Source organism: Nomascus leucogenys, chromosome 2, assembly GCF_006542625.1.
Source record: "Nomascus leucogenys isolate Asia chromosome 2, Asia_NLE_v1, whole genome shotgun sequence".
Lineage (NCBI taxonomy): Eukaryota > Metazoa > Chordata > Mammalia > Primates > Hylobatidae > Nomascus > Nomascus leucogenys.
The window spans coordinates 59454755-59526843 of NC_044382.1; positions in this window are offsets into that span (position 1 = coordinate 59454755).

Below are 72089 nucleotides of genomic sequence, written 5' to 3' on the forward strand. Positions count from 1 at the left end.
GGAATCACCACCCCTGCATTTTTCAAGTCCTTGATGGTGGCACTAATCTCTGCAATTCTTCCAGGGTGGTGATAATGTTTTTGATTTACTATTTTTCTAGGTAAAAGCAGCTCCAATGGCTTCCATTTGGCCTTTCCCACCATAATAGCCCTCACCTTACCAGTCATGGAGCCAATGTGGGGGTTCTGCCAGCCTCTAAGTATGATGATGCCAATTATGCATTCTGGCACTGGGAAAATGACCACAGGATGAGTCCAGGGACCCACTGGACCTGCTGTAAGTCAGACCTGAGCCATAACTCCATTAATTACCTGACCTCCATAAGCCCCTACTTTAACTGGAGGACCACAGTGATGTTTTGAGTACCCTGGAATGCACATCAGCTCAGAGGCAGTGTTCACTGGTCTCTGAAATGTCTGATCATTTCCCTTTCCCCAATGCACAGTTAACCAGGTAAAAGGCTGGAGGTCTTCTTGGGTAAGGGTGGGAGAAATATTAACAGCATAAATTGTCAGTAGTGTAGTGGGGTCCTTCCTCATGGTGACATGTCCTCCCCTTCATTCAAGAGTTTCTGGGTCTGTGAATTGGCTAAAGTCTGGAAATTGATTGAGGGGCCATGATTCTCTGTTTTTATAATTCGAGTTAGTATTTTGTCCACTCAACCTGGAAGGTTTCTGCTTATATAAATTAAGTAGGAATGCAGTAAGCTTCCTATCAATTTCACTTCTAGGAACACCATGATTAATTTTCTAATGTCAGAGCTCTACACAAGTCAGACTATTCTGATTGCTGCTTTGCCTCTGCTGTCCATTATGGTAGCTATGCCCACCTTGCCTTTGAAGATTGACTGTGGCCACTTTGTCCCTGTCACCCCAGGATCCAATTATTCTCATTGTATTTAAATTTTGCAGTTGAGTGACTGTAGTTCCCACTGTTAGATCTGACAGACAGAGAAGAGTGATTACGGGGCTCTTCAAAGATGCAGGTGCTGCCCTCACAAACCTGTTTTGTAAAGCAGTGGTCAGGGGTTTATCTTTTGGACCTTCTCAGCTGGGATGAGTAAGTTCAAAGTGACTAATCCACTCCAACATCCCAATCTCTCTAAACCTTTGGATCCCTTCCTCTACATTAAACCAAAGGAGATCAGGCATTTCGAGCTTGCACACAGTGGGCCATCTTTTAATCCATATTTCAACTAATCAAGCAAATAAACTATCAGAACCTTTTGTAACTCTCTGAGCTGTAACATTAAATGCATAATCCCTACTCAGTGGGCCCAAGTCAATAAATTCAGCTTGATCCAATTCTACATTTCTTCCACCATTATCCCACACCCTTAATATCCATTCCCATGCCTGTTCTCCTGATTTCTGCTCATATAAATTAGAAAACTCAAGCAGTTCTTTCCAAGTGTAGTGTAAATCCTCATGGGTCACACTGTGAATCTCACTTCTGGGGCCCAGCAGGACTTTAGTCTAGGTATAGGTCTAAAAGCAAATAGGAGTGTTGAGAGTGGCTCCTGAGGAAAATCAACATATTGCCTGACAACAGCCTCAGGGAAGTCCCTCACTGTGGCCACAGATAGCTCAGGGTTTATCTCCTCAGACAAAGGTGGAAAGACTGATGGCAGCATAGGTCAGGAAGGAAACGTTGCCACTACTGGAGATAGGGAAGCTGTTTCTTCTGGAAAAAAAATGGTTCATCAGAGTTTACATGCTCAGTGTCCCCAGCTTCATCAGAGTTCTCCCACATATCGCCATTCCAAGTTTCAGGGTCTCATTCTTTTCCAATCGATGACCTCACTTCAACAGTAGACACCTGGTGAGGCTGTGCATGCACCTTTCATTGCAGGTCAGCCACTTGCGTTATAAGAGCTTGTGTCTCTTTTTCCACAATTTCAGCTCTTTTTTCTACAGGAGATAAGACTTTCACTCAGGGCAATCTTCGAAGATTTGAGGCTCTGTATCTGCTTCTGAAGCTGGGAGTTAGAATCCCTGAGTTCATCATTTTCTTTCATCACTTTGTCCAGTGAATTTATGAGCAAACAACCAACTTCATTATGTTTCTTGGTTCTCCACATATAGTCAAAGGTATTATACACAGAGTCACTAAACATCTTGCCTCTCATGAACAGAGAATCAAGAGTGTCACATGCATTTATTTTGCATAATTCTCTAAACAGTTCACACCAAGGACTATCAGTGTTCCCCATACTATTAGAAGTAGTCCTTAGCGTGTTTGGGTCTAATCATACTAAGCAGCCAAATCTAGAAACCCCTAAACCAATGAAATAACTCAATCCTTAATATTCTGTTCCTCTAGAACTACTCCTGGTACCAAAATCTGTATTACTCAGGGTTCTCTAGAAGGGTGGAACTAGTAAGATATATATATATATATCTCTTACATGAGATATATATATATATATCTCTTACATGAGATATATATATATATATCTCTTACATGAGATATATATATATATATCTCTTACATGAGAGATATATATATATATCTCTTACATGAGATATATATATATCTCTTACATGAGAGATATATATATATATCTCTTACATGAGAGATATATATATATATATCTCTTACATGAGAGATATATATATATATCTCTTACATGAGAGATATATATATATATCTCTTACATGAGAGATATATATATATATCTCTTACATGAGATATATATATATCTCTTACATGAGATATATATATATCTCTTACATGAGATATATATATATCTCTTACATGAGATATATATATATCTCTTACATAAGATATATATCTTATGTAAGATATATAATGTCTTATATAAGATACATATCATATATATGTATCTTATGTAAGATATATATATCTCATATATATTCCAAGCTGAGGAACAAGGAAGCCAGCCTGAGTTCCAAAGCTGAAGAACTTGGAGTATGATATTCCAGACCAGGAAGCATCCAGCACAGGAGAAAGATGTAGGCTGGGAGGCTAGGCCAGTTTAGTCTTTTCACATTCTTCTGCCTGCTTTTATTCTGGCCACGCTGGCAGATGATTAGATTGGGTCCACCCAGATTGAGGGTAGGTCTGCCTCTCTCAGTCCACTGACTTAAATGTTAATCTCCTTAGGTAACACCCACACAGACACACCCAATATCAATGCTTTGCATCCTTCAATACATTCAAGTCGACACTTGGTATTAATCATCACAATATAAAAATTTTTAAATTATTAGACAAATTGTTTTATAAAATGATTACACAAATAACTACAAACTGAGATAGAAATTTTTAAGAGACTATAATATATTTTAAGAAGAGGTTATAACAATAAATCTGACCAAAAATAAAGAAATCTAAAAAATTTTCCCAAAGAACTGGTATTTAAGCAGACGTATGTAATAAATAAGCAGGACTTAATTAAGTAATGGAGGAAAGGAGGATAGACAGAGATAAGGGAGAAACAATTCTAGCAGAAAGGCTTGAGTGAAGAGTCCTGAGCTAAAATTATTTAACAATCTGAGAAAAGATCAATGCAGAAAAAAAAAAGTAATAAGTGATATAATATGAATGCTGGGGAGGAAGGGAATGTCAGCACACACATGGAGGATCTTAAAAAACACCAATATGTTTAACTTTATTATAATGCTAACATTAATATTAAAGTTTTATTTTTATTTTTCTTCTTTTTGCTTAAACAATCTGGGTACTTATAAATTTGACGTTGGCCTGGAAGAAAGAGTTAATTAAAAATTAATCAATAGTATTTTGAGTAAATACATGTCCTTGGAAGGTTGAGGCAAGAGTTCATTCATTCCTCTGTTCATCTCATGCAGCAAATACTAGAATTCAAGACACCCTTCTGGAAACTAGGAATACAGCCCTGAAGAATACAGCCCTGGGATAGACTGAATGGGCCTGTATGAAGAGGTTTTCTGCTCCCTTTGAATATACGTGATTTGGAGAGGAAGAGCATATTATGTTACAATTACAGAGAGGTCCCAAGACTTAATTATAGGCATTTAACTTTCTCTATTTCCTTCACTCCCTAATGAAGACAGAATCCATTTATGATGCACAGCAGGTAGATTTCCCCTCTGAGTTACTCCTATTTTTAAAAAAATCTAAAAGAATTATTACATTTATGTACCTTTCTTATGTGTCAGGCAATGTGCTATGTGCTTTAGATACACAATTTAACCTTAAGCAATCAGAGCAGAGCATTGGCCCCATCACACAAAGAAAAGCAGGAAAATGTTCTAATGTTCAATCCAATGATACCTATAGAAACAGGTCTATCATTTCATAATTTAAAAAAAGAAACTTCCATCAATTAGAAGTTATGGCAATTTTTATATGTAAGCTTATATATTGTTAAATCAGTTATGTTGTTTTTGTTTTTGTTACTTTCCTAGATTGAACCACTACTTGCAACTAGGGATTGCAGGCCTAGGGTTGTGGAAGTGATAGTGTGAGATGGTTTCAACTAAAGGGAATCTGTCAGACTGTAATTTATACCTTTTTGGTGATACTTGGAAATTTTGTTTCATTCACCCAGACAGAAAATTAAGGAGTATTCCTTTTGCCACAACACAGAAGCATATATTCAAAGGCAAACAAGATAGTTTTCAGTGCTCCAGGAAAAGAATGATAAAGAAGAAAACCTTGATAAGTAAATTAGGAAAGTATCAGAGATATGGAACATTTCAGCAAATTCCTGAGGGATGATGATGCTTTTGAAATGAATCCAGGGTATGGGAGTGGTCAAATATTAGCAGATATCACCTGGGCAAACAGCAAGGGGGAAACAGATGTGTAAAAGGGAAAAGCCTGTTCTTTATGCAAAAAAGAAAAATAGGTATCACCTGTCAATTAAATGAAACATTCAGTTTTGCAGAAGCATATTTTCTACAAAATGCTTATGGCTACAATATGCTTTGAGAAGTTTTGGAGAACTGTAATCAATAAAGGTTCGAAAGGGAGGTGTTTCTGTTTAAACCAAGGTAACATTTTCTAGTTGAGCTGTCCAGCAAGGAGAAGGCATCTTCTAGACATTTCAGACACGGATGATATTCAGGAAAAGGTGGGTCAACAACCCGTCAGAGATTTGTACCTAGGAAGAACTGAATAACCTACGAATCCATCCAAATCTGAGAACCTGCTATATTTTAATTTTTAAAGGTAGCTTTTTCTGAGAGAAAGAGAGAGACAGAGAGAGAGAGAGAGACTGATTCTTAATATATTGTGTTGGTTTTAAATATAAATTTTTTTTCCATCGTTTAAATTTTTAATAATCTCCACAACTCAAAGCATGCAGGAGGCCAGCTGAAGTAGGGAATTTCTAGAAATAGGCATCTGCTGCTGCAACCCACTGTGAAAAACTTTGAAAGTGGTACATTTAGAGCTTTAGAAGCATGCTGCCATATTCCATCATTAAAAGAACAGCACAGACCTGGCAATAGAGAGAAAAATTATTTTTGGACGTTAGTAATGCACAACTGGATTTAATTTGATTTATTTGAGCTCAAATTGTTCAAAAATATAGTGAAACCAATGGTAAGTGATACTTTTTCATAATATTTAGTCATTTTATGTAGCATAAAATATATATTAGATGCCATAAATTACAGCTTATTGGTAATTATACAGAAAATACTGAAACATTATACAATTAAATTTTAATCATTAAAAATGATTTCAGGATGCTAACTCCTGAACATTGAAACAACATTGCTATGGTTTGGAAGTTTGTCTCCCCAAAACCTCTTGTTAAACTTCGATCTCAATGTTGGAAGTTAGAGCCTAATAGGAGGTTTGGGTCATGGGGGTAAACCCCTCATGAATAAATTAATGCCCTCCCTGGGATAGAGGTGAGTGAGTTCTCACTCTGTGAGTTCCTATAGGAGCTGATTGTTGAAAGGAGTCTAGTATCTCCTCCTTCTTGCTCCTTCCTCCTCTCTTGCCATGTGATCTCAGCTGCCAGGAATGGAAGATCCCTGAAGCCCTCACCAGAAGCAGATGCTGGTGCCATGCTTCTTGTACAGTCTGTAGAACCATGAGCCAAATAAATCTCTTTTCTCTTACCTGGCCTCAGACATTTGCTTATAGCAACCTTAAATTGACTAAGACAAATGTTTTTAAAATTGTATTTTTCTACGTAAACATTGAAGTAAACAAATGATCAGTGTCATAGGAGTAGATGGGAGTCCATTGTGTGCCTCATTCCACTTAATTAAGTACTATTGGACAAATTGAAGACCGGAAAGCAAATATGACTTTTCTAAGGCCACGCAAGAACTTGACCTCACGGTGATGCCGGAATGAAAATACTAAAATTCCTAGCCTATATTGTCATTCAAACCTTGACAACAATTACTGGATGAAGAGACTCAGACCACACTCAATCTACAGTAGCAATGTTTCTTTACATTGGTTTTTCTTGATTGATGGAATATGGAATAAATGCTATGCAGTAATAAGAATATACCATAATGCCCCATTAATTCAAGAACTATGTGTCAAGCACCAAATGCATGCAAAACAATTTTCAAGGTGACTTGAAAGTTAAAATGATAATTAATAATATATTTCTTCATTTTAGCATATAAGAATCTCACATTAATCAAAATTACATATTATCAACTACTAATGAAATAATAATAGTGGTTTCACTACTTATGATAAATTTAGATAAATAAAGTGTTAGTTGACAAGTTGAGAATCTTAACAAAGATTCACAATTTTTGACCCAGTATCAATTTCAGGGAATGTCCTATTAAAAGGCAACAAGCTCTATAGATGAAGATTTCCACCATGTCATTACTTACAATAGTGAAAAAGCACTTTTCTGTTTAAAATGAGTTAATAGATAAGTTAATTATGGCTCATCTGATATATGTAACAGTACACAATATTAAAAAATATTCAGAAACAGTTTAATATGAAACATTCTTATATTAAAATTTAACTTTAAACAAGCTAAAAATAAAAAATTTAAAATATCATATAAAATGTTATCTAGGAAAGGATTGTGCAGAAATATGTGAATGATGAGAGCCTTAATGGTATAATTATATTTGCTCTATTTTCAACCTTTATCTGTTATCAAACATTTCTAAAAATTCTAAAATGACAATTTTAAATAAAACAGGGAAAATGTGTTTTGAATATAAATATCTGTAAATATACATATACACATATATATGTACACAAACACACACATACTGCCCTTTCCTCATGGTGAAACAGGTTTTGATGGACCAATTTTAATGCATAAAGAGTTGGTAATGACTCCTTCAGGTGTGTACCTACAGTTAGTGTTTTTTGGCATTAAGGTAATGTAGACAGTTTGTTTTCCTAAACATTTAAAAAATTCTCCCAGATATGGAAGGCAAAGCCACTTAAAACTAGACACTGAATCATCAAAATGTGTTTCTCAAATTTATATGAAGCCTGAATTAGTGAGAAGTCATACAGTACCATGAAAGGTTACAAGCTGAGGAAGGAGTGGAAGACAACGGGATTGAACGATAGTCTTTTGTTACCCATCTGCAGCAATGTACTAATTGCATTCATGTCAACAAAGATATGGCTTTGTAACATTTTAATTTATATTTTCAACTTGAGAACATTAACTACAGTTTCAATTCAATTATTTTTGGATGTGTATGATACTAAACCTTGTTTTGTTCAAGGTTTTCATTTTCCATATAGAAAATAAATCTCAATTTCAAAGTTGTGATAAGTTAATAGCTATCTCTTAACAGCAGTGGTTATAAGCCCTACACTGTTTTAGGAAATCTATACTAACTACACATTTTTAGTACCTTAAGGAGATTGATAAGTGCAGTTATGCAAACGAAAGTTTCAGAATGAGAGCTGGACTTACATGCTTACATCTTAATGCCTAATCTTTATGCTATATGGCCTCTGGGGTGCTTTATTTTCTTGACTAAGAGGTAATAATTATACACAAGTAAGTTAACTGGCTCTACCAATCATAGTTAAAATTACTCTTTTATTTTTTTTTTTTTTCAAATGGAGTCTCGCTCTGCCACCCAGGCTGGAGTGCAGTGGCACAATCTCGGCTCACTGCAACCTCTGATTTCCAGGTACAAGCCATTCTCCTGCCTCAACCTCCCAAGTAGCTGGAATTAAAGGCATGTGCTACCATACCCGACTAATTTTTGTATTTTTGGTAGAGATGAGGTTTCACCACGTTGGCTAGGCTGGTCTTGAACTCCTGACCTCAAATGATCTGCCCACCTCATCCTCCCAAAGTGCTGCGATTACAGGCATGAGCCACTGCACCCAGCCCAAAATTACATTCTTTTATGAAATAACAATCTATTGAAGAACAGCAAAGAAACACAATTGGAGGACAAATCATGAGGGGCTCTCTATGTGAAGCTGAAGAATTTGGCCTTCCTCAATTCCCTTATCGTGTTATTCTACTGAACGCTCATATTTTATGAGACATTACTAAGGTGTTGTTGCGTGAGGGAAAAGATGTTCTATTCTTGAATGTACTTTTTAAATCTTGGGAAATGAAACATCATGGAACAGGTATTTTTATTGTCATCACAAAGCTTATATGTATTATGAATCAGCAAAGGAGAGGCAGGAATACCAAACACGGTGTTTCTCAAACCCTTTTGAGCCCACAAGACTTTCTTATTTTATTACTGGTATTACTATTATTTTTGGAATAGCTATTTGTCTTTCATTTAATAATAGTTATTTTCAGAATACAGTGTGGGAAAGGCTCAAGAGGTTGATATGCTCAAATTACACTGACCAATCCTGTGTATTCCTCAGTTTACAAACATTTCCTACTAATTGACTTTACTTACAATGTACTTAGAACGATTATGACTCTAAAATTCCATATATCCCTGAGTTCTTCTCAGTTTAATCTTTCTACCCCAACCTGAGTTTGTTGTCACTCTCGGTTCTCAATTTTAATCATAAAATACAAATGAATGTTGAATTAAAACAATTCCATGAACAGTCATCTGTTAAGAGAAAGGATCTGGCAAACTGGTTGGCTGGCCCCTCTGTAGTCCAAATCTCTTAGTTTTTCTGCAAATCCCTAGGTGACTGTATGTAAATTAAGTAGTCTTGAACAAGCCAAGTGTCTTAAAACAGTACATTTCAGTTTCTTCATCTTTCAGTGTAAGATAGTTGTATGCGTTTTTAAGGTTTGTAAAAAAATGCATGAAATAAGGTATAAAACATGTCTATGTTACTTCCTAGCAAGTAGTAGGCATTCAAAATTGATAGCTATAATAATGGCCTATGGAATATTAAAACAACTAGTTGAAAAAGCTTTCCATTTTCTATTTTTAACAGGGCAAATATTAATGCATGATTTGGGGAAGGGATGTGTGTCAAAAATACCTTCAATTTAAGTTTGGGAAAGTGTTCGAAATAGCAATGAACTTCTGCATGGCTGATGGGTAAAATTAGTTAAGTCTGTGTAATTAGGTTGAGAAAGCTGGTATCTATCAAAATATTTCCTTCCATCTCAGCAGAGCACACTGCTACTTTTTTGCAAACATACACAGGATATCTGCCATGAAAATTAGCATACTTTCAGTATCTAAAAGAAATGAGGCCAATTAGAGGGTTAGAAAGGTAATCAGCCAACAGCCTTATAAAACAATTTTCAAAATGCTTGCCCTCCTTGATTTATTTTTGGTAAACTTCCATTACAATTTGAATGTGTGACTTAAATAAGTGAACTGATTATAGTCATATGTTTATGCACAATAGAAAGAATTTCTATTTGAGAGAAATTTGCAAAAAAGGGTAAATGGTAGAAAGAAATTAAAACTAAGAAAGATATGAGAAGAAGAAGAGAGAGAGAATCATCCAGGCTAGAGACAGAGGTTAAAATGAGTCATGACACAGGATGAGTATTAGAAGTAGTTTGGGACACACGTTTGTCAGCTGGATGAGAAAATTGACAAAGACATGCAGCCAACACAAGCTTGCATGGTAAGTTCTGAGATCTCCGATTCGATGGTCAAAAGTGAAAAGTGTTTGTTCAGTAATCTGGATATCAGATAGTCTTTGGGTCCTTTCATTCATTCACATTCGTTTGCCTTTAATTATATATTTTCTTCTTAATATGCCCATGGTGGTTTCTATTCTCCTTCCCTGCTCTAGATTTCTCCATAACACTTATAACAATATGGCATATTATTCTGTCTTTATTATTTTCATTGTCTATCTTCATCCCCACCAGAATATAAGTTCCATGAAAAATAGATTTTTGTATGTTATTTTTTCACTGTTGTATCCTCAAAACCTAGAACAATATATGGCACATCTTAAGAGCCTAATAAATATTTGTTAAATGAATAAATGAAGTGCAAAAAAAAAAAGAGAATAACAAGGATCTTAGTATTATACATACCAGGTAATGTCTTTTACCAGCTGATTAACATTAGGTGAATTTTTTACTTCTGGTCACCTTAGTTGTGTTTTCTATAAAATCTGGCTGATGCCATATGTTACACAGGTTGTTACGAAGAAGGTAGTTCCACTTACCAGCCAGTGTATGGTGTGTGTGTGTTTACACATTTTATACACACAGAAAATGGCAATAATCTTTTTCTAAATAAAGATTTTTCTCTATTATAAGAACTTTTTGTAAAAAGATAAGGTCTACACAGAGTAAAGTAATAGATGCACACCGAGAGAGCAAGAAATATATGTGAAAATAAAGGAGAAAAGATGAACAGTTTTGACCATTAAGGGATTTCCCTGGGTCAATAAATTTAGGAAAAAATCCTTTACTAGATTATTATGCCCAAAACACTGTCTCTCTCCCACATAATTCTCACTGGGGTCCAAAAGATGGCTGTCTTTTTCTGTCTCTCTCTCTCTCTCTTTGTATCTATATATATATAATACATATATATGTGTATATGTATACGTATATGTGTATATGTATATATGTATATGTATATATATATACGTGTATATATATACACGTAAATATATAGTAAAAAATACCATTTAACTAAGAATGCAACTCAAGATGAAATTGGTTCAGAGTGTTTGTGTATGTGCATATGTTAATTTCTATCATTGAAAAAGATACAGAAAATGCTTCTCTAGTTTTCAGTTTCCTTTCTCTGATACTGTATTTGTTTTCCATATGCTGCCTACCTCCAAAAACAATTTTACTAGTCACAGAAATTACTAAATTTAAGTTTCATGAATGCAGTGACCATAGTTCCCTTCTTCTTACTTACAATCTTAACACTGGAAACAAAATACATACTTAATGCTGATTGAATGAATAAACGAAATTGAAAAGTACAGGTTCTGAAAAGGAAAAGGAAGCAAGAATATTAATATTCATAGACAAATAACGTACTGTGACTGAGAATTAAGTTTAGTTTTCAAGGACTTTGTGTCCAGTAAAAAAGAGAACTTAATGGATAACATAATTATAATTTTCTAATAAAATGGAATATTCCATGAATATTTATGTGTGTCACAAGAGTTCTGTGCATCATTTGTGGATCACCTATGTAGCTCATATAACCAACTAAATAGTATTCTTTAGAGGTCTCAGGCAGTATGTTACTCAGATAAACAACTAAGCCTTGTGGCACGGGTAGATTTGCATAAAAGCACCCACTGTTAGCTTATTCATCTTCCCATTCTCTCATGGTAATTCTCAGTTAAAAATAAGATTCTTTGGTTGCATTCCTGGACTTAATATAGAAGTTAGTTCTGCTATATTGAGCAATGTTTTGTGATCATTGGTAATAGAGCTGGCATCATAAAGAGGGAATGTTAGCTGTATTATCTTCCTGCATGACATTATAATTTTTTTGGTGTTCACAATGTGCTCTCTCTCTGTCTATCCCCAGAATTTTCATTGCAAGCAGAAAAAAGTTTCAGTCTCTGCCACGTTCCTTATGAGCTCTTTAAAGTTCTCTCACATTTGATCTTTATTAAAACAAACAAATCAAAAAACCTAAGAGGTATGTATTGCCCTATTTGGCAGTTGAAGAAATGGGGGAAGGAGGAGTATATGAAAAATTAAAACTTGCTCACCCTCCCACAATCAATAAAGGCATAGAGATGAAATTTGACTTGATATAATCCTGACTCAAACTCCATGTTGCTCTTCTATATTGGGAACATTTTCTTGTCAAGTAAAATCAACGCTAAAAGCAAAGACAAAGTGGCATGACAACCTTGGATGGGAATTATCATCACGACTCTGATGGGGTTTCATGTGTACTCCAGGACCACACATAACATGAAGTGACAGGAAGCACCAGAGCATGCTGATGTTTCTAAACTGCCCTTCTTTCCTAACCTCCAACCTTTCATTCTTCCATGGCTTTTGGTTCATTCCTTTCTTATTCATTTCTTATATCCTGTTGTTTCTATTCGTCACTTAATTTTAGCCTTTATTTAGAAAAAACTTTTAGCATCCATGTGCAAAAAGTTAATTATAACCCTATCAGTTCTGCTGAGGTACTGTTTATCTATTACATGTTTTTAGGGGCGGGGTGGGAAAGCAGTTTTATTCAGATAAATTAAGACAACATTTAAAAAAATGTAATGCAAGGTCAGATAACCCTGGCGTGTTGACATATCTAGAAAAATCTGCAGCAATTTGCAACTATTATAGACAGAATATAAGATAGATTTTTTTCAGAATGTATTAGTAGAAGACAGTATATAGGATATTTTTATGGAGAGTATATAAGATAGCTTTTTTTTTTTCAGAATGTATCAGTAGAAGAGACTGACCAGGCATTTATTAGTTGCTTACTATGCCCTAACCTTTGGGTACAAAAAGAATAATAAGGTCTTGTCTTTCATCTCAAGCCTGGGCAGATAAGCAAACATTTTATCATTTTTTAAAATAATAGAAGGGAACATAAATTGCTAATGAAATATAACAAATACCTGGCTGTGTCTCACCCTATGTCATCCCTGCCTATGGCTCTCCTTTCTCCAAGTGCAAATGCAGCATCAGAATCCATCTTATCATGGTGTTCAAGGAAACCACTACTAATTGGAATAGGAATACAGTTAACAAAGACTAGTTCAAATGACTAAATAATTGGAGCAATATTGTGATTTATATTGAATGACAAAATTCAACTTTTTTATTAAAAAAGCAACAGGCATAAGAGTACAAAGATTTAGCATGCAATTATCATATATGTTGATGACACTGTTGGACTAGGAGTAAGGTTAAACAAACAAAACGAAACAAAAAAAAGATTCACCTCTAAATCGGCAAACACTATTGCCATCCTGGGTTTCATAGATCCTGTTGCTGTCCTGACTATATACCTGGGACCTCACCATGAAACTGTCCTCAGCCACTTTCCAACTGTTAATACCCACCTCTTTTTTCTGGAAGACTGTCCACACCGTGGCAGGCCAAAGTACAAACATGAAGCTGTGTTAGCATCACTTAGTGGTGAACAATGAACAGAAGTCTATTGGGGTATAAATATTTCATCTCACCCTGCAGTTAAGGTAACTTTGGTTGTGTATTTAATATTCTTTTCTAAAGTTTTCCTACAGGATCAGGTTCTTGTCACACAGTGTTGACTGGGATGATAATGAACCCTCTGTTGGCTGCCTTTACTTCCTTTAGGCATTTTCACACTGCCCTTTCAGTGTTTTCTGGAATTACCTCCCAAATAAACTACCTGTGCTTGAATTTTTGTATTTAAGTTGCCCTTTGGGAGAATTTAAAGTAAATTTTCATCCTCTCTTTGAATTATTCTCTTCTCTAGACACAAAGACACACACACACACACACACAAATACACACACACACCCCTATCAAGGCCACAGAATTCTATCTCAGAGTTAACTCCTAAAAGCCTCACATCCCCACATATCCCCTCCCCATGCTTTAGTGAAGAGCCTCATAGCTCTCTAGCTGTCATAGGTTGACTCCAGTAATCTCAGTTTTTGATGTCACTTCTCGCTTAGGACTTCTTTCAAATAATTCCCTGTTGCCTGTATAGTGAATCCCAACTATGATTGATATAAGGCATTCTTCACTTTTAATCTGGCCCTGAATTTTCACTGCTAGCTTCACCTGCCATGAATACTTCATGTCACATGGACAGATGAACTATGCTTTGTACATGCCAAGAACATTCAGGATTTATTGTCATTACTTCTCCCCACAGAAAATCATATCCCTCTTGCCCTGACCTTCCTAGAAATTTCAAGGATTCTTTCAAAACTTATCTGCAGCTTCCTCATTTGGTATAAAGAGGCAATTAGTGTTCTACATTCCCACAGTATTCTGTTTCTATCTTTGCAGTTCCATTGGTTTTTGTTTGTTTGTTTGTTTTTGTTTTTGTTTGTTTCGGTTTTGGTTTTTTTTTTTTTTTGGTTTTTGGTTTTGGTTTTTGGGTTTTTTCTTTTTCGAGACGAGTCTCGCCCTTGTCGCCCAGGCTGGAGTGCAGTGGTGTGATCTCGGCTCACTGCAACCTCCGCCTCCCGGGTTCAAGCTATTCTCCTGCCTCAGCGTCTTGAGTAGCTGGGATAACAGGCACCTGCCACCAAGCCCGGCTAATTTTTGTACTTTTAGTAGAGACGAGGTTTCGCCATGTTGGCCAGGCTGGTCTCAAACTCCTGACCTCAGGTGATTCACCTGCCTTGGCCTCGCAAAGCGCTGGGATTTGTAGTGGCATTTTAAGGCCATTTACAAGCTTCTGACCTTATCAGATACACTAGGTTGTCGTCTCTTATTGGGAAGTGACTGTTTTCTATTGACTTTGAATTCCCTGCACTAGTACCATCTCATTACAGAAGCAATTATTAAAGAATGTAAAATCTGCAGCATAAATTTGACTTCTCTAACATTTTTATATTCAAACATTACTCAGTAAAGAACCCTTGTAAGCATTAAAAAAATAGAATTCGTAGGATAACATCTGACATCAGTGGTCATTTCCTTTACATTTCATCTTGAGCGTAAAGGAGGCTTCTTTTTAGAAAAAATAATTATCTCTAGTTTGAAAAATACTATCCTCCTACATAGACCCTTAAAGAAATCTGGATGAAGCTAAAAGCAGCTTAACCTACTTCACAATTTTGCCTCAGGCCAGCTCTGACTGGAAGTACTACCAAATGGGAAAGATTTTGACTTAAATCAATATGAAATCAAGATATAAATCTGTACTATGTTTAACTACATGTTCATTGGTTAACATATTAGCAAACAATTTTGGTCTATAAAAAAGCTGACATTTTGGAGCAATTAAGAACTTTGGTATAGAGAAGAGAATAAAAGCGTCAAATACTGTAAGATCAGAGAGAACCTACTGACATCAGAATAACCAACCAGATTAAAGTTGACTGGTCAGAAAAGGTGATGGTTTTCTGGTTCCAAACTTGAAAAGCCTATTAAGGGAATTTTACATGTGAGATCCCTATAAAATACTATTCAAAGTTCAAAAAAATGTAACTTCTTTGTGTTACATATTTTATAGTATTAAGATTTGAATTTGAACTTATGAAGATTAGAAAGACCCTTTGGAAAGTTTCAACTTAGTTCAAATCAAATTTGGTTAAACTGTTGTAAGTTCAAACCTGAGAGACAAACCTATAGCCAAGTCTTTAAATATTATATTACCGATGACTACTCAGAGTGGAGTGGAAATACTGCCACCTAATTAAAATAAGCCTTTATTGATTGATTGATAGATTTAATTTATTTTTCTAGATAGCTGAGATTTAGATTATAGAAGCTGATTCTGAAGACTTTCTGACCTTTGGCAAATATTTATTCACTTTGCAACCCTGAAATTCCAGGTGCACTGGTATGATTATGAGACTTTGAGGTTGTTTACAAAGCAGGCTGTTTGCCCAAAGGAGTGTGTTTGACACAGCTTTGCTTTTAAGGAATTTCTCCTTAAGAGGCAGTGTCACTGCATCCTGGACATAGAAGGCTGGAATAACCCTGCAATCACTACCATCAGTAAACTTTTGGAAAAAAATATGAAGAACAGAACCAATTGCTCAGATATTTGCTCTTTGTTTACAGACATCTTTTAAAATATATATTTTCCATAAAATAGTAGTATCACAGTCAAGTACATATTATGTCTTTTTTCTTTCTTTCTTTCTTTTTTTTTTTTTGAGATGGAGTCTCACTCTTGTCACCCAGGCTGGAGTGCAGTGGCGCGATCTTGGCTCACTGCAACCTCTGCCTCCAGGGTTCAAGCAATTCTCCTGCCTCAGCCTCCTGAGTAGCTGGGATTACAGGTGCCTGCCACTACGCCTGGCTAATTTTTATACTTTTAGTAGAGACAGGGTTTTGCCATGTTGGCCAGGCTGGTCTGGAACTCTTGACCTCAGGTGATCCGCCAGCCTCGGCCTCCCAAAGTGCTGGAATTACAGGTGTGAGCCACCGCACCCGGCTTACATTATGTCTTATGTGGCTTTCAGTTTATCATTTGCACAGCAGATATCTAGCAGTTGTGTATTATAGTGTAAATCCTGGAGTAGAAACATGAATAGCTGCACTTCCTGATATAAAGGGGTTTTATTACAATAGGGGAGAGGACTCTAAATATGTTAAGTACTATAATAAAGTATATATATAAGCGTGTTAGACATCATGAGTTATGTGTGAGTGTGAATCTCTAAGAATTAATCAATGAGACTGTTACAAGTAAACCAAGCTTGTAAAACTGATCATGAGTTTATCAGTTGGAGAAAAACAATGGAGCTGGCATGAACAAGGGTGGTGAGTTGTAAAAGAGCATAAGATGTTTATAAAAATGGTTAGTGATTTTAGAAAAGGCTATGATGAGAGGGTTAGGAGCTAGAATGACAAAGGTCTACCATAACATGGCAGAAAGTGAGGATTAGGCAACAGTGAAGGGTGATAAGTATGAGGAACACTTGATTATATTGACATAAATTCAGAAGGACTAATTCAGTGCAGGAACAGTGAAGTGGGCAGAGTGGAAAGGAATCCATAGCGAGGCTCATGCTTTAAAAGGACATTGAAATGCTCCCAAAAGCTTAAAAAGTTACAGTAACACCAGGGAAGAAAAGAATAGAGAATTTACAAAGCAGCATGGATCTGAAGACATTCTTAGACCAGTTGTTCAAAAATACAGTAACCAAGGGCCCACAAAAAGTGGAAAGGTCTTTTAAATGTTTTTTCACTTATTTCTTGTATTATCATTTGGTAAGCATTTTATCTCCAGTTTTTCAATAAAATGGCTTAATTAAATGTGTTGACTAGAGCTAAAATTAAAATTCAGGTTTTTCTTAGCCTAAATCTCACCCCCTGACATCATACTGCATCTTGGTTTTAAAATAGTTAATTTTAAAATCTACATGTGATAGTTTTGCCATTGGGTATTTAATGTTCAAGATAATTAAAGTAGCATACCTTTTCTTTCTCTACATTCAACAACTCACTTCACCTGTCAGAAAGAGAATGTAGATTTTTTTTAAATAGAGCACTACATTTCACTTGGAAAAGTTTGCTTCTTGACTCAAGCGACCTAGTAATTATTTCTGAATGTCTACCAAATCCCTGAGCCTAGATGTATCTTTCATGTACTAATAAAATAGTGTGAGTCGCTTTTTACTCTATTTTTGACACTATTCACTGAGATGAGAAACAATACCATATGAGTCTGCAGAAAAGTAAAAGGCATTGAAATCAAGCTTCCCAGTCTCAAACTTGAAAGTGCCCCTAGTGATTAGGTATATATTACAAATACTTACAAAACATATTTGTGGATGGTAGTCCATAATTTTAAAGATGGTTTGATAGAAATATGTTAAAAGTACAAGCATACAATTATTTGCACTTCTTTTTTTTTCTTTTTTTTATTATACTTTAAGGTTTAGGTACATGTGCACAACGTGCAGGTTTGTGACATATGTATACATGTGCCATGTTGGTGTGCTGCACCCATTAACTCATCATTTAACATTAGGTATATCTCCTAATGCTATCCCTCCCCCCTTCCCTCACCCCACAACAGGCCCCCGTGTGTGATGTTCCCCTTCCTGTGTCCATGTGTTCTCATTATTCAATTCCCACCTATGAGTGACAACATGCGGTGTTTGGTTTTTTGTCCTTGCAATAGTTTGCTGAGAATGATGGTTTCCAGCTTCATCCATGTCCCTACAAAGGACATGAACTCATCATTTTTTATGGCTGCATAGTATTCCATGGGGTATATGTGCCACATTTTCTTAGTCCAGTCTATCACTGTTGGACACTTGGGTTGGTTCCAAGTCTTTGCTATTGTGAATAGTGCCACAATAAACATACGTGTGCATGTGTCTTTATAGCAGCATGATTTATAATGCTTTGGGTATATACCCAGTAATGGGATGGCTGGGTCAAATGATATTTCTAATTTAATACCTTACCAACCAAAAAATGTCCAGGACCAGATGGATTCACAGCCGAATTCTACCAGAGGTACAAGGAGGAGCTGGTACCACTCCTTCTGAAACTATTCCAATCAATAGAAAAAGAGGGAATCCTCCTTAACTCATTTTATGAGGCCAGCATCAACCTAATACCAAAGCCTGGCAGAGACACAACAAAAAAAGAGAATTTTAGACCAATATCCCTGATGAACATCAATGCAAAAATCCTCAATAAAATACTGGCAAACCGAATCCAGCACATCAAAAAGCTTATCCACCATGATCAAGTGGGCTTCATCCCTGGGATGCAAGGCTGGTTCAACATATGCAAATCAATAAACGTAATCCAGTGTATAAACAACCAACAACAAAAACCACATGATTATCTCAATAGATGCAGAAAAGGACTTTGACAAAACTCAACAACCCTTCATGCTAAAAACTCTCAATAAATTAGGTATTGATGGGATGTATCTCAAAATAATAAGAGCTATCTATAACAAACCCACAGCCAATATCATACTGAATGGGCAAAAACTGGAAGCATTCCCTTTGAAAACTGGCACAAGACAGGGATGCCCTCTCTGCACTTCTTAAGAAAATAATTATTTTAAGTTCTTTCCACTCAACACACAGTATTTTTGACTAGAGAATCAGCCAGAATCAGCACTATTATATTTTTTTTAAAAATCTACTTTTCAAGGTATCCCAACTTTATCCTTTTATTTGAAAAAGGATAACGAGAGAATAATTCAGTCTGAGTGCGTGAAAACTAGGAGTGTTGATGTCCAAGGGTAGAAGAAGATGGATGTCCCAGCTCAGAGAGTACATCCATATTTCTTTGCCCTTATATTTACATTGGTGAGGGCATTCTTCTTTATTTGGCTTTCCAATTCAAAAGCTAATTTATTCTGGAGACACTCCCTCACACACAGCTTTAAATAATGTTTTACCAGCTATCTGGGCATCTCCAAGTCCAGTCAAGCTGACTCATAAAATTGAGAAATGGAAAAGATAAAGAAATAAGCTTAATTTACCTAGTAAAGCATTCATAGGTAGAAAAAAGGTAATATAAGAGATGTAACAACAGAAAAAAAGATGAGAATTTTACAACATTTTAAGGAAAGAAATATAACCTCAAAATTAAGAAGCCTACCAGGGACCATGCAACATACATAAAAATAAACCTACACCTAGACATTTCCTGGTAACTTGCAAAACTTCAAAATAAGGCTTTCTTTAATTATTACTAATTATTACTTAAACTGCCATGTTAAATACACTTCTATTTCTCTCTATCCCCTATCTCTATCTCATATGTCTATTTCTGTCATTTTTTTTACCTCTCTACTTATTATTATAATTCAGAGGCCACATGTTTTGACTATCTATTCTTCAAATTATCAACTGTAAACTCTTAAGCCCCTTAGAAAGCAAGAACAATAAGTATTTTGCTTCAATTGGAATTGATTAGAGAAAGGAAATTAAGTTTTATAAAAATTATCCTGAAGAAAAATTATCCTGAAGTCTACACTTTATTTTATATTTATAATCCAAAAGACACTAAGCTCTTATCATAAAGATAGGTGACAATACTGCAGAAAGCTTGACTTACTTGTTTGTCTTTGAGGTTTTGCCGGGGTTACTAAAAAATGTCTCTATGTAGGTTTATTTTTATGTATGTTGCATGATCCCTGGTAGGCTTTTTAAATCTAAGTTTATAGTTCTTTCATTAAAATGCTGTAAAATTATCGTTTGTTTTTTTATTATTACATCTCTTATATTACCTTTTTCCTATGTATGGATGCTTTACTAGGAAAATCAAGCTTATTTGTCTTTTTCATTTCTCAATTTCCCTTTTATGTTTTCACATTTTTTTGTTCTTTTACTCTATTTGAATAATTTTTTCAACTCTAGCAGACAATTTATTAACTCTGTTTACATCTAATTTAGTGCTTAAAACTGCCACTTATTTTTTCTAGTAAGTTTTTTCATTTCTAAAAATTTTCTACATTTAAAAATCCACTCTTTGCTTTACAGGATTTTTACTTCAAGAATTCTACTCCTTCTTAGAAGTAAAATATTTTTGAAATATTCAAAGAAATAAAATCCCTTTGAATAAAATTTCTTTGAGGTTGAGGTTGTCATTAATTTTGGGGTATGATTTTTTAATCATTGTTGCAATGATTAATACTTTTTTTCTACAAGAAGTTTCAGAGAAACTATTTTTGGTAGATTCATCTAGGTCATAGATGCATTCCTACAGAGTGCTTTCACATTTGTCATTTAAGTGTTTCCACATTCTGAAACAACTTTTATGTTTATTCTCAACTTGAGAGCCACAATGCCACATAGATAATGGGAATGAAAGTGCCTCAGTCTCTTACAGAACAAGCTTAGATTCTTTTCCTAAATGAAGACTTCATTTTCTATCTATAGCACTAGCTAAGATCTAGTTTCTTTGCTACCTGCATGACCAATACGTGAATTCTTCAAATTATCTTCCATAAATAGGAGAGATTTGAGGATCCTGTCTTCTATCACACAGGGGTCTGAGGTTTGGTCTCCCATTTTTGAATGGGTGACCATTCAGTCCCTACAGAATGTGTGGTTCCATCACATTTTAGCTGTTCAGATTGTTTCCTCTCACCTTTGTAAAGAATACACATTATTTAAATGTGAGCATAGCTTTTGTGTAGATATAAGATAAATATGTAATTAATACTCTATTTAATCACTTAATGAATCAATTTGGCAGATATTACAAGAGGCTCAAAACAGAAGTCAAAGAGGCAAAAATTTGGGGGGAATAAAGGAATGTTGACATAAATTTACAAATGGATATGAAACTAACTTTATTTCAAAGGATGAGAGGAGTCTATTTAACCACCACTGAAAAAATATACTGGCATGACTCTAGACAAGAATTATTTTGCATTGTTATCAGCTTTCAATAATTTATAGAATTGTAAAATATTTCCAAAGGCAGTGAAACGTTAGAATCAGATAACAGAAAAATGTGTTTGAACAATGCCTAGTTTTCCTTTGGTGACACTCAGTAATTTTTTTTTTTTACTTATTCTAAATTTTTTTACATCTTAGAATTTCTTCTAAGTTCTAGTCCCCTGGAGGCTTGTTTTCTTGCTTTCAAGCTTGACTGTGTAGTTTTTTAAAATATATTTATCTAGCATGACTGGATTTAGAGCAACAGAGAAAAATCTGGAGTTAACTTAGTCTACAATACTGACTAGATTTGATGTTTTCTCATCTTTAAACCCTTCATCTGTTTTTCTTATAAAAGTTTCTCTTTGTTCTCCTCCTAACATTTGTACTTGTTCTTCTATGTCTTCATTGAATTTCCCTCCAGATCTAGTGTTTGGCAATGCTTCCTAAGTTTTCTATCTTGGTATTTGTCCAGTGTACATCTCTGCCCATATTCTTAACTGCTTTTTCCATGCTGATAACCTGGAAATTGACACCTCATCTCTCTGATGCTTCAGGCACTTAGCTCCAACTGTGCATTGGATATCATCAAATACATATCCCGCTGGCAGTTCAAATTTGACGAGACTAAAAGTGAATTTATTAAACACCCTCTACCCACCCTTCCAACATAGTTTCCAAAATTGTGCCTTCTCCTACATTTTCTTTATATCATGTTTAGATGTTGCTATTCACTCAGTCATCCAAGTTAGAATCCTAGAAAAAGCATCCTTAAAGTGTCTCCCTGACTTCCAAATCAATTGTTACTTCTTAATATTTCTTAAAATAATACTTTATTTCTCTCCCCAGTATCACTTCCTTCATTATTTCTTCATTTTTCTTGGAATTTTATTAATCTAACTAGCCATATTCTCTCTTATTTTTAATCTATGACAGCCCACTGTCCATATGTCCAAAAACTTCTTCCTAAAATAAGAACTTCAGCATATTATTACTCTATTTTAAAGAAATTTTAAAGTATTGTCTTAAATATTTTTAAAAATAATTGGGTTTACAATACGTAGGATAAAATTTAAGCTTCCTAGGTGTACACCGAAAATTATAGATTGGGCTTCTCAGCCTCCTCATCTGATAATTCCACATATGAAATCAATTGTTATTTCAACTATTATGTTTGTACCAACCTTAAATGACCTTCCCAAATTGATAATCTCTTATCCAGATTATACCTGTTAGGCTTTATCTTTTATGAGAAAAAAAATGTGGACTCCCAAATTTCCTTGGGAAAGTCAACTACTTTTTTCTCTAAGTCAGGGTCTTGCTCTGTTGCCCAGGCTGGAGTACAGTGGCACAATCATGTCTTGCTCCAACGTCCTTCTCTCAGGTTCAAATGATCCTCCCACCTCAGACCCCCTGACCAACTAGCTAGGATTACAGGTGCACCCACCACACTTAGCTAATAGTTTGTATTTTTTCTTTTTATCTTTTTTTTGGTAGAGACAGGGTTTTGCTGTGTTGCCTAGGCTTATCTTGAACTCCTGGGCTCAAGTGATCCTCCCTTCTAGGCCTCCCAAAGTGCTAGGATTACAGGCATGAGCCACTGTGCCCAGCAAGTTGTTTTTTTTTTAAACAGATAATACATTGTTTAATATGCTTCCCTTCCCTATGAGCTCATTGTGGTGAAAAAAGACTACTCAACTAAAAGCAAGCAAAGGCTATTCATCCAGAGCTTGCTATCACAAGAGAGGCATTTTGCAGAGATTCAAAGGCAGGCAAAGAGATGAGAAAGATATATATCTATAGTGGGGGAATAAAAGAAAAGAATGTTTTAGGGATGCCCTGTTTGGAGGCTGTTGGCATGGGGAAGCTCTAAGGTTAACTAGGGTTAACTAGAACCTAGGCATCCTATTTGGTTGATTAAAGGTTCATATTTGAGTTTCTCTAATTGGTCTGAAGTTGTTTTGTGAATTGAGAAATCATATCACACAAAAAAAACAAAATGACAAATGGAAAAATTATAGTCCTTTCAATAGTGTTGAAATAAATATATATATATAATATATAATATATATTTTTATATTTTTATGTATATATACATACAAATTTAAAAATAAAAACTTTGGCCATTTTCTCAAGCAATATACAAAAATTAATTCAAAAAGGAACATATACATGCATATAAGATCCAAAGGTAGAAAAAAGCATACTAGGAAATATTTGAGATCTTGGATTAAGCTAGCATTTATTTGAATTAGAAACAAAAATACAAATCTACAAAGAAAAAAATAATAATTCAGAATTTATTAAAATTAAATTATTTTGCTGATGGAAAGACACAATGAAAAAATGTAGAGATATGCCACAGATTAGAAAAAAATAGGTATGACAGAGTACTTGAATCTAGGATATACAAAGAACTCTTGCAACTCAATAATGAGAAAATCACCCAATTTAAGAAATAAAAAATAAAGTATTTGAACAAGTTGTTCACAAATGAATAAAGCTAAAGAGCATAAGAAAAGATATTTAACATTATTGGTAATGGGGAAATGCAAATTCAATTAAAAACGTGATACTGTGATAGAACTACTGCTTGAATAAATGAAATTTAAGATCCTGAAAATACTAAATCTTGGGGAAGATGTAGACAATTGTATTAGTCCGTTCTCATGCTGCTAATAAAGACCTACTGAGACTGGGTAATTTATAAGGGAAAGAAGTTTAATGGACTCACAGTTCCACATGGCTGGGGAGGCCTCACAATCACGGCGGAAGGCAAAGGAGAAGCAAGACACATTTCACGTGGCAGCAGGCAAGAGACACCTTGTGTAGGGGAACTTCCCTTTATAAAACCATCATATCTTATGAGACTTATTCACTGTCATGAGAACAGCACCAGAAAAGTCTGCCCCCATGATTCAATTACCTTCCATCGGTCCCTTCCATGACACATGAGGATTATTACAATTCATGGTGAGATTTTGGTGGGCACACAGAGCCAAACCATGTCAACAACAGATGCCTTTCTTAGAATGCCTGTGAGCATTCAAAACGGTACAGCCACTTAGGAACTGAGTTTGGCACCTTCTTAAAAAGTCTTACCATGAAATCCAGCAATGCCAGGCCTATGTATCTACTAAAATAAAATGAAAACATCAGGCAAATATACGCTCACACTGGCTTGTATGCAAATGTCTGTGTCAACATTATTCACAGTAGCCCAAAAATGTAAATACACTAGTGCTCATCAACTAGAGAATGGATAAATAAATGTGATATATCCATAGAATGGAATACTAGTCTATACTAAAATTGTAGAAACTCCTAATAAATGTAATAATGTGAATTAATATAAAAATACAATAAGTGAAAGAAGCCAGATGCAAAAGACTATACTATTTGATTCTGTTTACATAATAGTTCTACAAAGGCAAAACCAAAGCACAGAAGAAAACTGTGGTTGTCTTGAAACAGGAATTGACTAAAAAGTGGCATAATGGGAGAATTCTAAATTTTGATTTTGTTGGTGGTTGCGTGGTTGTACTCACTGACCAGAATTTATCAAACGATATACTTGCAATGGATGAACTTTGATATATGGAAAATATTCTCTCATAAAGCTGTAAAAAAAAAAAGTACATCTGGGCTTGCCTGTAAAATATTTGACACTGAAATTCCATGCATCACCTTAATTCAGAAACCCCTAGCCACAGCATTTCCCAAGATTTTGTGTGTGTGGCATCCATGAAAAAAGACCCCACTTCTCATCTCCTATTAATTGCTTCATCCCTCAAAGATAATGTTGCTACTATTCCCATTCTCAGCTCTGCCACCAACATATAGTCTGAACTGAGGCAAGAAAATTCATCTTTTTAACCATTCTTCTTTTGTTTCACATGAGAAATGCTCAACTAGTTAATTTCCAATGATTCTTCTAGTTCTAAGTGTCTAATAAAGAGCAGCGTGTTAGAAGAATCAATCTTGAAAAAACATTTTAATAGCAAAAGCATTCCAAGCTTAAAACAAGTTTCATCATGGAGAAGGTTTTCTCGTTCTTTGGTGACCATGTTTGACTGTCTTCGTTCATTTGCAATTATTGCATATATATCGGGATTCTGGTGTTTAAGTTTACACCTGAAGGTGGGGGGTGGGGTGTGCTTGTCATCAGCTTGATCAGCTCATTCTTCATATGTAGGCAGATAGAAACTTTCTTCTCTTAGAACAAGACTGAAAACTTTGAAATGTGGTGCTGAATGTGGTTACCACCAGGAACAAAGAGATGGAAGCTACGCTTTAGCAATGGGCAAAAATAGTCAGTTCTTTCCATTCACCAGATGATAACCTGAAGTTTATTTATACCCCAAAGGCAGTCATGCTGGTTAGTTTCACCATGACTTTACAAATATTTATTTTCTGAGATCAAACTATTTCAACCTCATCATTAGTACTCACTTTGGAAAAATATCAGTAGCATATATATATCACATTTCTCCAATAACAGATCTTATAAAAAGGGTGAGAAATTCTATACTGTGGTGAAAATATGGCCCCAAAGCAATTAAAATTGTTTCATTAACATCATAAAATACTGTTAATTAGCCATATTAAATGTGTCATGCTGAGCAGTTTACCTTTCATTCATGGAGGTGATACAGAGGTCTGCACCAGTGTATGTCAGATCAGTGTGTCAGTTATTAGGGCCTTCTGTGATCCACCCTTAAAATTGTTTTCTCCTATATGCTGTTTTCTTTTTGATCACCATTTTTGCTCTACAGTTCGCCAACCTTCCTCTTCTCAGTTCTATAGATCCTTCAATGCCCAACTCAAATACAACCCTTGCTTGTATGAAGCCTCCCTTATTATTCTAATAGAAAGTAATCACTCTTCTGAATTGTCAGCAATTTGTCTATGCCACTCACAGTACTTAATTTTTTCTAATTCATTGAGTTATTAGTGTACAACACTTTTAGCAGCTTTATTTTAGCCATCCATCAATATCCTAGTAGGTAGCAGGCATTTTATAATATACCTCTCTGACTATCACCTCTATGAACCTTCAATCAGTTAGAGGGCAAAGACATGTCTGCTTAATCATTTTATTCATTATAACACCAAGAAACATTTCCTTGCATTTAAAATATATTAGTTGAATAAATAATTATTAGTTGAATCAACTTATACTGTTACCCTGAATCTGACACCAAGGTATAGTTTTGATTTTTCTTTATGATATCTTCATCAGATTTTTCTCATCTTCAGGATGTTGCCATTGATTTAACAGAATTGACTGAGCGCCTACTATATGCACACAACATACTAGGTGCTTGAACTATATTCAGACACAGCATAAAATTACCCTTTTCATCAAGGAACATACAAAGGTAAAGGCAAATATTAACTACAATGAACAATATACATAATACATTTGTGGTATTGTGGTTTGAAAAATAAAAACCACTTAGGAGGGTTCCAAGTGCTTTGGAAGCCAGGATGTAAATCAAGTAGAGAGATGAGAATGCAGCTCGTTTTAAAAAGATTATTTGGGCCACTACTTGAAAATGGGGGAGATTTTAGTCATGAAGTTCTCAAAGAGATGACTAGGAATTAGAACACGTGCATCTTATATCACACACATCTTTTAAAAGGTTAAAATATCCCTGGAATTACACTTCAGAATCTGATAACATAACTTTTCCTCTGGGTAATTGGATATCTAGGGAATAGAAAAAGGAAAGAGAATTTTATTCTATACATTTTTGTAGATTTTGAATTTTCAATCATGTGAGTGCATTATCTATTCAAAAATCAGATAAAAAATCTCCTAGGAAGGAAATGGAGAGCTGCTTAAATTTCTCAAAATATTAGAATAGTTTTGCAATTTGGGAAGTATTTCATAAAAGTGGCACATTTAAGTAATTTGAACTAATTTTTATCAGTTAACGTCTGCTGCATAATAAATCACCCCAAAATTTAGTAATGGGAAATGACAGCCATTTATTTAGCATACAATTTTGTGGGTTAACAATTTGGACAGAGATGAGCAGGGCAGTTCTTCAGATTTGGGCCAGGCTTAGCTGATACCAGCTAGGTCCTAGCATCTGTGATCATCTGGTGGGTTTTTTGGGGCAGGATGGTCTATGATGTAATGGCTGGCATCGTTGGGTCCTGTCTCCATATCGTCTTTAGTAGGCTTGCTTTGGTTTGTTCACATAGTGAACAAAGGAGTTCAAGAGCAACAAGAAAGGAAGCTTTGATATCTCTTGAGGGTTGGGCTTAGAATTCTCACATGTTGAGTACATCACAAGGCCAGCCCATATTGAAGGTATGGGAAAGTAGGCTCCATCTCTTTACAAGAAGAGGTAAAATATTGCGATCTTTCATTTTGAGGTTGTCTATAAGTATAAAGTGAAAATTAACAAGGTTAATGTGGAGTTATTCCCAGACTGGAGGTGGAAACCATATCATTGTTTCCTAGCCACATTTAAATATTTTCAGTAAGAGGGAATTCAGTTCCAATAAAGACTACCTTAATTATAAATGTGATTTTTAAATGTGTGCTTCTCACTTCAGAATATTGAGGATAGATGTGTGTCTATTTGAAGTAACTTTCTATTTTAAAAATTAAATGGCTTCCCTTTTGGATTTTTTCCCTGATAACCTCTAATGTGGTATAGTCCCTATCATATCACTCTTATTAAATATTCACCTTTTCTTTTTTATATTATGTATATGGGAAAACAGGACAAACATTTTTAATTTGAGTCTGATCAATATCAAGTATAGTCCAAAGTTTAAATTTTTACTTTTGCATGCCATTTTCATATTGCTGTATGTTTAGCTTTAAATGTATGCAAAGAAACATTCTGGATTCTGCTGTGCTCCAGCACCTGCAAATTTTATATTGCACATGTCATTGTTGTTTCTTTCCATGCATGTTTTTGAATTCATTCCCTAAGTATCCGTCTTAACCAGAATGTAATTCATACATTCTTTGAAAGGTCACACAGTTTATGTATCTTTAGATCTTGGAATGAAGCACAACATTCTTACCACTTATTAGCTGATTGAAATTAGACTTACTTTATCTCTAGAAGCCTTGGATTACTTATATATTCAATAGAAATATTGTGATCTCCTTCATACGATTGCTGTGAACATAAATATGAGATAACAAGCCAAAATTCTTAGTTTAGTGCCTTACACCTGTGTGTATTCTACATATTGGCTGCTTCCCTTCTTTGCTGCTTGTATTCTTATGTTTCAACAATTTGGTAGCTTTCTAACTCAAGTCAGGTATCTTTAGTATAGAAGCTTAAAGATTCAGATGCCGCTCAGTGATAGACCTCTAGAAATGATACTCCACATTCACGGCTGAATTATTTGTCACAATAAGGGAATCCCAGTCATGTTCTCATTCTAAGAACTGCATGTGGTTCTTTATTCTCTGTAAAAAGTAGAAGTATGTGAAGTGGGAATAATAATGGTAGTAACAAAGATTATGATAATAGCTACCATTTTAGGTAGAATGCAACCATCATATTAGGAAAGCACTGTCCTTATTCCCATTTTAGAGACTGAACACTGAGCCTCAGAGAGCCTGACTTGCGTGGTAACGGTTACAACAGCTGTTAAGGGATAAAATGAAAACTTTAATCCAGGTCTATACCCTTCAAATTCCTTGCTCTTCACTCCATATTATATAAAGAAATGTAGGTATGAAATTTTCACTGATTAACTGATATTAAAGCTGTCACTATCCATATTTATGATTTCTTTAAAAAACTTTAAACAATTTTCTAGAGTTGAGTGATATTCAGACACAACAGAAAACATGAATTTGAGAGTAATTACTATAGCCATCATTGGATCAGTTATAAATTAGACCTAATTATTCAAGTCTAGCAAGATTGGGATGCAGCCCTGCAGTGATGATGATAGTGGAATTTGGTGGATATATGTCACGGGCTCTGAAGAATGGGGTGATAGATGGCAATTATCATTAGGGACTTTTGAATAAAGATGTTGGTGTCTTCTCACTCATTAGACCAAATAGTTCAATGGTCATTAGAAGTGGCTGTGAAAGGCAATGAAATACCATCAGAAAAGGAGTAACGCTTATTATTTTAGCAACCTATTATTTCCATAATGGTGGTGTGATTAAGAAATCAACATCAGACATTATTCCCTGTCAGCTGTGGCTTTTAAAAGCTGGTGTCAGTGGCCACAAATTAAACTTGGAACAGTTTCCATACCTTTAGTGGAATTCACACAGCACATACCATGTTCTTTTCCAACCGTGACTTTAATTTGAATATTACCAGGGGTAGGTCAAAACGGATATGCTATAAATCACCCCAAAAGTTTGGTCAGAGTTGGATGCACAGGCACAGCATTTACTATGGAAAGGAAACTGAGTTTTTACAATCATGGTCTGTAACAAATCTCTCAGGAACAGCAACACAGATGTGATTGTCACTTTTTTCTTCCTTACACATGGTTGTAAATACAAGATGTGGGGCTTTGCTGAAGAGTAATGCATCACATCATGAGAAAAACACCAGATTCAATGCAACCAGGAGGAACTGTGTCAACCACATTGTAAATTAAAAGACACAAAAACTATATTAGAGGATATTGTGCTTAAGGAAACAAATTCTCATTATTTTGAATAGGAATTAAATTCCTAAGTCTGACCTAAATGACAATTATAATTGGATATTTACAATGAAAAATATGTAGAAAATCTACAAGCAATAAGTCAGTGATTATGCACTTGCTAAAAACATGTGCTTGGCATTTTTAAAAATTTTCCTAATTAAATACTAATTAGGATGTGCATTGGAGTGTTAATTTTTGGTAGCTATACCTCTGGGGCATTTTTACACCTTCAGGAGCCTAAGCTTATTCAGATATGGAAGATATAATTATCAATAAAAAGAAGTACCACGTTGTTGGCTTGGAGAGTTGCTTATGTGTGATTTCTTTCTGCCTCTGCCTAAATAGCCCTGGGACCTCTCTTACGGGGAACTGTAACACCTTGTAACACCTTCTTTTTTTTTTTTTTTTTTTTTTTTTTTGAGACGGAGTCTCGCTCTGTCTCCCTGGCTGGAGTGCAGTGGCACTATCTCGCTCACTGCAAGCTCCACCTCCCGGGTTCAAGCCATTCTCCTGTCTCAGCCTCTCCGAGTAGCTGGGACTACAGGCGCCCGCCACCACGCCCGGCTAATTTTTTTTGTATTTTTAGTAGAGACGGGGTTTCACTGTGGTCTCGATCTCCTGACCTCGTGATCCGCCCGCCTCGGCCTCCCAAAGTGCTGGGATTACAAGCGTGAGCCACCGCGCCCGGCGTAACACCTTCTTTTGCTGCAATATTGCCCATCTCAGCTGCCTTGTAGGTAAAGCATGACTCTGTCTGCATGACTTCAGCTCGGTCTTTTCTTCCAAAGAAAAGAGAATCCTGTACAGATGCTCAGTGAATCTGAAAGTAAAGTTGACAGCCAATCAGGAGTGTTCAAACTAGGGGTCCACACAACAACTCAGAGTGTGCCAACATGAAATCATTTGAAGTCCATTTTAGCTTGACACTATATGCATTAAAATTAAATAATGGGTTTTGTAATGAGAATTGGGAATTATCCTTAATTGCTCTCCCAAGATTTTTTCTTTTCTTTTTTTCTTCAGAGTCTTGATCTGCCACCCAGGTTGGGGGGCAATGGCACCATCTCAGCTCACTGAAAGCTCTGCCTCGCAGGCTCAAGCGATTCTCATACTTAAGCTTCCTGAGTAGCTGGGACTACATATGTGCACCACCAGGCCTAGCCAGCTGTTCATATTTTATAAGTTTTGTTTTAATTATTTAAAGTATTATTTAAATATTATTATTTAAAGTGTTTGTGTTTATGCCACATAATTTTTGAGATATGGAATATTTACTCCATAATCGCAGACCTCTCCCAACATTTTCTTAGAGAAAGGCTAAATGTGTTTCCATCTGCATTAAAGCTCCGTGACATCCTTTTTCCTCATATTGCCAATGTATCTTAGACTTTCTTTTCAAATTGTCTGTCTTCCAAGTTGCCAACACTTTTGGTCCCCTTATACATTATGACCTTAAATTGGGTATTGAGTAAGGCATATATAAAGAAAGCTAAAGCTCCAGCCCACAAAGCTTACAGTCTGGAAAGCTAAGCAGTTATAATAATAGAAATTATAATAGTATTATACTAAATAAAATCAGCAATAACAGTAATAACCAGGAAATACTGCATTCTTGATGTATCCCATACACTCTATAGTTTATTCATACTCAAGTTCTCATATTATCACCTCCAGGAACTTCCAGATCTAAGGTAGGCATTTTCTGTATAGTTTATCCATGTGGAACTGAGAATCTGCAAAGTTAAGAAAACTTGTTTAGAAGTAGCAGAGTCAGGAAATGCCATGCCTTGTCAGGAACAGAATGAAGAGACATCTTGAAGCCATATGTGTGTAGTGGTTAAGGGCATTTGAGGTAAGAATTCTGGGTGAAAGGGGATTATGAGTATGGTGGTATTGTTGGGAAGGCATAGAATAGGATATTTATAATGTTATCACATGAAACAGGGAAAAAGATTAAGAAAAAGGACAAGCTCACGTTCAGGGAAGGCAGTTTCTATCTAAGGAATAATTTATCCATAAGAACTTTCCATTAACATAGATGGATTTTCTTTGTTTTTTTTTATAATGTTTTAAAATTGTTCTTTCTCAAAAACGTTGATTGAGTTTGAGCCTTATCAATAATTTGGAGACATTAGAAGACGGTTCTTTCTCTCCACTAGTTTGCTGTCCACTAGTATATCTCATTTATTCATTTTTAACAACTGCCATCCTATGTACACACTTTCTAACACCGATAGGTTTAATTTCTTACCACTTGTCTCTTGCCTTTGCATTCAGAAATAATGTTCTGTCTGTAATAACAGGTTCCCTTCATAAACCTTCACATGGATCTAATGTGTTCAATTTCACCCCTTGCCCTACTCCAAATCCTGAACCTAGACAATTTCAATCTGTTCATGCTGAGTTTTGCTCTTAGCTAGAGTATATGCTATTTGGGGTGGCATGCAGTAAAATTCTAAAAGTCAGAGAATGAATAGGTTATCTCTCCTCATAAATACCAGGAGCAATGTCATCGCAAATAAGGATTTCAGGGTCTTTGACCCAGGCAATCAAGCCTAAGTATGTATTTGGCCTTGGAAACTTGCAATATTGGCCACCGATCGTTGGGTGTTCAATGGGTTTCTCTTTGTTTTAGATAAGTCATCTCCTTTGCCCCATTCTTCCAGTAATTCAGAACCTAACTAGTGTTGGAGATCTTTGGAGACAATCACCATTGCTGACTTGACTTGGAAACAACATAACCTTTGGGGCACGTTTTTAATAGTGGATTTTTGGTCAAGTGGCAACACTGTCTGATTATTAAGTATATGAAGAGGGAGTAGCAGAGGGTAAGATAGGAGACATTCTGACATGGGTTCCTCAAACCTTGGGGCATGAAACAAAAAAAAGGAAAGAAACTCAAATTACTATTACATTTAAGTATTTTTTACTAAAATTTTCATTGACTTCTCAACAAAAATCAGAGAATAGGTGTACCCCAATTTTATAGATTGGAATGTCTAAGGTTCATAATATTAAGAGACTCACTCAAGGTCCCATAGCAAGTAAGTGATGGAGCCAGGATTTAAATTTAATTATGAATTCAAATCACGTTCTTGAATATTCTAAACCGACACTTACCAACTGCACTTACCCAGTGTAAAACAAGCAAGAAAGTCCTTCCGTAGTGGCACGTCCATGGTTTGATACATTTCACTTCTATTTATAATTTTAATAAATCCTTTGGTACACTCATTTTAAAAATCACACTTTCCTCTTATTTTACTTTCTATGATAACAGCAGAGAGCAACTGTCAACAGATGTAAAAGTTTACAGATCATTAAATTCTCCTCTACGATGCATCCTCAGAAATGCCCTGGTGTCAAAGGAGTTCCTCTTTCACATCTGAAAGAATTAGTTTTAGAGCAGTTTTGCCCCAAACTAGTAACTTAGTCAATTTTCTCCAATGTGCAATTAACCTGAACAATTCAAGAAATAGAGGCCACTGTGAGATCAATTACATCCAGGCTCCTGTTTACATCTGAATCCTATCTTCTCACCTCCTGGGCTATTTGCCTTCTCTTAAAGACCTTCACTGAGTCACCTATAGGCTCTCGGACAGATGTTTCTTCAACAAACTTCACAAGACAGCACATTTTGTTTGTGACTAATCAAGGGGGAACAATTATCCAATCCACATATCTATATCTCCATTACTATCTGCTTTACACATACACACATGAACACAAGAACATGTTATTTTATATGTGAAATGTCTCTTGATTCATAATTTCCAAGTCCAGAGATGGAAAATGATGAATCATCTCTAAAACCCTGGCTTAGTTACCATACTTACAAGAAATTCTAACCTGGCTAAACCAACAAAATTAATCATGCTGTATTTAAATTCCATTTGTACCTCATGCATTCCATAAAAACTGGAGTTTAGCACTTTCATTGTATATTTCAAATTTTTATACCTCCATATCACTTGCTTTAGTATATGCTCTAGAAAGCAGAACTGTGTGATTACCAGCTAAGTATCTCTAGCACATAGCACAATGCTTGGCACATATATGTTGATCCATACATGTTTGCATATTCATTTATATATAAACCTGTTTAAAATGATATTCAGCATTGTCTATGGGCATATAATAGGAATATTTCTAAGATGACCCCCATTGATTCCTATCTCTTGGCATTTATGTCTTTGTGTTATTCCCTGCCCTTGAGTGTGGGCTGTACTTAGAGATTAACAAATGAAATACAGCAAAAGTGATGGAATAGCTTTTCTATTATTAGGTTACACAATACTAAAGATTCCATCTTATTGGCAGCTTCTCTTCCTTTCTCGCTTTCAGGAAGCAAGTTGACATGTTGGAGAAGCCCATATGACAAAGAACTGTTGGCCACATCACCACTAATTCTAGAAATAGCTCAGTATTCTCTGTTTGTGAAGCCCTTTCCAAATGGTCTGTCAGTTATCTATTGGCCTGTAACAAACTATTCTGAAACTTACTGTCATATAACAACAATTATGGATTAGATCTTATATTCTCAGTTGACTCAGTGGCTATGGAAGCTCCAATGTGGCTGTAGTCACATGGCTGACAGTCCTGGCTATCAGCTCTGGTGTCTTGGTTCTCTTCCATGTAATTCCTCAGTGGAATGCACAGGATTTATTATGTGATAGCTCCAGGTCAGGGTCCCAAGAAGGGCAGATACAATGCACAAGGACCTTTCAAGCCTCTGCTTATAACATGTTTGCTGATGTCCCACTGGCCAAGGGAAAAAACATGGCCAACTCCAAAGTCACAATGAGAGAGAAAAATACAAACTAATGGGTACCTGAAGTAATGTTTTTTATTGGATATAATTGCTGAAAGGACTTACAACCAATGGCACTGATATTTAGATTAATAGAAGTGGCCCTAGAATGCCAGAGCTTATAGAGGCGCTAGGGGACACATAGTTCAATCCCATCATCCTATAAATGAGGTAGCAAACATGATCAGACCAAAATAATTACTTAAGTAGAAAACAGGGTCAACATTAAAAATTCAGATTCTTTTAAATTAAATTCATATTCTCTTTGTTCTACAAGGCACATTATTTGTTTGTAAACATCAAGCCATTCAAAGGATTGTAAAAAGAAGGTCACACCATGTCACTGTGGGTTGCTGAATACAATTCTAAAATACCTGATCCCTTTTCCTTTTGCCTGGGCTACTTCAGTTCAGAAATATGTCAACATTCTATAATTAGAAATTGACTCTATCTCCAACTATGCTGTAATGTGCCAGTTATTTGAGGGGTCACTACATTAAACTACCAAATAATGAGTTATCTCCCACTAGCAATTAGAATCTATTAATCTAAATCATTGTTACTATAATGTCTACTTTTAGTGCAAATACAAAAACATTACTGAGCTCACATTCAAGTAAACACCTAATTTTTAATCTTCGCCAGGGTTATCTGTATTGGCTGAAACTATTATTGCTTTAAATTTTCTGTTCTGAAATAAACCTAGCTTGGCTGTGGGTACAGATCGGCACAAAGGCTTTTTCTGTGCAGGTAAATGCTTCTGATTTTTAAGCTTGGATTACTGTAATTCTTATTTTCTAGAGCTTATGCTCATGACGATTTCTCAGATATAGCTCTTGGAGAATGCAGAAGTTGAATCTTTGTGAGAAGGCACCTGGCTTGGGAAATTATTCCTATTTTGATATCCATACACAAGACCCTATCTAGTCTTCAATGATAGGATTTATATTTAAGCGACTTTCTGCTTTTAGCTAATGCTATGCTTACAATATTTCTTAGAGTCTGAATCATAACATTCTAGTCAAAAGCTTGTGTTTTAAATTTTACTTTTCTAACTAAAAAAATTATGATCAATATTGAAGAAAATTACCTGCCATCTCTCTTTTACATTAGTTTTTTAAAAACTCTAATCAACTGCTATATTTTTACTACTAATTTCATTTCTTTTTAGGATAAGCATTTGCTCTTTAAAGCCTATCCTTTTCTGTATATTCTATAACACACTTTGTAAATTATAATTTTTCTTTTAAGTGGAATATGCTCTTATAAATTTTAGTTGAAGGAGCAACAAACAGGAGCTTAGTCAGAAGAATTACGTTTAAGTACCAGTTCTATCACTTATTTGGTGTTTGGTCATGAAGAAACCCTTTTACTTATTTGTCCCTATGCTTATTTATACATAAAATGGGAAACTTGGGGCCAGACCTGGTGGCTTATGCCTGTAATCTCAGCATTTTGGGAGGCCAAGACAGGAGGATTGCTTGAGGCAAGGAGTTCAAGACTAGCCTGGGCAGCATAGGGAGACTCAGATCAGAAATACGTATATAAAAAGTAAAAAGTTTTAAACAAATTAATCTCTGTGTTGTCCCTGTTTTGAACCCTGTATTGTCTATGAGAGTCTCTAATACAATCCATCCAAAAAAACAGAAACAAAATTCTATGTAAAGTAAGAAAATATGAAAGACATTGTAGAAATTAAGAGAGATTGCTAAATTTACAAGTAAAAGTGATCAATTAATTAAAGTTGGACAACAAAGCCAATAAAATCTCCTGATTTTATCAGGAAGATAAAAAATGTGAGAACAGAAAAAAGATGAAAAATGTTGGCTATACAATACTTTACTAACAGTTACCCCAAAAAGAGAAAACAAAGAAAAAATTGGATTCAATACAAAAAAAGAAGAAATTTTCTGAACATCAGTCACCAAAATTAAAATATGAGCCTAGAAATTAAAATGATTAATTCTTAGACGTTACTGAATCATCTTATTGCTCCATGATTTTAGAATCATAAGCAATAAAATGAGTATTCTAAGTTATTGTGAGGTGGAGATCAGTATGAGGTGGAGCAGTAATAAGCCACTTACAAATAAACTAAAATGTTAGATCAGAGTATAAGGAATTTGTATGTTCTGAAGATAAAAGATATTTGACTAATAATTGTATACCTATTCTGACTGTCACACATAGTATTTTATATGGGACCCAGGAAATAATAGTTCCAATAATAATTACAATACACATAATAACAAAAGAAACTTCCAGGATGATGGTTTTAGGGCAGACATAAAGACTTAACAAGCTAAAGCAGAAGGTTTTAGAGATTCAAAAACAATCTATATTGGATAGTATTCAACATGATCCTATACATTTGATGGTATTTATTATCAAGTTACACATGCAACCCATAAGCAAACTGATTAGAGCTTAATTATGTTACAGAAGAGCCTATTTAACACATCTATAACATGTAATGTCACACATAGGAAGGTACTTATAAAAGTAGATATACAAAAGATAGGAGCTGGAATGTCAAAATAATGGAGAATTGAGAGAGGGTAAGAGGGTTCTAATATGTTTAATTTGTAAGGAAAGACATCAAAATGTCTGTAAAAGACGGATGTGTATTATTTAAAAGATGCAAGACTAAACAGCTCAGAAATAAAAAGTATAGTCTATTATATGGGATGCAGGAAAACATCTGGAGACTATGGTGTGAGTTTAATTTTTGCTTTAGGAGAAAATAAATCAATTATAAACAATATTGAGTATAAAGACATTTAGTAGAAGTATATTGTGGGGGATATTACCAGTGCCTTGCCGACATTTCTTTGGACTTTACTATTTCTTTGTGCTCCAGGTAACTGACACCTACATCTGTGAGCTTCAGGACTTTTTCCAGAAGGCCACTTTGCCCACTGGTGAGGCAGGTCAGAAGTGCCAGGGAATAACCACCACGAGCAGAATTCAATCATAGTCCAGTGGAAGAAGATGAACAAATGTCCTAGCTCTTTCCACCAGCAAGTAAGATATTTCTGAAGCATCCATTTTATATCTTTTTCTACAGAATTAACCTCTATTCATTCATTAAGATGACTGAGGTAACAATACATCCTACATTAGCACCTTTCCTTACCTTCCCTGTGTCCTTTCCTTATTTCCTTGCACTTTTTGAATAAACTACTTAGATTTCACTCCTTGACTCAGGATCTGCTTCTGGAAGGACCCAAACTAAGACACATTTTTAGACATGAACTCAACCAACAGGTAGTTCAAATGTTTATCCCTTATGAGAAATAAGGGAAATAGATGTTGCTTTTTATTGTAAGCCCTTAAGTACTATATGACTATTAATAAATGCTGTTTTGATAGACAGCTATTGACCAATGGTAAGGATAGATTGGTAGATTAATAGGTATGTAGATATCAGGTAGGTCTTTGTCACAGTTGATAGTTAATCTAGCCAATTTATAAAAATCACTGAGAGAATCAAGCCCATAATTAAGCAATCCAAAATTTTCTCCAAATACCAATGCCAGGGTGGTAGGGTTGATAAGACACAAGAAATAACAGGAAGAAAGGGTGCTTGAGAAATTTCTGAGGTCACAACCCAGTTTAGCCTTTTAGATTCTCCCCCTCAAGCTCTTTCTTATTAAAGCTCAACTGTGTTCTCAGTACAAGCTCCTGCTACAATCCAGCCTAGTTCCTGTATCTTTTACATGGTGCCAAGAAACTCAGAGCTGTAGTATCTCCCTCTATCATCATTACATTTCCCAATTTTTTGCTGACTCAGACATGCACAGCTTGCTGACTGAGTCATGCTCACCTAATTCTACTGATTTAGTGTGTTTCACTTGTACTAATATAACTCAGAGTATTTATTTTCAAACACACAGAACTGCATGATTATATATTTTCCTCTAGAAATCCTTTAAGCAATTACATGTTATATACTTCTCACTTAACCTAATAAATTTCTGTACTTCATAATAATAGATTTCCCTTCTAATCAATATAAAAATATATTCTTCTCACAAGTTAGGCTAAAATTGATTCTCCAAGAAGGCATACCTATCTTCCAGTGTCCTTTTGTGCCTCTGATACCCCAGATGGGCAGCAATATATTTCTACTGGGGTGCTACAGTACAGTTTGAACATTATAGATCACCCTGTTCTTATGCAAAAATAGCACTTACTATTTTGAGCAAGGTTTGAGATATTACAAACGTTTGCCTGGCTGTTGTATTCCTGGCTGGATTTGCCTGACTGTCATGAACACATGGAAACCATCTGGAGGCTAATATAGAGAAGTTGGATTATGGTTATTCCTGAATGAATGTTCGGCTACCAATGTCTTGACATTGCATGTAGACTGAAGTTTTCACTGAGGATTGTAGTCACAGCAAAGCAATGCTTTTAACTCTTAACTCACTTTTTGGGTCACACAGCAATGAGCCATCCACAGCAGTAGCCTAGTTTCGGATCGAAAATCCCTGACTGAATCATGGGCTCATTTATGTCAAATTTCACAAAGGTGAATGTTTTCTTCTTAAGGAACAGCTATTCTTAATGCCAAGCTTCCAAATTTTTATTGAAATATTAATCAGAAGAAGACATGAGGGTTGATGATCAGGACAGAGACCCAGTCCAGGGAGCTTATAGAACTAGGCACACAGACTGATAATAATTAATAACAGGAAAATAGAACCATATAATGGTAAGAAAAAATGTTACGAGAAACACTTTGGACTGTAACATCTTCCCTCCAACACCAAACTAGGAAATAGCCATGAGACCAAAGAATGACTTGAACAACTCCAGTTTGATGAGTAGATGAGTTTATTAGGAATTAACATACAAGGCACTCCTGGACAGTGACAGGTCAACTCTAGAGAGCCTGCAGGTTCTCGTCTTTAAACTACTTTTAGGCTAATATTCTTGATCTTTGCTTACTGTGCTTAAGAGATGTGACTGTTTTACTTAGTAGGTTCACAGATACTTTCTGGGATATTTAGGTTCCCAGGAACATCTGCTCCTCAGCTGAACACCATAATCTGGCTCACTGCCTGGCCTTCAAGTTTCGCTCAGCAGACAAACGCACCCTTAAGTAACCTAGTAGGGAACCTGTCACTCTACATAAAGAATGTATGGCATGCCACAATAACTGGTCTGGAAGATGAGAGAAAGCTTTCCTGGGATCTGAAAGATATATAGGAATTCCCTAAGTGAAGTGGAGGATGCTGCTGGTAGTAGAAATAATGTTTTGTGTGAGAGAAACAGCATGAGCAAAACTTCTGAGTCAGAGATGAGTTGCCTCAAGAAAAGAGAACAGATCAGAGACTGAAGACCATATCCAGCAAACATATTTTCTTTAACAGCACAGTATTTTTTTTCTATTAGCTGCTGGCCCAGATTTAAATGCTAAGAGACAACACAGAAAACTCTGCATATCTGCTTTCAATTCAAAACGAAGATGAAGGGGAAACATTGCAGCCATATCCTTCTAGAGCACTGATTAGCTTAACTGTACTAGTCTCCATGAGATGGGTTGTTCTCTGTTCTCTCTCCCTCTTGCCACAGTTCACATATCCTATTGTATATTGTTTTACTAACTTCCTGGTCTGGGCAATTTAATGTTAGTTACTGCTCTACTATATGAGCACCATAATTATTCAAGATATAGAGTAATCATTTCACCACTGTGTGCCCATCCCAGCAGAAAACCCAAAATATAATATAAGCTCGAAAACTGTACTGAATGAAGTACAGGTGAAGCATTTGAGGGACAAATGTAAGCTACAGAATGATACAGAAGGAGAGATGTAAACACCACAAGAAAAGAGGTTGAGAATTAGGCATGAGACTGCAGTAAATAATTTTTACTCTATCACAGGGCAAGAGAAAGGCATCAAAACACAGTAACCTAGGGAGTGAAGATTAGACCTGCCAAATAAGAATTCCACCCCACTGAGGGAAGGAAAATATTACATATGATGCATACTTCAGAGTTTATAAAGCATGTTCACTGTTTCTGTTTTTTAGTTTTTAATGCAAATTGTGAGGCATATGTTGAGATATCTCATCTGTGTCCAGATGGAGAAACTAAGATTCAGTGCAGTGACTTGTCCTAAGCCACAGGGCTAGTAGATTTCTAGAGTTAAAGAAAAGTCATATCCCTTGAATGCCTATGCCCTCCCCATAATAACAGAAGGTACGGAGATATGCTCTTTTCATGATCACTATATTTAAAACAAGACCTAGACTTATGCTCTTGCATAAGAATGACTAGGAAGATCTAACAGGATTCCAGTAATTACTTGTTTAGAGTTGAGCAGGAAGATAAGAAGACTCTGATATGTTTCCTTTTTGTAAATGTGTGTTAGTCAATGCAGAAACCCCTTTTAAGAAAAACAGCATTCTCTGCCATTGGCATTTGAAATTCTAATTTGAAAATTAAATCCAAAACACCACTCACAAAGCCCTACTTTAAAAAAACAGTTTTAATTTATGTGGGTAAATAGTATATATATGGTACATGAGATATTTTGGTACAGGTATGCAACGTGTAATAATCACATCATGGAAAAAGGTATCCATACCCTCAAGCATTTATTCTTTGTGTTACCAACCATCCAAGTATACTCTTTTAGTTATTTTTAAATTTGTAATTGAATTATTATTGACTAGAGTCACCCTCTTGTGCTATCAAATACTAGGTTTGATTTGTTCTATTTTTTCTATCCATTACCAAACCCCACACCCCCACTTGTTCCCCCAAGTACCCTTCGAAGCCTGTGGTAACCATTCTTCTCTGTCTTCATAAGTTCAATTGTTTTGATTTTAAATGTCACCAAATAAGTAAGAAAATGCAATGTTTATCTTTCTGTGCCTTGCTTATTTCACTCATTATAGCAACCTCCAGTTCCAACCATGTTGTTGTAAATGGCAGAATCTCAATCTTTTATATGGCTGAATAGTACTCTGTTGTGTATATGGACATTTTCTTTATCCATTTGTCTATTGATGGACACTTAAGATGCTTTCAAATCTTGGCTATTGTTAACAGTGCTGCCACAAACTTGGGAGTGCTGATTTTTCAACATACCGATTTCCTCTTTTTTTTTTTTTTGGATATATACCCAGCAGTGGGATTGCCGGATTGTATAGTGGCTCTGCTTTTAGTTTTTTGAGGAACCTCCAAACTGTTCTCCATGGTGGTTTTACTAATTTACATTTCCACTAAAAGTGTACAAAGACTCACTTTTCTTCACATTCTTCCCAGGATTTGTTATTGCCTATCTTTTGGATACAAGCCATTTTTAACAGGGGTGAGATGATATCTCATTGTAGTTTTGATTTGCACTTCTCTGATAATCAATGAAGTTGAGTGTTTTTTCTTATTCCTGTTTACCATTTGTATGTCTTCTTTTAAGAAATGTCTGTTCAAATCTTTTCCCATTTATAATCAGATTATTATATTCTTTCCTATGCGGGTGTTTGAGCTTTTTATATATTTTGGTTATTAATCCCTAGTCAGAGGGGTAGTGTGCAAATATTTTCTCCCATTTTGTGTGTTATCTCTTCATTTTGTAGGTCGTTTCCTTTGCTGTGCAGAAGCTTTTTAACTAGATGTAATGCCCTTTGTCCAATTTTGCATTGGTTGATGGTGCTTGTAGAGTATTATTCAAGAAATTTTTACCCATATCAGCGCGCAGGAGAGCTTCCCAAAGGGTTTCTTGTAGTAGTTTCACAGTTTGAGGTCTCAGATTTAAATATTTAATAAATTTTTATTAAACTTTTTTATATGGAGAGAGGTAGGGGTCTAGTTTCATTCTTCTGCATATTGGGTACCCAGTTCTCCCAGCACCATTTATAAAAGAGACTGTCTTTTCCCCAGTGTATGCTCTTGGCAACTTGTTAAAAATGAGGTGTGTAAATTTTTTTCTGGGTTCTATATTCTGTTCCATTAGACTGTGTGCCTGTTTTTATGCCAGTACCCTGCTGTTTTGGTTACTATGGCTCTGTAATATAATTTGAAATTAGGTAACTTGATTCCTCCAGTTTTGCCCTTTTTCTAGCTTTGCTACTCTGAGTCTTTCATGATTCCATATAAATTTTAGGATTATTTATATTCTATTTCTGTAAAGAATGTCATTTGTATTTTGCTGGGACTTGCATTGATTCTGCACTGATTCATTAGAGATGTTCACCTGTGTCTTCTTTTTTTGATGTGCTTTTGATTTTGGTATTGGTATAATATTGGGCTCATAGAATGAGTTTGGAAGTACTCTTTTCCTATATTTTTTGGAACAGTTTGAATAGGCTTGATATTAGTTCTTCTTTGAATATTTGATAAAATTCAGAAGTGAAGTTATTGGCCCCAGTCTTTTCGTTACTGGGAGACTTTCAATTACATCTTCAATTTTGTAACTTGTTATTCGTTTGTTCAGGTCTTGGATTTCTCCATAGTTAAATCTTGATAGGTTGTATGTGTTTAGAAATTTATCCATTTCTTTTAGATTTTCCACTTTATTGGCATATACTTGCTCATAGTAGCCACTAATGATCCTTTGAATTTCTGTGGTATCAGTCATTATGTCTCCTTTTTCATCTCTGATTTTATTTATTTGTATATTCTTTTTTTCTTAGTTAGTCTGGCTATATGTATGTCAATTTTGTTTATCTTTGCAAACAACCAACTTTTTGTTTCATTGATCTTTGTTTTCTTTATTTGAATTTCATTTATTTCTGCTCTGATATTTATTACTTCTTTTCTTTGACTAACTTGGGGTTTAGTGTGCTCTTGCTTTTCTAATTCTTTAAGATGCATCATTAGGTTATTTATTTAAAGTTTTTCTTTTTCATGTAAGTACTGATAGCTATAAATTTTACTCTTACTACTGCTTTGGCCATATCCCATATGTTTTGATATGTTGTGTTTCCATTATCATTTGATTCAATACATTTTTCAATTTCCTTTTTAATTTCTTCATTGACCTACTGTTCATTCAGGAGCATATTGTTTAATTTCTATGTGGCTATATAGTTTCCAAAATTCCTCTTGTTATTGATTTGTAATTTTATTCCATTGTAGTCAGAGAAGATGGTAGGTATTATTTACATTTTTTGAATTTTTAAGACTTGTTTTGTGACCTAACATATGGTCTATCCTTGAGAATAATCCACATATTGGTAAGAAAAATGTATATTCTGCAGTTGTTGGATGAAATGTTTGTAAATATCTTTTAGGTCCATTTGTTCTATAGTGCCAATTAAGTTTGATGTCTGTTGATTTTGTGTCTGAGAGATCTGTCAAATGCTGAAGGTGTGGTGGTGAAGTCTCCTGCGGTTATTGTATTGGGGTTTATCACTCTCTTTAATAATATTTGCTTTATATATCTGTGTGCTCCACTGTTGGATATATATATATATGTACTTGCACTGCTCATGAAGCAGTATATTGTTAATTGGACTTGAATTTGTTATAAATGTCTATTGCAAACTCTGGAGCAACTACTACATGTATTTTTTTAAATTATACTTTAAGTTCTGGGGTACATGTGCAGAACGTGCAGTTTTGTTACATAGGTATACACGTGCCATGGTGGTTTGCTGCACCCATCAACCCGTTTCTCAAAAGAAGACATTTATGCAGCCAAGAAACACACGAAAAAATGCTCATCATCACTGGTCATTAGAAAAATGCAAATCAAAACCACAATGAGATACCATCTCATGCTGGTTAGAATGGCGATCATTAAAAACTCAGGAAACAACAGAATCTGGAGAGGATGTGGAGAAATAGGAACGCTTTTACATTGTTGGTGGAAGTGTAAATTAGTTTAACCATTGTGGAAGACAGTATAAAGACTCTTCAAGGATCTAGAAATGGAAATACCATTTGACCCAGCAATCCCATTACTGGGTATATGTCCAAAAGGTAAATATATATTTACCATCATTATATTCGCTTGCTGAAGTGACTCCTTTGATGTTATATAATCACTTCCATTTTTCTTTTCTTACAGTTTTTGTCCTGAAATGTATTTTGTCTGTTTTATGCATAGCTACTCCTGCTCTTTTTTGGTTTGTATTGGCATGGAATATCTTTTTCTGTCCCTTTATTTTCAGTCTATATGTATGTTTATGGATGAAGTATGCTTCTTCTAAGTAACAGATCATGTTTTTTTCATCCATTCAGCTACTCTATTTCTTTTGATTTGGTAATTTAATCTATTTACATTCAACGTTATTATTGATAAGTAGGGATTTACTGTTGCCATTTTTTATTATTTTTTTCTGGTTGTTTTCCAATCTTCTCTTTTTTCCTTCCTTCTTGTCTTCCTTTTAGTGAAAGTGATTTTTTTTGTTGTGTTTTTTGGTGGTATACTTTAATTTATTGTTTTTACTTTTTGTGTATCTGTTGTGTTTTTTTATTTGAGGTTACTATGAGGGGTGGAAATGCTATCTCATAACCAATCGTTTTAAACTGAAGACAACTTAAAAAACTAATAAAAACTCTACAAAAAGAAACTAATAAAAACTCTACACTTCAGCGTCATCTCCTACTTTTTAATTTTTTGTTATTTCTTTGTCTTACTGTACTCTCTATGTCTTGAAAATTTGTAGTTATTGTTTTTGATTGGCTTATATTTTAGTCTTTCTAGTTAAGTCAAGAGAAATTTACACACCACAATTACAGTGTAATACTATTCTGTGTTTTTCCTGCATGCTTACTATTACTAGTGAGTTTTGTCCCTTCGGATGATTCTTTTCTTGCTTATTAACATCCTTTTCTTTTGATTGAAGGACTCCCTTTAGCATTTCTTGTAGGACAGGTCTGGTGTTGATGAAATTCTTCAGCTCTTGTTTGTCTGGGAAGGTCTTTATTTCCTCTTCCTGCTTAAAGGATATTTTTGCCAAATATGTTATTCTAGGGTAAGTTTTTGTCCTTCAGTACTTTAAATATATCATGCCACTCTCTTGTGGCCTGTAAGGATTCCACTGAAAAGTCTGCTGCCAGATAGATGTATTGGAACTCTATTGAATGTTATTTGTTTCTTTTCTCTTGCTGCTTTTAGGATACTTTCTTTATCCTTGAACTTTGGGAGTTTGATTTTTAAATAGCTTCAGGGAGTCTTCTTCAGGTAAAATACGCTTGGTGTTCTATAATCTTTTACTTGAATGTTTATATCTTTCTCAAGGCTTGGGAGGTTTTCCGATATTATCCCTTTGAATAAGCATTCTACCCCTATCTCTTTCTCTACCATCCTTTTAAGGCCAATAACTCTTAGATTTGCCCTTTGAGGCTATTTTCTAGATCCTATAGATTTGTTTCATTGTATTTTATTCTTTTTTTTTTATTTTGTCTCCTCTGACTGTGTATTTTCAAATAGCCTGTCTTCAAGCTCACTAATTCTTTCTTCTGCTTGATCACTTTTGTTATTAAGAGACTGATGCATTGTTCAGCATGTCACTAAAAAAACTTTAAAAAATTGTATGGTTTTCAAATATTATTCTTAAATTATATAAATGTGCTATTTGATCTTAGAATCAAATAGATTCCATTTATTTGTTGAAATTATGGTCTTAGTTTACCTTATATTATAACTTTTGCCAAATGTAACCTAATTTCAAATAAATTGCATGGTGCTCTCAATTATTAACTATGGAGTGAAAAGGAAACATGTCTATATTACGGGTAAGTAAAAATTGTAAAATACTTCCAAATCAGAGAAATGTACTTCTAAATCAACATTTTAACTTAGGAAAATGCCAACATTATTACTTCAGTTACATATTTGAGTAAATTTACTTGCCATAAAGTATGTTAATAAATAATAAGAAACTTGCATATGGCCTACAATTATTTCTATTTTGCATGTCTTTAGGGATTTTTTTCCTGCAGCTAGAGTGATATTTTCAAAACAATAATCACAATTTTTCACCCCCTAATACATTATTTTCAAAGAACAACTGTTGCTCTTAGAGCAAGCCTCAACAACCCACCATGGCACAACAATCTGGTTCCTGTCTATAATTACAACCTTTCCCCCAACAGCCCCATTCCCAACTCCCTACAAAGTGTGCTCCAGCCACACTGGATGCCCCTTCTGTTTCTCACATGCATTTAGCTTTTTTCTGCCACCAAGAGTTTGCACTTGCTGTTTCCTCAACCTGAAGGGCTCTTTGAAGGGCCTTCAAATTCAGGTCTGTTGTTGTCTTTAATATGTCAGCTCAAATGTCACTTCCAAGTTCCAGGAATGGAACCCAAACTAAATGAAAATATAAATCCCTGGGTTCTTGTGCCAATCTTCAGTATATTTGCTATGAAAAACATGCCTTGTCTTTTTTTTCTCCCCCTGCCTGTGTTATGGAGAAATGTAGTTTTGATGGCTGAGTTTTCCTAATTCCTACTGGGTTTGGGCAGGGGAAGGTACTAACAGGATTGGAAGACAAAGGAAAGAGATGCCACACATAGCATTTCTGGCAGTGTCTGCACACTGACATGTCTGCTCGAGGCTACAACACCTTCAGCCAGGCCTACAGAATTTTAGCTTCCACCCAGGGTCTTGGATTCCTGTTTATGGTAACAAAGCCTCCGCTCTCTGTCCTCCAGTAAGTACAATTTTTAAATGGTGTAAGATACCCAATTTGTAATTTGTTGTTTGTTTTTAATTCTCCAACTTTGAAGGTGGTGATGGTATTTTCAAGTATTGATCACTGTTCTCCTGCCAAGGCAGAGAAGTAGATGTATTGCTTTTTCCACTGACAGTTTTTCAAACTATCTGAAGGCCACAACTATGTAATGACAAAGTGTTTTCTTCTTTCAGTTGAACAAGCACAATTCCTAAGAAACAGTGTTTCACCCGTTATCTCTATAAAGTATCTAATTTGGCTTTTGTTCAAAATTATGATTAGCAATTTGCAAAAAGATGTCTGAATACTGTTGTTATCCTTAGGAAATGAAAACTTCCTCAAAAGTAAATTGTGTGCATGAAAAGAATAAATAAAATACCTTATTCTCATAATGACCTTTTTGGGATACGTCCAAGTCTGGTGTATAAAGATTTGGATTTCTGCTCAGTCTTGATGTATAGATTCGGATTTCAATGTCAGACCTTCAGTAATTTGTTTTGATTGTTTACTCCACGTTCTGATCTTAATTGTCCACTGAGATGTCCATAATGTAATTAAGCCTTTAGATTACTTTGCAAACATTTCCTTACCTTCCTTATTCCTGGCATCTCTGTGATACTAGACATTAATGTATGAACAGCCAGTGTTGAATGAATTAAAAGCTTAATTTAGACATTTAGGAATATTCTATCTAGAACAGTTAATAGAAAAAGTATAGTATGTTGTAACTCTGATACGGGAATATCTTAAATATACAAAATATATAAAGTAAAAAAGCCATTCAGTTTTGATTTTAGTTTGGTGAGTGACAGTTGGGAAAAGCAGCCCAATGTGGAGTAAAAGCCTCTTTCGTTTTCTTTCTTTGCTTCTTTCTTTTTCTTTTTGTTTTGTTTTGTTTTACTTGGCTTTACTGAAATCACATTTACTCTGGATCTTCTGACCTCTTTTGTTTTTGTTAAAGAGAGTAAAGAGAGTATCTGAGTGTCTTAAAATAAGTTCCATTCCTTCTGGAATATTTCTATCTTACTCAACCCTCTTTACACCACCAAAACTCTGAGAGAGTTGGTATTTTCATATATCTCAAAGTGCTTTTGCCTTTTAAATTATTTCATTATGTTCCTTTTTCTTGTCATTTTAACAGGAGAAAATACCATCCCTGACTGTCTGTTCCCTCTTCCTCCATCACTCACCTTCTGGCAAGACTTTCCTGTTTCTTTTATATTTCTTGTTGCCACCTTGTGATTCTCATACTTCTTCAATGTGTGTGCTTAAAATTGATGTAGAAATTCTGGGTTTGTCATTCTAAACACTGTGTTCCTATACTATTAATTTTTTTGTGTACTACTGTGAAAGTACTTAAATACACACACACACACACACACACACACTTCAGAAACTTGTGGGTCTCTCAATACAATGTCTCTTAAATTCCCTTATGTATTCACTAGGTATATTACTAAACAATTTAAATCAAACCAGTTAAAAAAGTGAATTGGGTAAGAGAAATCTTGGTCTAAGAATGAACTCCTGCAAGAACAACTGTTGATTCCTTTTTTTTTTCTTTTTATTATACTTTAAGTTCTGGAGTACATGTGCACAATGTGCAGGTTTGTTACATACGTATACATGTGCCATGTTGGTGTGCTGCACCCATTAACTCGTCATTTACATTAGGTATATCTCCTAATGCTGTCCCTCCCCCCTCCCCCCACCCCACAACAGTCCCCGAGTGTGATGTTCCCTTTCCTATGTCCATGTGTTCTCATTGTTCAATTCCCACCTATGAGTGAGAACATGCGGTGTTTGGTTTTTTGTCCTTGTGATAGTTTGCTGAGAATGATGGTTTCCAGATTCATCCATGTCCCTACAAAGGACATGAACTCATCCTTTTTATGGCTGCATAGTATTCCATGGTGTATATGTGCCACATTTTCTTAATCCAGTCTATCATTGATGGACATTTGGGTTGGTTGCAAGTCTTTGCTATTGTGAATAGTGCCACAATAAACATACGTGTGCATGTGTGTCTTTATAGCAGCATGATTTATAATCCTTTGGGTATATACCCAGTAATGGGATGGCTGGGTCAAATGGTATTTCTAGTTTTAGATCCTTGAGGAATTGCCACACTGTCTTCCACAATGGTTGAACTAGTTTACAGTCCCACCAACAGTGTAAAAATGTTCCTATTTCTCCACATCCTTTCCAGCACCTGTTGTTTCCTGACTTTTTAATGATCACTATTCTAACTACTGTGAGATGGTATCTCATTGTGGTTTTGGTTTGCATTTCTCTGATGGCCAGTGATGATGAGCATTTTTTCATGTGTCTGTTGGCTGCATAAATGTCTTCTTTTGAGAAGTGTCTGTTCATATCCTTCATCCACTTTGTGATGGGGTTGTTTGTTTTTTTCTTGTAAATTTGTTTGAATTCTTTGTAGATTCTGGATATTAGCCCTTTGTCAGATGAGTAGATTGCAAAAATTTTCTCCCATTCTGTAGGTTGCCTGTTCACTCTGATGGTAGTTTCTTTTGCTGTGCAGAAGCTCTTTAGTTTAATTAGATCCCATTTGTCAATTTTGGCTTTTGTTGCCATTGCTTTTGGTGTTTTAGACATGAAGTCCTTGCCCATGCCTATGTCCTGAGTGGTATTGCCTCGGTTTTCTTCTACGGTTTTTATGGTTTTAGGTCTAACATTTAAGTCTTTAATCCATCTTGAATTAATTTTTGTATAAGGTGTAAGGAAGGGATCCAGTTTCAGCTTCCTACATATGGCTAGCCAGTTTTCCCAGCACCATTTATTAAATAGGGAATCCTTTCCCCATTTCTTGTTTTTGTCAGGTTTGTCAAAGATCAGATGGTTGTAGATGTGTGGTATTATTTCTGAGGGCTGTGTTCTGTTCCATTGGTCTATATCTCTGTTTTGGTACCAGTACCATGCTATTTTGGTTACTGTAGCCTTATTGTATAGTTTGAAGTCAGGTAGCATGAGGCTTCCAGCTTTGAACAACTGATAATTCTACCTTCTCTTCCTCTCCAGGATCATAAACTCATAGTCACATTTCCTTTTTGTCTTTTCTGTTGGTTGAATATATGTATGTAAAGATTTTCAGTCAAAATTTACATAAATTACCTAATGTTTGTTGAGTATATCTATGAAGAGTAAACTAAGGAAGAGTTTAGTTCAGCTCTTTCTCCTCAACCCTCTATAATATTTGGAACCCATGACCATTTTATTTTCCAAAGAATTTAATATTTGGGAGAGGGCAAGAATTACATTTTATGTGTGTGTAATCATGTAAGTGTATATACTGTGCATTGATATTTTGTCAAAAACGTTAGTAGAGTGAAGGAAATCACTATAGTGATGCTACTTTTGACTCAAAAGATCATCAATAACCCTTGAATCTTATTTCAGGAAACAGATTTGTCACAAATCTTAAGGGCTCTTGGCAAAAGTACTCTTTGACAATATAGATCTCTTAAGAGAGAGTTTTCTGGCATTAACACACACAGAAGTGGCCTGTCTTAGTATTTTTGGGTTGCTAAAACAAAATATACTGAGTAATTTATAAATAATAGAAATGTATTGCTTACAGTTTGGGAGACTAAGAAACTCAAGATCAAGACACTAACAGATTTGGTGCCTGGTGAGGGCCCATTTCTCATAGATACGTTTCCTCAGATGGCAGAAGGTGTTAACAAGCTCCAACAAGCCTCTTTTACAAGGACACTGATCTCACTCATGAGGGCTTTACCCTCACAAACTAATCATCTCCTAAAGGCCCCACCTCTTAGTATTATTGCAATGATGATCAGATTTAAACATATGGATTTGGTTGACTCTGACCACAGCATGGCACAACTCTTGGTAGAAAGCTCCCTCATGAATGCAAGTACCAGGGGATTGCAATTAATGGTGCTAACCCATCTTGGCATCTTGGCACCTTGGCGTCTTTCTTGACCTTTTTTGGAACCTGATTTGGGGGATTAAATGAAGGCCACCAGGAATTTGATTACTTCTATGATGGCAAGAAATCTTGGAGGCTTCTCATTGAATAATATATTACACAATATGATCTATCAGAAACAACAGATTTTAGAGACATTTTAGATCCATCTATTTAACTTTGCAAATTAAAAAACTGAGGCTGGCCAAGTGTGGTGGCTCACACCTATAATCCCAGCACTTTGGTAGGCTGAGGTGGGCAGATCAGGAGGCCAGGAGATCGAGACCATCCTGGCTAACACGGTGAAACCCCGCCTCTACTAAAAATACAAAAAATTAACCAGGGGTGGTGGGGGGCACCTGCAGTCCCAGCTACTTGGGAGGCCGAGGCAGGAGAATGGCGTGAACCCAGGAGGCACAGGTTGCAGTGAGCTGAGATCGGCCTGTGCAACAGAGAGAGACTTCGTCTCAAAAAAAAATAAAGAAAGAAATAAAATAGAAATAAATAAAATAGAAAACTGAGGCTAAAAGACTACAAAATTCTGTGAATAAGCATCATAGAGAGGGCACAGACCAAAGATTTCTTGTTCTTGGCTTATTGCTCACTCTTCAACATCATATTAATACATTTACAAACAAAGGTAGAGATAATTGAAAAAAAACTGAAGTTAGCTTTGCCATTATCACAGTAAACATCACATTTTGTATTCAATAAGAATTGATTCAAAATGAAGCATTTCTGTTACATATATATATATTTTAAAATAACACATTATGTGGGATTTTTCCCAAGCCAGATCACAATATAATAAAGCAATCCATCCTTCCCCAGCAGAGCACAGCAAAGAAGTGGATCTTGAATGAAAATGTTAACATCAGACATAACCACTGAAAAGTAATAACACTACAACAAGATAAGGCAATTTACATGAGTATTTCATAAAGATTTTCCTCCTGAGGTTCTTATATAACTTCTCTCTCCTAAGCCTAAATTTTTTTTTACTTTTTTAAAAAAGTGTAGTGATCAGTTACATTGCCTTTGAGAATTAGATACATATTTATATGGAAATAATATCTATGAACATCTATATAGAGATGATGCACAGGGAGAGCAACAGATATTCAGAATAAGAATCTTATTTCTATAGGGTGCACCAATTGCATCAGCAACTCATTGTAGTTCTTTTGTAATGTGAGCACATGAGCTCCATTAACATTTGACTCTGATTTGAAGCTTTTGAATTTAGGAGCCTCAAGAAATCCACCTGAATGCTGTCTGCTTTCATGAGCAAGAATACCTGTAATGTCGTTTGCTCACAGCATGTAGCTGGGCTACAGTAAGATGTAGAGTTGGATACCCTGGTGTTGATTCCAAAAAGAATTTTCAGCTTTCTCGTAAAGTTCCCCTGAGAGATTTCATCTTCTTTGCTTGCTCCCTTTATGCTGCTTCACAATGCCAGGCACCTTAAGTATCCCATTGGGTATCTGTTGTCATTACAAACTTGTCTCTTGATATTTCGGCTTTACCTCCCACGTCTGGCTTAGAACCTGCCTCTTCCACTTGGAGCTAAAAATATAATTATCTTTTCCAGCTTGACCCACTTCACTGTGAGGAATATTTTAGTAACTTTTCTATTTATCCTTCTACTTCTAAGTGTCTAAAACAACCTCCTGATCTGCTCTAGAACATTCTCCAGGACTAATTACAGCAGCTATCTAGATTTTTGAGTCCCTAATAGGACTGCCCACAGTCTTTTCAGGAAGGAATCATATGGTTGACTATATCTAGGTTGAGCCATGTTATTCAGCAAAACCAAGTTGGAGTAGGAAAAGGAAATTTTCATATACCATTAGAAGAGGCTCAGCATTACTTTCTCAAATCCCAGAACATGCCAATATTTCTTGAGCATGAGCTGGTGCCAGGAGGTGGACAATGACTATATGGATGCGATAGCAAATGGTATTTCACAAAGATGTGCTCACCAATACATATCATATCCCATATACTCTTCTTACAGTATAACATTCAGATTCCTCTATTAAGGGATGGGAGCTATATATATGTTTTTCTTTAACTTAGTAGACCTTTGTTACTGCCTGAACTGGTGGAATATGGTACAAGTAATGCTCAGTGACTTCTGAGGCTGGTTTATAAAAGGCAATATGTCTTCTGCAAGTCTCTCTTGAGGTCCTGATCTGCCCCAAGCTGATATGTGAGAAGGCTGGCTGCCTGGGAGCCATCTTGTGCAGCCATGTGGGAAGCCCACATACAGATAGGCAGAGATGACTGCAGGAGTCTATGTTGTAAGAGTCTTCAGCTGTTTAAATCTTCCCAGCCTAACCTCTAAACATGAGTAGGCAAACCTTCAGATGATTCGTTTCTAAATTATTATTATACTTTAAGTTCTAGGGTACATGTGCACAAAGTGCAGGTTTGTTACACATGTATACATGTGCCATGTTGGTGTGCTGCACCCATTAACTCGTCATCTACATTCTTATCCCCAGCTTTCCAGCCACCCCAACTGAACCTAGTAGACCAGAAAGAAGCTGACCCCACTGATCCCTGAATTACAGTTTTGTGAGCAAAATAAGCGTTATTGTTGAAAACTACTAACTTCAGGGTTGTTTTGTTATGAAGTCATAGCAAGTAAGATAGATATGTTCTTTGGTGCTCCCAATGTTTTCAGATATTGAATTAGTTATCAAACCGAAATTTACGTTTCAATTGAAAGCCCCCGTACCAATTACCTTGACAGGTTAGAAGATCTGCCAACATCGAGCCAACATTTCTACACAGCAAATTTCAATTAGAGATGAATAGTTTCTGCCTTTCAGTGAGGCTTATATTGTAAAGTGTTCCACAGGCTTCATCACTCCCAGCCCACTTATTCATTTAGATTTTCTGCTGGTGACTTTTGACTTTCTAGTTTGGACTCTAGAAATGTGGAGTATGACTCTCCTTTCACTTCTCAAACATTTTAAGTCAGTGTAGGCAATTACCCTAGGAAATAAATGCAGGTATTAAACAATGACATAATTTAATGCTTGGCCTACAAAGCAGTGCTTAGCTATTGCTAAGATTTACATTTAAAGAGGGTTTTGGTTCAAATCTGTTTATTTCCATAGCTACAACAATCTAGTAGTGGGCAGGCAATTAGGAAATGGTTTCATTTTCCATGTTTAGGAAGTGAAGGGTCATAGAAGTTGTAGGGACAGTGAGACTTCTACACCTTATTCTACATAAGCAGTAGAATGTGCCCCATTAATCCTCCTGCATTTCCTGGCTGCTGCTTGGTCACTTGTATGTCGCTTCAATAGTTACCATCTGTCTGTATCTATTCTAAGAAATGAATCTGATTCATTGGGTTCAGAAAAAGTCTTTTTCCCCCTGTTGCAATGCCCTTTAGGCAAATATTTCCTGATCTGTTTTATTTCCATTCCTTCTACAAAAGTAGCATCTTAGTGAGACAGCCAGGTAGGAAGGGGTCCCCAGAGAAACTCCAACCGGCCTGCACACTGGGAGAAGTGTGCACAGAGGTGGAGCCACAGAAGTTCACACCATTCGCAGTGGGGAGGATCCTGGCCCCTTCTCTTCCTGGGTGGAACCTGAAATTTAATCTGCGAAGTGGGAAGCATATAGTAACAAGATTCTCACTCTGGCTTTGTGGACAGTCCCTGTTTCTCTTTTCTTCCTTTCTGCCCAGTTCATTCCATTTTTCTCCCACTTCAAATCATCTGCAAGCCTAATTTTTTGTGGCTCTGTGACAAGGACCCCACCCCTGTCTTTAGCTGAACTAAGGAGATGGTCCGACAACATTAGAACAACACTGGCCTCAAGATATGTCTCAGGAACTTGGTCAGAGCAGCACTGGGGGACCAACTGAGAAGATTTCTCTTTTTTTCTCAGAGGAAAAACATTTTAAAATGAATAAGAAAGCAAAGAAACAGGCAGGCAGTCCATTCCAATTGTTCATCACTCTGTAGACAAAAGAAGAGATCAGTAAGACATGAGGAAAGAACAGTCCTACAGCGTTTGTCTGAAGAATGGAGCAAGAGGCAGATCTGGAGGAATTCGCTGAGACATGCTTGGAGAATAAGGGATTATCTATAATATTTCTTTCACAATGTAAACTATTCTGTCTTGTGACAGTTTTTGTCATGGACTAACTCTTCAAGAATATTTGAACAAAGAACAACCCTGGAAGATACCAAGACAGAAGGAAGATTTCTTTCTTTTCTCAGGAGGAAAATAACAATAATGTCCTCTTCTGTACCAAAGGCAGGCAGGTATACCAGGAGATTGAGGGTTTCTTAAGCTTGGGTGTCCTCTGGTGTGATACAAGCCCACTGTGTGTACTACGTCCATCAGGGCCACTCCACGTCACTCCCCCAGGACTTACAGGAGAAGGGGAACTGGCAAGAACATGAAGCTTCTGAAGCCTGCCATGCTCTGATTAATAAAGGTTTTTGTCTCTGACCCAGAAATCTTGTGTCTTCTGCCAGCATCCATGAAACAGGGACAGATTCACTGGTTAGTTTGCAAGTAGGGAGACATCACAAGAGCAGCAAGAATATTTCCCTTGGTCTTAAAAGGATCTTGGACCACTATTGAGAGATTCTCTTTGGTAAAGAGCTAGTACTTCTTTCTTTTGCAACAGGAGAAAGAAAGGTATATAGGTGGCTACAATCCCATTTAATCTGTACTCACCACCCCACCCCAATTCATACTCCTGAACACATTTTTCAATGTGCTAAGGTCTGCAATTTAGATTCAAGCTGAATTGGTCTGCAATTTGGGCTTCTTTTGTCTTCCAATGGTTTCAAAGCTAATGCATAAGAGAATCACATTCACACGCCCTTATCAAAATTCAGACAAAGGAAATTTGCCACTGCAATGGCACAGAGAAGATTCTGAGTGGAGGTCTCTGAAAAGTGTTTTGGAGGGAAGATGGTGCTGGGAAGCAGAAAATAAATGAAGTCTTTGACAGTCAGTTGTATGAAGGCATTTGGTTAGAGGAAACAGCTTAAGGCAAGGCCAAGGGGCTAAGATGAAGCCAAAAATGTAAGTTCTTCATGCCGCTTATAATGGACAAATAAAAAAAGTCCTCACTGATTTCTTGAAGACAAGGATAACAGAAGTTTCTCACATCACACTCAGAGGTTCCCAACTCTTTTTCACAGACTCCTGGCTTCCTAGAGGAGAAAGGGGTTGGCGGGGGCGGTAATAACCTGATTTAAAAATTTCTCCAAACTCACTGCAGTAGGAAATGCTTCTTTGTTTCATAAAAATAAATATACGCACTTATACATACACTTGCTTTTCTTTCTAAGATGCACTTACAACGCTTTCAAAAAGTTTACAAATCATGGGTATTGTCTGACTCATTTCTGTTTATTAGAGAAATCAGATTCCCACAGAAAGGGGCCAATATCTTTCCCGAAGGTTGTATGGCCAATAAGTGACAGAGCTGGTTCTCAAACTGGGTGTTATGGACTGAATTGTTTTCCCCAAGGCCATATGTGGAAGCCCTAAACCTGCTGTGACTGTATTGGCAGACAGGGCCTTTTAGGAAGTTATTAAGGTAAAATGAGGTCATAAAGGTAGAGACCTACTCCAATAGGATTGACATCCTCATAAGAAAAAGAGTCACCAGAAGTCATATGCACAGAGGAAAGACCCAGTGAGGACACAGTGAGAAGGTAGTCATCTGCAACCCAAGGAGAGAAGCCTCCCCAGAAACCAACCCTGTGGACCCCTTCATATTGAGCCTTTAGCCTCCAGAACTGTGAGAAGATAAATTTCTGTTTAAACCACCCAGCCCGTGGTATTCTGTTATGGCAGCCTGAGCAGACTAATCACACCAGGGCTTCCATTTCTACACCCACAGCTTTTCACTACAACAAGCTTCCTTTCGTGATGACTGCCAAGGCATCTTCAAATATAAAGACATTTAAATCTATCAAAACGTCATTCTTGTCTGCATTTGAGTTTTGCAGGGAAAGGGACAAAAGTAACCCATCAACTTGTTTTTCATTTTTGCAGGTTATTTTCCTTATTTACTGCTGGATAATGAAATGATAAAAGTGCTCAAAGCACTTTTTAGTTGGTTATGAAGAGAAATCAATACTGCTTTGTGTTTCAAAAAGGAAAGGCATGCAAGGACACAGATATTAAACACAAGTGGATTGGATAGTTATTTGTGAGGGGTTGCTAACAATTGAATTACTATTTTAATGTCATAACATGGCAACACTCAAGATTACCTTTCACATCTAATCATACCATTTACATGGAAGTGGGAAAATGCTTCTGAAGTGGCCAAATGCTATTCACTGAATGGATAATGATAACATTAGCAATTGCTCTGGAGGAAAAATAATCAGATTCCCTGTCAGGCTCTGGGGAAAGGTAAGGTCCATTCACTTGGAGAAAAAAAAAGAAAAAACAGGAAAGTAAAAACAAAATACACAAAACACATGTATTTTTTAAAGGGCAGCTTATCTAAAAAAAAAAAAATACCATAAGCTTAGACACTGGCTTTTGGCTCTAATCTTGACTTTAATGCTTAAGAGCTATGTCTCATTGATTTTGTCACTGGTAATATTAAAATTCAAAATCACTAACATGTAAGAACACCAGGCTTTAGGATTTGCATAAATTATTATGTCATTAATCTTCGCAAAACCCTTTGAGACAGGTACATTACCATCATCCCCATTTTACAGAGGAGAGTGTTGAGGCTGAAAGAATATGAAATCTGCCCACAGCTGGGAGATGGCAGAACAAGGGTTTAAGAACAAGCCTTTATATCTCTATGGAGAGGCAGCACAGTTCTATCACTAAGAGCTCTTAGTGCATACCCCAAAGAAACACCATGAGAGAGAGTGCACATTTATGGTGAGGCCCAGATCTCTTCACTCAGCCCCAGGTTGCTTCTGTAGCCTGTGTCCACACACACATGCCCTCTTCCCAGTCCTTTAATCATATCAAATATACATTCACCAAATGTACCAGATTTTTTATGTCTTTTTGCCTTTGATTCTCTTGGAATGCCTTTCTATTTGTTTTACTTTCCTGGTTCACTTAGCTCATCTATTACAATCTCCAGAAATACTTTCCCAACTCCCTCAAAGAGTTTGCTCTTTCTTCTTCATCTCCAATGGCATTCTGTTGCATCTCTCAGGGTATGTATGGAGTGATGCAATTAACTATTTATCTGTCTTTCCTGCTCAAATGTAAACCATTGGAAGCCCAGATCTGTTTTCAACATACCTGATATCTAAATACAGAAATGTCTGTATATTTTATGTACATTTTTTCATATTTACGTTTTAATTTTTGTATATTAGCAAATACCTAAAATTAAAATATTCTAGGATTACAGAAATTTACGCGTCATAGTGAATGTTTGTTAAGCACTTCCTACATGCAAGGTTCCATGGTGAGCACTTTGTATATATTAATTGATATGTTCCTTACATAGGCCTATGATGATGGTACCACAAATTATGCCCATTTTCTGGAAGAGGGCATTGAGGCAGAGAAAGGTTAAATATCCTGCCCAAGTTCATACCGATCTTGAGTGGGGAACCTGACATTTAAATGTAAAAATCTGACTGTACATTCCACATCATTAATCATTAAGCCTTTCTGAATAATTAAGAACCAAATACGTTAGAGCAAAGGAGAGCTTCTGTGTTCCAGGGTGGCTGACTGTTGGGGGTATCAAACAGAACTAGGTAACCCCTGTCCATGTAAAAAATCCCTCCTTGTCTATTTAAAGGCTCTCTACATGTAATTGGATCCAGCAATAGCCTTCTAGTGTTGACAATTACAAAAACAAGCACCTATCATTTTAGAGCACCTATTTTCAGATGTTGATACTTGTATCAAGTGTTTAAAAAATGCACAGTTCTAATAAGCACTCATGAAATGAGTGGCCCAGAGCACCTGCCATGCAAGCGATTCTCTCAGAAATTCATAGTGAGCTGTGTTTTTAAGGATAAAAAATCCAGAACTTCTATTGAAATGGCACTACTGAGAGAGATGGATCCACCCTTTCAGTGATGTCCTCATTGGCCTTCTGCAGATTAAGGAACAAGCAGACCTTGACATGGCACTTGACCTGTTGTGAGGAGGCAGCTCTTCAGTTTACTGAATGGCCTTGTGTCTGTCTGATCTTATTTCCAGATCAGGAGAAAGAGGGGATGAGACCAGCTGACTCTCATTCAAGGCCCCATCTGCCCTAGCATTTGGATGCAACCCCAAGGTTATTGTTATAAACACAGATTCATTTGGACTAAGGCTTTGGTTTGAATCCTGCAGATTATTAGATGTGCATGACTGGAAAACTTGCAAAACCACTTGAGCCTCAGCTTTCATATCTTTAAAATGGGAATCATAGCAATGCCTGCATCAGACAGTTGATGATTAAATGGCAGAATAAATGCCAAACACTCAACCCAGCACCAAGCACCAGCATTCATTTAATTTCATGTAATCCTCTTTACCAGTCCATGATGGAGTAGGCCTATCATGATTATCATTTTACTGATACATAAAATGAGGCAGATGGTACAGAAGAGACCTTCATTTTAGCAGGCCAGAGATGTTGCTCAGCTAAACTATGCTTCCTCTGTTTGCGCCATTCCTGGTACTTGCAACTTCTGCAGCATGAAACTTTTTGACTGCACTGACTGGTGACTAGGCAGTCACAGAATGTGGTCCCAGATGTGCTTGGAAAAGACAAGTGCCTAGAAACAAGCAAGCCATTAATTTCTCAAAGTAATAGTTATAGTCATCCTTCCTGGGCACTCACTGTGTACACTAGCAATATGCCAGACACCACTCCAAATGGTTTACGGAGATCAACTCCTTTAAGTCTCACAAGCTAAGTGTCATGAATACCCTATTTTATAAATATGTACACACAAACACACATTTATGAAAATATAGGCACAGTAAGGATGAACAGCTTGCTCAGCAACATAGCTAGTAAGTGATTGAAGTCTAGATTCAAACCTAGTCCTTCAAACCTAACCATGGTTCCTCCCTAATTCTACCCTGACTCCATTGTCATGTCCCTAAATCTGACACAGCCAACCATATCCACACATTCCCATATCCATACATATCCATACATTTTCCAGTATGGAAATCCACTTTCTGATTAACTTTAAGATTTTAAAAAAGAATATCTTTAATCAACTAGATTACAGTTCTTCCTGATAACTTTTGTGTGAAAAAAATTGCTAAAGAGGATAATACTGAGAGAAATAGATCCTACCCTGCAAAATATATAGTGAATTTGAAGAATTCAGTGGGAGCCAGAGAGGCTTCTTATCCATCAGATTTAAACAAGATTTTTTTTTTTTTTGAGCTAAAGCCTATGCTATGAATCTTCTTTCTTTTTTATCTAATCTCACCATGGTGGAAGTGGTAGGGAATACTTTAGATTAAGAAAATATGTCCTCACTAGAAAATACTAAGTTTAAAAAAAGCAAAGATTTTACAGTATGCAGGTTACTTCACCCAGCGGGGAAAGAGGATGGTGGGAAGAATCAAAGAGTGGATTTTTAATGACCTCATCTTCCATCTGGCCTGCTCTCAGTCCTGTTTCAGCTTTTGGTGCAGCTTTTGGCCACCTCTAACCAGGAGACACAGTATAGCCAAGGAGTCTATCATTCCAGATTTCTACCTTTATAGCTGTACCCTACCATATTCTGTGGTCCTCTTTGAATGCCAACCCAACCCCTGGGCTCTGAAGAAAGATCCTTTTTAATTGCATAAAGACAACTTCTTTTGTCTTCCAGCAACAGGCTTTGTTTGTTTACTGTTTCTTTTTGGAGACTATCTTCCCTCCCAAGGATTTGCCCACTGTAAACCTGGTACTGTTCTAACCTTAGAAGTGGCTTTTTCATTCCCATAATTGTAGGTATTGCCTGATGATCTGCAAACTTTGCTCCTGACAAACCTGGCAAATGCTTAGAGTTCCTTTAATGCTCTGTCTCCTTAGATCTACCCACCCTATTCTTGGGCTTGCTTTTAAGTCTCAGTACATTAGCTGAGCATGCTTAACTGACCTATAAAACAGCCAATGGGTGAGAGCAAACCCCTGCAATCCATGCTGATTAATTCAAGTTACCAGCTTAGCCCACTGCCTTAGTTTCCTTTGATGAATCATCAGGCCAGATGTAAAACATAACTTTGCTCCATTAAACATTTATTGATATGATGATGCATTAATACCTTAAGGGCTGTGGAGAAAACAGAGATAGATAAAATATACTGTGTCCCAAGGAACATAGACCTATAGTTAAAAAAAAAATCAGCTTTCTAAACATTCAGGGTGAGTGGTATAGAAATAACTGTAGTTGAAATGCTGTGTTCTTATTTAATTAGCGCAGCTGGCTGGAGATGAAGTGTGTAGGATGTGCTTTAAAAATTCTTCAAAATCATTTATTAGCTCTTATCCTGTGGTATGTACTACAGAGTTTTCCAAAATGTGGTCTCTTGATAAAGTCCATCCTTACGACTTTATGGGCTTGTTAGAAACAGGCCATGCACCGCACTCCAGGCACAAATTATCAGAATCTCTGAAGGTGGAGCCTGGAGTTCTTGAAGTCTAATAACTGCTACCCTATGTTTTAGGTCTATGGTACCTTGCCTCCTCTGTCTCTAAAAAGTCATAAAAGTGAAGGCTCAGTCAAGTTAGGACTCAGTCGAAGAAATATTCAGAGTTAAATCCTGGGACTCCAATAACGACAGCAAACTTCAGTCCAGGATCATTCAGTGACAACTGAGCTCACTCACTGGAGTGGTATTGGCACCATAATCCTTTACCAGAAGACTGTACTACCTCCATCGTGCCCTGCTTGTAAGCTATTGATCTTTTAAAAGTCAACTTAATTGTCATTTTCCCTATAAAGGCTTTCTTGATTTTTCAAGGTCTAACTTAAATGTAGCATTTAGACCTCAAGTATTATACTTCAAACCTTCTACCCTAGACTGTAGCCACTTGAATTTTAGAAACAATGTCTTATGCATTACTGTATTCCTCCAAATTATAGTATCGTCTGATATATAGCAGGTGCTTTAAATGCTTATTAAATGTCCAAATTCATACATGAAAATTCCTGTGATAGTCAACCAAAATCCTGACGTTTATGACCAGCAGAATTTCTGAGTGGCCAGTGTGCACATTATTTGATTGCTTACTCTTTTGAATATAACCCCTGCCTTGGTCAAATAAAATGTGTATATTTGTTATTAACATTTGTATCTTTCCTTGACCTAGGCCTGCACAATTTAAAATTGTGACTAATGTGATCACTAATCTTTAATTTGCTAATCTTCACTATAAAATGTTAGCATGTCAGGTGTACATATTTTGAGAATTTCTCTCGTAGTGTCACTGGAAATTTGTGAAGGTTTTTATTTCTGTTTTCCCCTTGTGATTAGCAATATATTATATATTATTATTATTGTCATCATTATCTATTTTATAAGTAAAATATGTTATATGTTATAAATAAAATATACTATATAACATAATATAGTGCTAATTTATAACATAAAGATTACATATATTATATGTTTTATTATAATATATAAATATATCATATGTTATAGTATATGTTATAAATATATATTATTGTCATTATTATTTGTGATATATATTAAAAATATATAAATATACATTATCTCTACTATTATTAGTTCTTAAAAACAATCCAGGTTTTCTGTAAATTCTGCTAAGGTGACAACACTGCCATGCTCTCAACCATTTTAAATATCTTCCTTATTTTTCTCTATAGCTTTGGTTTTTTTTTTTTTTTTTGAGACAATATCTTGTTCTGTTGCCCAGGTTGGAGTGCAGTGGTATAATCATAGCTCACTGCAGTCTTGATCTCCTAGGATGAAGCTATCCTCCCATCTCAGCCTCTCAAAGTACTGGAATACAGGCATGAGCCACTGTGACTGTCCACAACTTTTGATAAAAAAACAAATTTTGAGAGTATTTTGTCAAATATATTTTTTAAGTAGAAAAAGAAGCTATGAAATTATGAAATGCAGGCATCTATTGTGAAGCCTGGCTGAGCCACCTTCATGGATTTGAGGTATTTTTCTCTTATAAAGATATGTACTTAGAAATATTCAAGGGTAAATGTTACTCATCACCTATGTTTATTTCCTGTCTAAGTGCTCCTGACCCTCTAATAATACAAAGTGGCAGGGCATCCACCTAGCTTCAGCTTAAGGGCTCCAACAAACTTGATTCAGGCAAAGTGGCAGCAGCATGAACTTTCTCTATTAAACAATAACTCACAGGAGACTGCTCTGAATAAAAGCAGGGGTTGATTTTGCTAAAGGTGATTTTCCTAGAAGTAAGTTTCATAGGATGACTGAGAAGAGTAGCATTATGTAGTAGAAAGAAAAATGAATTTTAGAGTCAGACAATTCAATTCGACATCCACCTTTATCATTTACACATTGTGTGGTCTTTGATGAATTTCTTAACATTGCTGAGTCTTGAGATCTTTACTTATAAACAGAGATAATGCCTATTTGAAACTTATTTTGAAGATTAGAATATAAGAGATATTAAATGTTTGTAACTTGAAAGATGCTCACTATATATTCATCCTCTTATCTCATTATTTAAGAGGAAGCTACAGAAGGAGACTCATTTTAAAGAAGAGAGTTGATTCAGGCTCATTAGTCAGAGACCAAAGAGAGTATTTGCTGTACTAATATAGGGAATCATTCACTCCAGAGAGCTGCATAGACACGGAGGAAGGTTCTAATGCAGGAATGGTGAAATTAGCTTAGAAAGGAGTGTCTGGGAGAGGCTGGAATGTTCTTCAGATGTAAGTATTATTTTATGACCTCCATATAATGAGGACTTATCATGTGTTAAATACTTAGATAAGCTTTTCACATATAGAATCACCGGGACCTTTACACATCTCATAAGGTAGACATTAATATATTAATTTTAAATGCAGAGAGACTAAAGTTAAGAGGTGTTCACAAATTTGCCTATGACCAGACAGCCACTAGATGGGAAAATGGTTTATTTGAATATAAAATAGTGTTGCTAAAATTATGCCATTGAAATACATGACTCTCTTTGTTAATTTCAAAGTTATTTGGATACTTTAAATATACACTGTCTGCAGTTGTTGATAGGGAAATAGAATCAATGGAAGATTATAAAAGACATATGAAACTAGATTATAAGCACCACATGGCATGTATGTCTGTGTGTGAGAGACAGAGTGTGTGTAAGAATGTGTGTATATGTACATACACACCACAATATAATTAACTTGAGTAGGCAATGTTTATTAACCACCTAATTTATTTAAAGCATTTCACAAGGAAATGGGAACCCAATGGTAAAGACAGAGCTAGCCCTGCCCTCACAAATCACAACTGTCGCAATCTGATTTCACACTACATAAGTGGCACAGTATTAGCTAGGAGAAATCTTTGTGTGTAAAAAAGGCAGAGGGAGCTTTAGGAAGGCAGGAAATGGGGTTTGGGACCTGAAAAACTGAGGAAAGTTGGTTAGGCAAAGTCCAAGGGAACTAGATAACAGCTTCAGAATCAAACACGTAAACCCCTCCCAAGCCATCCAGTGGTCCGACACGTCACTACTCAAAACGTATGGCCACTGAATTAGATTTAAAACATTCCACTTTAAAGACTTTTTAAAAATGGCTTTTTGAAGTATAATCAACATACTCTAAATGGTACATTCAGTGTAGCATATGATAAATTTTGACAAAGGCACACATCCATGAAACCATCACTATAATAGTGATAATTAGCATGTCCATCATCCCCAAAGATGTGCCCCTTGGTACCCCTTCCCTCCAGCCTTTCTTGGCCCTACCACCAGGCACCACTGATCTGCACTCTTTCAATATAGATTAGGGTTTTTTTTTGTTTGTTTGTTTACTAAAGGTTTCTATGGAGAGAATCAGCCAGTGTGTACTATTTTTAACCTGCTTCTCTAACTTAGCATAATTATAGAGAAATGTTTGTGTTGTGTGTATCAAGAGTACCTTCTTTTTCTTTGTTATATAATATTCTATTGCATAGGTGTGTCACAATTTGTTTATTCATTCTGCTGATAAACATATTGATCAGTTCCAGTTTCTAGTTTTTACAAATAAAGTATTTATGAGCATTCACGTATAAGCTTTTGTGTGAACATAGGCTTTATTTTTCTTGGGTAATTACCTAGAAGTTAAATAGCTGGATTATAGGATAGGTTTATTTTTAACTTTTTATAAAACTCCCAAACTCTTTTCCAAAGTGCTTGTGCCATTTTCCTTTCTACAGCAGTGTGTGAGAGTTTCAGTGCTTGCATATCCCTGCTAGTGCTTGGTATGGTCAATCTTTTTAACTTCAGTCATACTAATAGAGATTTTATTATTGTTTTAAGTTGCATTTCCATAAAGACTAATAGTGCTGAGCATCTTTGTATGGGCTGATTAACAATCTGTATAATCTCTCTGGTTAAGTGCCTGTTCAAATATTTTGTACACTCTTTTATTGATTTGATCATGTTTTCCATTACTGAGTTTTGAGAGTTCTTTATATATTCCAGATATAATTTATTTATCAGATGTACATGCATTGCAAATGCTTTCTACCCCTCTCTTGCTTGTTTTTTCATTTTATTAATATTTTATGAAGAGCGGAAGTTACAAATTTTGACATACTCCAATTTATCTCTCTTTTTTTTTCCTCTTCTAATTCAATGTCACAAATTTTCTTTCCTGTTTTCTTCTGGAATTAAAAAAAAAAGATACAAAGATAGACAAATTTGTCAATGGAATAGAATAAAAATTCCAGACATAGATCCACACATATATTGCCAATCGATTCTGATAAAGGTGCAAAGGAAAATCAATAGAGAAAGGATGGCATTTTCAACAAATGGTTCAAGAACAATTGTATATTCATATGCACAAGATTTGGTACAGATCTCACACAATACACCAATGTACATAAAGTAAGTAAAAATGGGTCAGAGACTTAAAGAACTTTCATTTTCACCTAGTTATGATATTAGGAAATTATGTCACATTGGCAATAGTAGTGTATATATAGAGATGTATATACAAAATGAGTGGAAGAGTATGTATGCATATGCTGGCTTCGGTTGGTTTAAGTATTACACTGATGCTACCACATTGGAAAAAATGGAAGTTTCCCCCAACTAGGTTTATGTTTTGGAGTAGTTTGTTTCAGATAAAAATGATCTGTTCTTTGAAGATCTCATGCATCCAACCAATCCTGTTCTCTTTGGGTCTTTTAATTTTTTCTACATTTGTTGGCCTTTTCCTTAATATCATCATTTTTTAATTCACAAATTTTTCCTATAATTAATTTTATTTTGTTCCCCAAAGTTGGTAATCTGGCAGTGTCTGTTACATTGTAGGCACTTTATTTATTTATTTATTTTTGAGATAGTTCTCCTTTGTCACCCAGACTGGAGTTCAGGGGCACAATCTCGGCTTATTGCAAAGTCCACCTCCCAGGCTCAAGCAATCCTCCCACTTCAGGCTCCCAAGTAACTGGGACTACAGATATGTGTCACTACACTCAACTATTTTTTGTATTCTTTTGGAGACAGGGTTTTGCCATGTTGCCAGGCACTTTAAATGTGTGTGTGTATGTGTGTGTGTTTGTGTGTGTGTGTGTTATTAGTTATTACAGGCTATTGAAAAACAGTAATTTGGTTAAGTACCATGAGTTTTTAGAAAACAAATCATTGATAGTCATGAAGAGGAAATGAATAAGAAAATAGAAGTAGAAACCAATTTGAACATGTTTGCTTCTGTATTAGTCTGTTCTCACACTGCTGATAAAGACATACCTGAGACTGGGTAATTTATAAAGAAAAATAGGTTTAATGGACTCAGTTCCACATGGCTGGGGAGGCCTCACAATCATGGTGGAAGTCAAAGGAGGAGCAAAGGTATGTCTTATGTGGTGGCGGGCAAAAGCGAATGAAAGCCAAGTGAAAGGGGAAAGCCCTTATAAAACCATCAGATCTTGTGAGACACATTAACTATCATGAGAACAGTATGGGGGAAACCATCCTCATTATTCAATTATCTCCCACCAGCTCCCTCCCACAGCATGCGAGAATTATGGGAGCTACAATGCAAAATGAGATTTGGATGGGGACACAACCAAATCATATCAGCTTCTTTGCTGAGATAATGATTTACTCTACAAACCAGATTCTTCTCTGGTAATCTACATTTCAGTAAATGGCAATGGCATCTACGTAGCTGTTTAACAACAACAAAAAAAGCCAGATGCAGTGGCTCCTGCCCTAATCCCAGCGATTTGGGAACCTGAGGCCAGAGGATCCCTTCAGTCCAGAAATAGGAGCTGCAGTGAGCTATGATTATGCCACTGCATTCCAGCTGAGCAAGAGAGCAAGACCTCATCTTTTTTAAAAAACAAAACAAAACAAACATAACTGCAACAAAACCTCATAAAATCAAGGTTTACTGATAGATTAGAATTTAGGATTAAAGAAAAGTAAAAAATCTGAGCTTGAAAAATTTAGAATACTTATTTAAAAAATATATATATTATAGAAAGCTGATGAGATATAAGTATATTTAATTATTTTTGTTTGCTGCTGCAGTGTTTTGGTCTGAGAAGAACTCTTCTGTCTTATAGAAATCAGAGATCAATTTGGAGTGGTGTGAACTGAGTCAACCTGAGATAATCATCATCCAATTCTTCCCAAAATTAATCACTAAAGTATAAGCTTACTTCAAAAAATAATACGAAACAACAAAATTAAGAAATAATTTATACATTTAATTAGATTTACTTAAAAAATAGCTGTCTCAAAGCTTGTTGTGTGGGATGGGACAGTAAGAAGTCCTGGATCTCTTGTGTTTTGGATGAGAATTCACTTTTACTTTCCCTTTCACCAGAAATAAACATGAAAGAACTTTGAGGCTTAGAAAGAAGACTTAAAATCTAAAGGATGCATTTTACCTCTGAACTTTTACAATTCTATTAAATACTTAGTATGTCTCTCATCTGTCCATCTATTAATTTCATGCATATTTCTCTTGATTATTAGCAGACTTGACTCTGAGGTGGGCTAAGAAAGGTGTGGAAGTTCAAGAACATGAGGACAAGCTGAAAGAGCAGACTGGTTTAAGCATCTTGGATAGCACACTACTTTTAAAATAGAATGCCCTAATAAGCTTGCTTTTCAGATGGGCAATGAGCTGTTAGAAATTATGAAAAAGCAAAACAAACAAAACAAAACAAATTTCTATCTCTGTCTACTTATGTTCCCTGGCCTCTTAAATTGTTTATTGTCACTGATGGTCTCTTGCTCATACCATTCACTTGCTTGGAAATGCCCACTTTAGTATTTTATGAATACTGAATCCAATATAACTTTTAAAGCTTGATTAGTACAGTTCACAGAAATCTCTTCTGATATCCTCGACTGAGGATAGCCATTCCATCACATGTTATTTTCTTATACTATCTAGCTTAGAGAAGATAAACATGTTGACTAAACGTTAGCTACCTCTTTTTAATTGGGTGTCAACTATAACCACATTTACACTCGTTAATTTAAATTTGGATTGTATTTACACTTCCTACATAATCACACAGGATAAGCACCATGCTTTCACTTTTCTCTCTCCATCTGTAAGTGTCTTCATGTCTTCATTGAGTAGCTAATCTGCAGTATCCTTAAGTTCTAGGAAGACTTCTTATCCTTGGAGGCTTTGCACATAATAGATTATCAAAAGTTACTTTTTGTATATTTAAATTACCTTTAATATTGAATTAATTTACCCCTGGATATATATTTATTCTGTTGAAGATACTCCCAAAGATTCTAATATCACGTGTCATTTGTTCCACAAGATAGAAGGATACATTCATCCTTAATGTGTTGGAAGGTGAGGCAGGCCTTTATCTTCATGACAACCATCTTCCACCAACAAAAAATAGAGAATTTCTACTAACATAGTGCGGGAACAATGCATTGCAGTCAATGAGTTAGCTGTTGTTTAAATCTCCAACTGAGATGCTAAATGTGGATATGTGGAAGGTAATTGAAAATGTTGAGAAAAATTAACCAACAGAGAACTATTAATACCTTAATGGCATATGAAAAAATCAACTCAGAACATAAAATTTACCATAGATTTACATATATATATGTATGTATATATATACACACACACACAAATACACAAATAAATATATTGGGATCCAAATTCAGAAAATAGAGTTATACAGTAAAAATAGAAATATAAAAGCATAACATAAAATTATGCATACATATGTTACAACCTAAACTTAATAAAACTGAATGTATTTTCTATTTAGTGTGTGTGTGTGCGCATGTGTGTTTCAGGCAGTGGTAACTTCTATTTGGTGGAATTAAGGGCCATTCGTTTGATTGCTGACAGTTTTCTCAATATTGTACATTATCTCTAATAAGCACATAGTCTTAATTTTTTGAAAAAATAAACATTATGGCAACAAATTTATTAGACAAGAAAGTTAATGTTATTTGTGTGTGTGAATCTTCTTACTCTATATTGATATATATGTTTATTGACTGAATAGTAACTTGCATTACAGAATTTTGCTATTTTACCAAAGATGGATAAGAAGAACAGAAAATCAACCTCTGCTGCACCTGTCTGGTTAAATAGGCTCAGCTTATCAGAGAAAATGATAATTTATGTAAGCTTTTTAAAAATTATATAATATTTATAAATACTTATGGAGTTCATGTGATATTTTGTTACATGTAAAGAATGCGTGGTGATGAGTGTACTTGAGGTATCCATCACCTTCCCTTCCCCTCCCCTCCCCTCCCTTCCCCTTCCCTCTCCTTCCCTCCCCTTCCCTCCCCTTCCCCTCCCCTCCCCTCCCCTCCCCTCCCCTCCCCTTGCCTTCCCTTCCTTCTTTTTACTGGACTTTAATTATTACTCAAATCAATCTCCTTGAGCATTTGAGGATCAGAGTTTTAAAGATAACTTGTTGGGTAGGGGCTCTGGAAGTGAGGAGTGCTGACTGGTCAGGTTGGAAATGTAATCATAGGGGGATAAAAGTGAGGTATTTATTTTTTTATTTTTTTAATTTAATGTAATTTAATTTTAAGTGCCAGCATACATGTGCAGGACATGCAGGTTTGTTCCATAGGTAAACGTGTGCCATGGTGGTTTGCTGCACCTATCAACCCGTCACCAAGGTATGAAGCACCGCATGCATTAGCTATTCATCCTGATGCTCTCCCTCCCCCGACCTCCCCACGACAGGCCCCAGTGTGTGTTGTTCTCCTCCCTGTGTCCATGTATTCTCATTGTTCAGCTCCCACTTATAAGTGAGAACATGCGGTGTTTGTTTTTCTGTGGCTGTGTTAGTTTGGCCATTTCTATCCAACCTGGGACTCATGAGCAATCTTTGCTTTGCCTCTCCCGCTTAGCTACCCAGGAAATTCTCCCAAATCTGCACTGCAGTCCAAGATTTTCCAATCCAGCTTTCACTCCTCTTTCTTTTCATAGGACAGAATCTGCCTTTTGAATTGGAGCTTTCTCTGCTCTACCACACTTCCTCCCTCTTTTGTTTTTTTTATTTTTATTTATTTATTTATTGAGACATAGTCTCACTCTGTCGCCCAGGCTGGAGTGCAGTGGCACGATCTGGGCTCACTACAACCTCCACCTCCTGGGTTCACACCATTCTCCTGCCTCAGCCTCTGGAGTAGCTGGGACTACAGGCGCCTGCCGCCACTCCCGGCTGATTTTTTTTTTTTTTTTTTTTATGTATTTTTAGTAGAGACGAGGTTTCACCGTGTCAGATCTATGGTCTCGATCTCCTGGCCTCCTGATCCGCCAGCCTCGGCCTCCCAAAGTGCTGGGATTACAGGCGTGAGCCACTGCGCCCCGGCTGCTTTCTCCCTCTTTTGAAAACATTAAGCCCCAATAAGACTTTTGCATTCCTCCCTCCATTTCAGCATCTGCTTCCCAGAAGACCTAATTAACACATGCCTTCTAACTTTTCCTCCTATCTTTCTAGCAAATGCCTTCTGACTTTGCCTTCTAACTTTGTATCTCTGTGGTCATTTATTTGCTCAGGTATTTGACAATCCACACATCTTAACTCTCCAGTTGTATACAAGTATGTATGCATGTACTTATGTACATATATGCATGTATGTATTTTGGAGAAGTATACATATACATATCTCCTTTTATTTCCTTTCTTATTTTAGATATTTTTTCCCATTTACACCTAATACAAAATCACTATCCTCCATACAGACAATCATTCTGATACATTTAGTACATATCTTTGTCATGAGCTGTATTTAAGAAGATAGTGAATGCATTTCAGTAAGACATTGCAATGAAACATGTCCTAGAGAGAAAATGATACTCTCACTAATAAACAATTTCTCCTTCAAAGGTAGCTGGGAATAAAAAAGTCAGTTTCCAGCTTGTTAAAAGTTAGTTTTGTTTCTAGCCCAGGTTGCTTTTTCCATTGTTCAAAGTGTGTGGTTTTACACCTCCTTCTTCATCCTTGCCATCTCATTTTAGAAATCTCCCTAAGAAAATATTGAACGTTTTGTGCTCT